General features: G+C 32.2%; 7 protein-coding genes and 1 long non-coding RNA gene across 11 annotated transcripts; 1 reads left to right on the plus strand and 7 right to left on the minus strand.

The window, feature by feature from the left end:
- Positions 1–7,969: 7,969 nt before the first annotated feature.
- On the minus strand, positions 7,970–9,800 carry LOC107956592 (LOB domain-containing protein 22). Of its 2 annotated transcripts, XR_001700165.2 has the most exons (3): positions 9,339–9,797; positions 8,936–9,249; positions 7,970–8,262 (listed from the first exon to the last, which is right to left on the minus strand). XR_001700165.2 is itself a non-coding variant. In XM_016892201.2 (2 exons), the coding sequence occupies exons 1-2, from the start codon at positions 9,640–9,642 to the stop codon at positions 8,157–8,159; spliced, it is 813 nt and encodes a 270-aa protein (XP_016747690.1). In that variant the 5' UTR covers positions 9,643–9,800; the 3' UTR covers positions 7,970–8,156. The 2 variants fall into 2 exon arrangements, 1 of the variants encoding a protein (XP_016747690.1); XM_016892201.2 differs by having other exon boundaries at positions 8,936–9,800.
- Positions 9,801–11,054: 1,254 nt separating this feature from the next.
- LOC107953891 (ATP-dependent zinc metalloprotease FTSH 4, mitochondrial) lies at positions 11,055–15,183 on the minus strand. Of its 2 annotated transcripts, XM_016889333.2 has the most exons (8): positions 14,988–15,183; positions 14,475–14,535; positions 14,112–14,375; positions 13,652–13,888; positions 13,442–13,563; positions 12,878–13,354; positions 11,584–12,527; positions 11,055–11,454 (listed from the first exon to the last, which is right to left on the minus strand). In XM_016889333.2, the coding sequence occupies exons 1-7, from the start codon at positions 15,012–15,014 to the stop codon at positions 11,598–11,600; spliced, it is 2,118 nt and encodes a 705-aa protein (XP_016744822.2). In that variant the 5' UTR covers positions 15,015–15,183; the 3' UTR covers positions 11,055–11,454; positions 11,584–11,597. The 2 variants fall into 2 exon arrangements, with proteins under 2 accessions (XP_016744822.2, XP_016744821.2); XM_016889332.2 differs by having other exon boundaries at positions 11,055–12,527.
- Positions 15,184–17,209: 2,026 nt separating this feature from the next.
- On the minus strand, positions 17,210–19,939 carry LOC107953890 (protein IQ-DOMAIN 1). The gene is made up of 5 exons (XM_016889331.2): positions 19,266–19,939; positions 18,932–19,180; positions 18,268–18,495; positions 18,072–18,185; positions 17,210–18,000 (listed from the first exon to the last, which is right to left on the minus strand). Exons 1-5 carry the CDS (start codon positions 19,329–19,331, stop codon positions 17,344–17,346), a joined length of 1,314 nt encoding a protein of 437 aa, XP_016744820.2. The 5' UTR covers positions 19,332–19,939; the 3' UTR covers positions 17,210–17,343.
- A 7,176-nt stretch (positions 19,940–27,115) lies between these two features.
- On the minus strand, positions 27,116–30,274 carry LOC107953889 (IQ domain-containing protein IQM1). Its single transcript, XM_016889330.2, has 8 exons — positions 29,622–30,274; positions 29,409–29,523; positions 29,227–29,292; positions 28,954–29,042; positions 28,758–28,845; positions 28,426–28,656; positions 27,879–27,980; positions 27,116–27,790 (listed from the first exon to the last, which is right to left on the minus strand). The coding sequence occupies exons 1-8, from the start codon at positions 29,918–29,920 to the stop codon at positions 27,392–27,394; spliced, it is 1,389 nt and encodes a 462-aa protein (XP_016744819.1). The 5' UTR covers positions 29,921–30,274; the 3' UTR covers positions 27,116–27,391.
- Positions 30,275–32,376: 2,102 nt separating this feature from the next.
- On the minus strand, positions 32,377–39,429 carry LOC107955983 (probable magnesium transporter NIPA9). The gene is made up of 10 exons (XM_041097035.1): positions 39,190–39,429; positions 38,872–38,970; positions 38,589–38,718; positions 38,235–38,323; positions 37,448–37,504; positions 37,293–37,351; positions 37,060–37,123; positions 33,362–33,418; positions 32,956–33,104; positions 32,377–32,794 (listed from the first exon to the last, which is right to left on the minus strand). The coding sequence occupies exons 1-10, from the start codon at positions 39,298–39,300 to the stop codon at positions 32,575–32,577; spliced, it is 1,035 nt and encodes a 344-aa protein (XP_040952969.1). The 5' UTR covers positions 39,301–39,429; the 3' UTR covers positions 32,377–32,574.
- A 602-nt stretch (positions 39,430–40,031) lies between these two features.
- LOC107953888 (uncharacterized) lies at positions 40,032–45,696 on the plus strand. Of its 2 annotated transcripts, none has more exons than XR_001699371.2 (3): positions 40,032–41,307; positions 41,396–41,507; positions 45,042–45,696. It is a non-coding gene; the product is annotated as an uncharacterized lncRNA (long non-coding RNA). The 2 variants fall into 2 exon arrangements; XR_001699370.2 differs by having other exon boundaries at positions 41,396–41,496.
- A 6,385-nt stretch (positions 45,697–52,081) lies between these two features.
- LOC121219474 (uncharacterized) lies at positions 52,082–52,408 on the minus strand. Its single transcript, XM_041097721.1, has one exon. The coding sequence runs from the start codon at positions 52,406–52,408 to the stop codon at positions 52,082–52,084; it is 327 nt and encodes a 108-aa protein (XP_040953655.1).
- A 9,762-nt stretch (positions 52,409–62,170) lies between these two features.
- On the minus strand, positions 62,171–63,288 carry LOC107953887 (pathogen-associated molecular patterns-induced protein A70). Its single transcript, XM_016889329.2, has one exon. It carries the CDS (start codon positions 63,144–63,146, stop codon positions 62,274–62,276), a length of 873 nt encoding a protein of 290 aa, XP_016744818.2. The 5' UTR covers positions 63,147–63,288; the 3' UTR covers positions 62,171–62,273.
- Positions 63,289–71,533: the final 8,245 nt, after the last annotated feature.

Below are 71,533 nucleotides of genomic sequence, written 5' to 3' on the forward strand. Positions count from 1 at the left end.
GCTGTCGGAAGCCATAACGGTAGCGAAGTCCGTGGTCAAGCATGGTCTAGGGAAAGACAAGCTTGGGTCTTCCAAGTCCGAAGAAAGAGGAGTATGTGAAAAAGATCACAAGAAAGATAATGATGGCAATGGCAACGACGACGATGGTGGTAATGAGAAACCACGAGTTGGAAAGAAGAAACCTAACAGAAAGAGGGACTAGTTGAAATGCTTTCTTTACGACGATCCTCATATGTTGAAGAAATGTTTGAAGAAATCTGCTCTTTCTAAGAAGGAAAAATCGGAAGGTAAGGCCTTGAGACTTGGTTCGAGCGCAAGGGGTGTCGAAACCAAAGAGGTCAAAAACGATAAGAAGCCATTGGAATGCTTCTTGTGTCATGGTCCGCATAGGTTGCGGAAGTGTCTGAAGAAATCTGTCATTGAAGGGGACGATGGAGTAGACAATGAGTCCAAGAAGCTTGGTTCGAGTAAGAGAAAAGTCGAAGCCAAGAGGGCAAAGAGGAGTAAAAAGAAGCAAGTAAAATGCTTCTTGTGTCGTGGTCTGCATGAGTTGCGAAACTTTCCAAAGCAATCCAAGTCAGTTGTGGTCAAAGAAAATGCAACATCGGAGCTTGTTGAGTCGTCGAAGGGGCTTCCACATGAGGTAGATGTAAGTTTGTCATCGAAATTAGGGGAAAAAGTTACGATGAAAACAGTGAAGCTGGGACCAATGAGACTCAATTTGAGTAAAGCGAAGGAGTTAGCCAAGTCGTCGGCCAAGTCGTCGACGAGGCTTTCGCCCATGGAAGATGTGAGTTTGACATCGGATTTATAGGAAGAAGTCGCGATGCAAACCTTGAAGCTAGGATCAATTAGGCTCATTTTTTGTTGACACATCAGAGGAGCTATCATCTATTAAAGAGGTGGAGTGCACATCAAGCTATGGGAAAGTGGTGATGCAAGTTGGATAGTTAACCTGAGTAAACGTAATGAGGAAGGTACTGTAACAGCTCAATTTTCAGTAGTGTCAGAACAGTGATTTGAGATCATTAAATTCGATGAAAAAGTTAGAAAAATTTATTAATTAATAATTATAAGTTAAGCGTGATTTTAGAAATATTTTTGAATTAGTAAATTTTGTGATTTAAAAGAAATTATTAGGTAAATTGGGTCAAAAACGAGGTATCGAGATCTCGATATTATAAATTGAGCCGTAAATATTTTTATAAATATTTACGGAGTGTCATTAGGGTAGTATTAAAGTTTCGTTAAGAAATTTTAACGTTTCGATGGTTAATTGATTAAAAAAGATTAAATTGCAATAAAGATGAAAGTTTAATTAAAGATTAAATAAAAGTTAAAAGAACCAAATAGGCAATTATGACTTTTTCTAAAGTTGAGGTGGCATAAGTAGATTTTTTTTAAAAAAATCGAAAGTTAAAATATATTATTATAATAATATTATTAAAAGTTAAATATAAATATTATATTATATTATATTATATTATATTATATTATATTATATTATGTTATGTTATATTATATTATAATATATTATATTATATTATAAAAGAAATAAAAGATAGAAAAAGAGAATTGAAACAGAATTGAAAAACGAAACAGAGAAGGAGAAAGGAGAAAGAAAAGAAAAAAAAGGAGAATTGGGGTTTTTGAGGTTCAAACTTAATTTGGTAAGTCAATTTAATCCATTTTTTTTATAATTTTTGAGTTTTTGGAATCCTAGAACAAAATACTACTTGATTTAAGTTGAAATTTTGAAAGTTAGTAAATTTTTAGATGTTGTTCATGTTGAATTAATTGATAAATTAGCGGTTAAATTGATTGAATTTCAAGTTAGAAGTTAGTAAAGGGTTGATTTGTAAAATAAATTATAAGTTTTGAATTAATAGGGACTAAATTGAGATAATTTCAAAATTAGAGATTTATGGTGAAATTAGAGAATTAAATTAGTTTAAAGTGGGAATGGAATGAAAATATGAAATTAGTTTTGAGAATAAAAATTAGTCTCGATTCAGGGACTAAATTGGGATTTAGGAAAATATTGAGTAAAAATTGAAATATTTAATGTGAGATTGAATGGTGTTGTATTGATGATTTTTAATTGTTTTAATTCTGCAGCAATCATCGTACTGGAATTCTCGACTAAAAAGGGGAAAAATATAGTCGACGAGGAATAGCTCGGAATTCCTGGTTTGTATTTCTATAATCCGAATCTAATTATTAATTGTTATATTTTTAATTAAATGTTATGGTAAGTGATTGAGGTGAGAATTATTGTTTTTTTTTACAATTGAAATGGATTGTCTTGATATGTGATGAAATTATATTGGTTGACTTAAAGTGGAATATATATTATGAATATATATGTGTAAATGTGAAATTGTGCAAATATGATAATTGAATTATTTTTTATATGTATAAAGTTCAGCCTTAATGCCTAAGTAGATGGAATTTAGAACTACTGGGATATTAGTGGCATGTCCTTAAGGAACTTTAGCGCGCTCTCTGATTATTAGCACATTGGTGCTCTCTGATTATTAGCACGTTGGTGCTATCTGATTACTAGCACGTCAATGCTCTCCGTTGAACAAATTTGTGCTCTCTGTATAGCACTTTAGTGCTCTCTGTTCATTAGTGCATAATAATGCACCTCTGTATTTGTTCCGTATATCTGGTGTGTTCTATAAAATCTACTTTGGGCTAAGAATAAGAATATGAGATAGTAAACTAAAAATATAATGTGAAATATGTTGTAAATAGATGGAATACACGAGTTATATACTCATAAATAGATTGTGGAATGGATAGTGACATTGTTTAAATGATACGTGAATAAATCATGGAAATGTATTATATATAGCAAATGATGAAAATTGAGTATTGTGTGATTTTAAATGTTCAATTGTGCTTAACATTTTATTATACATATTTTATTGTTTTATTTTTAAATATTTGGATTATAGAAATACCACTGAGTTTTTACTCAGTGTACGGTTTTATTTTCCGTGCGCATGTTAAATACTTAAGTTTGATCGCTGATTCAACATCCAACAACGATCCCGAACTCAAATATGGTGATGTTTATTTCTTTGTGTCGGCATGTACCTAGAGTGTCTAAATATTAGTTATTTTATGGTTTGATTGTAAATGAAGTTATAAGATCTATTTTGGAGAGTTTATAATTTGGATTAAAATGATGCTTTGATGACTTGTTTTGATGATATAAAATGTTTGAGATTTCTGTCTGTTTGATCTGTAATCTCCAGTAATACTCCGTAACCTGGTTCCGGCGAGGGATACAAGTTGGGGGTGTTATAGGTACATTCTGAACACTGATAGTGTTTTGTGTTCTAACTTGTTGACTTGGCAAGAACGTAGGTGCCCTTTCAAAGTTTTTAAGGAAGGGGGCCGAGGGACTGTGGGCAATTCGAAGCCAAGTATTGTGAATCAAGAGGATTCTGTTCTAGGCAAGTTAGAATGTGGGCAAGAGAGTGACATAGCTTCTTGCTATCGAGATGTACAAATGAGTGGGACGGTTTGACTTAAGAGGCGACGTAAGCTGAGGCAAAAGTTTCGAAGAAAAGGAAAAGTTAAGGCGTCGAGACGAGACCGAGGCGAATCAAGTCAATGCCATTCCGAAGGCACAATGAGGGTGTTGCGAGAATGGGTGGGAGAGAATGTCACAGGCCGCAGTCCAAAGCCCGTGACCATCGCACCAAATGCATCCATTAGAGGTCTATTGTTTAGATGGGGATCATTTGGCTCGTAAGAACTGGCTCGATTCAATAAGTTGTTGGACAAGCCTATCAGATTGAAGCCTGGGACGATGAAGATATAACAACTTAGGCTATCTTGATAAGTATGAGAACTAATCTTAAAAGATTGATAGAGAATCATATTTGGTAAAGATTAGGTTAGATTTGATATGATGTAATCTTGTAAATCCTTAAAATCAATGGATAGACTAATCTCGTTCGTTGATGTAACTTGATCTTGACCGTCAGTTTTGAGGGAGCTCAACTATTAATAGAGAGCCTCCCCCTTGTAACTCAACTTCATTCATTGTTTCATTATTTTTTGTGAATAAGAGAATAATGAGAGCATTTACTCAGACACCTCTCATGTGTTTTTTTTTGTGGCTTTGTGTTATTCTTTTGTGGCTTCTTTTGGCATAATCGCTTCCGCTATACAAATTGGTGCTTATAGGAGTTTTAAAAGAATCCTCACTTGTGGTGGTTAGGTTGACTTAGGTGAGTTTAGAACGAACGGATCACCTAAGGTCGCACGGATCGTGAGAAAAAAGATCTAGCCCCGTAACATAGGTACCTACATTGGTGTATAACTTACAGGTGTTTAGAGAACTTTACGTTGGTGTATGTCTTATCAACCCCTACAACCTAAGTTGGTGCATATCTTAACGAGTTTAGGTAACTATTCAACTAGATTTTTAAGTTAATCAAACATTCCATATGTTTAACTCTCCCCTAAATTATTATTTAACCTAACTGTCACCTAGGTTAATTAGAAAGAAGCAATTAATCTTGCTACTAACTTAAACTTATCTATAACCTATATTAATTAATAACCCATTAACTTTTGATTTGTTTAACCACTACTTGAGCTGATTATTTCATAACGATCATCGAAACAACAAACAAAAACAATAAAGCAAACATAAGAACAATAATTGAAAAGAGTTTAAGAGAAAAAAAAAATCTTATTAAACAATTGCAATTCTAAATCTCAATCCAAGCTGCTTCTATACACTTACTTTGAAAATATAATTAAAAAGAGAAAAATAAGAAAAGCCAAAACAAAACTTAAAACCTAATTAAGCACTTCTTTTTTCTTTCTAACTAAGGCTTAATTGTGGTTATTTAGTCTTGTGTTGATCTAATTAGGACTTCATTCGACTTGGGAGCGAAGAATAGAAATCAAGCGCAAAAAGACAATAAAGCAACGCAACTTGCTTGTGTTGTGGAACATGGTGCTGCAGCGCGAACGTAAATTCAGTGCTCCTATGTTTTTTCTTCAATTTTCGATTCATGTCTTGCTTTCGCTCATAGTCGAATTTGCTCCTTTTTCCAAATTGGATCTAATTAAGACTAAAACACCTATTGAAATAACTAAGCATTAACTAAAATTAACATAAAATGTAAATATGATGCAATACATGAATACTCTAATTATGCAACTAAATGCAATACTTTACTTAAAAACTCACATAAATCTAAGTAAAAACTTAGATAAATCTAAGTGAACACTGTACAAAAATATTTATAAGAAGATGACTCATCATACTCTACACTTAAACTTTTGCTTGTCCTAAAGCAAAACAATAATTCTAAAATGCAACCTAAAGAAATATTCAACTTAACTTCGACAATTGAAAACATAACTATATGCAACTATATCTCCTGAGCAAGTTACAATGAATAAAGTTGAAATCTCATAGGATAAGTAAAACATAACAACAACAACAATTTATGTAATTAGAAAAAGAATAGAAATAATAGATCTTCATGCTCGTGTGTGCAACTATCCCTCTGATAATGTGCAAAGCATAACAAGATTCAGAATAATCAAGAGAAGTAACCAAGTTCAAGCATACTTCTAAGATAACTTCTTTGGACTGAGTATAAAGATTGAATCTTTCTTCCCCTTTGTTGAGCATAATACTAGTTATATATAGTTTTCAATTATTGATTTTAGAATGATTACCTTTGAATGGGAGTGTAGATGACAACCCAAGCACTCAGTTTGAATTACTTGATTAATGACATCTAAATAATTTTTGGCTTTTCTCATGGCTATATCAATGGAGTGTCCTAAAAGAATAACAAATTTTTTGACGCGAAGATTAATAACAGCCAAATACCTGATCTCGATTATTCAATTGCACCTTTAGCTTTTGCATTAAAAAATACTAAACCTTTTGAAACGAAGATTTATATAAGATCAAGCTTAAAGCTTGAAGGATAATGTTATGTGCCTTGACGTAGGATCTAGTCACAAGTCTAGACGAGAAAGAATTCTTGCTTCGACCTATGGTTACTCAAAAGGCAGATTCGTCCTTGACTGAACCCCCTCTCAAAATAACGTTTCTTTTTTATAGAATAATTATTTATCTCTTTATTTCATATTGGCACCCTTTTATAGATTGTTAATAACAAATAAAAGAGTCCTAATAGAATTCCTAACTTAGAGTTTATGAAAGAAATAAAAACCTAATATAATAGAGAAAATAAGTAAAACTAAAGCTATTAATAAAACCTTATATAATAAATAAATAAAACTAAAAACTCCTATTGCAATAAAAGCGTCTATATCATTACTCCCCTTCTCGGAGTTAAGCTTGTCCTCAAGCTTAAATTCAGAATAAACTTCAGAACTTATCCAAAATCATCTATCGCACCATCATCTTGCTTACCTTCAACATTTGGTACTTCTATCCAAAATAACTTTTACATTTGTGTCCCATGGAATAAGACTCGTCTCAATTATAACACAGCCCCTTATCCATTCTTTCCTCCATTTATGTCTGTGTCAATCGCTTAATAAATGGTGCAAAAGAACCTATTTTGCTGTTGTTCCCTGTTGGTTCTGTTGTTTGTCCCCCTCCCTTTGCAATGCTCTTAGTTGTTGGAATGATTGAATTGCTGCCAGTGTTTTGGGAAGTTAGCCAGTTCAGGATGGCTCGAGATGACAGTTTGGAAGAGACATTTTGTTTACGTTCCAATGTTCGAGCCATATTCATTGCAACTCCAAGATTTTTCGGTTGTTGCATCTCAATATCAATTCTAAGTTCCTCTACCAACCCGGCAGTAAAAAGTTTTACTTGTTGTCGAGGTTTAAAATCAGCAATCCTAGCCAATAACGATTGAAATTGACGTTGATATTCCTCTACAATCCCAGTTTGTCTCAAGTTGGCAAGTTCCCCCAATGGGCTATTATTCATAGGTAGCCTAAACCTTACATGACAACACTCTTTGAAGCGCCCCCAATGAAGATTTGCCTCCTCTTCTTCCATTTGATCAAACCACAATTATGCCTCCCTTGAGAGATGGAATAAAGCAAAGCCTACTTTCTCTTCTTCGTTAGTTTGTTGATTGCAAAAAAAAAAAATTGCATCTTTTCAGCCACCCTAAAGGGTTTTCAACACCATCATAAGTGGGAAATTCCATCTTAGTGTATCGTGGCACCATGCACCCACCGTATTGCGAGTATGAGTTCCTTTTCGTGCCTTCGCTGCTGCCTTGTTCTGCAATATTTTTCTTTGAATCCCCTTTCGTTATCATTTGGACCGAAAGAGATAATATTGCCACCTTCTCCTCTAATGCTTGTTACCTTGTGGCCATTTGTTCCGTGAAAGCCTCCAGCTGAGCTGTCAAAGTCTTTTCGTCACCCATGGCAGCTGGCTCGGATACCAAGTTGTTATGTGCCTTGGCGTAGGATCTAGTCAGAGGTCTAGACGAGAAAGAATTCTTGCTTCGACCTATGGTTACTCAAAAGGCAGATTCGTCCTTGACTGAACCCCCTCTCAAATTAACGTTTCTTTTTTATAAAATAATTGCTTATCTCTTTATTTCATATTGGCACCCTTTTAAAGATTGTTAATAACAAAGAAAAGAGTCCCAATAGAATTCCTAACTTAGAGTTTATGAAGGAAATAAAAAACTAATATAATAGAGAAAAATAGTAAAACTAAAACTCTTAATAAAACCTGATATAATAAATAAATAAAACTAAAAACTCCTATTGCAATAAAAGCATCCATATCAGATAACTCATCCTTTGCACATGATTCCTTAGAAGTATATTACATCACACCTTGTCTACCTAAACTCTTTTAGGTTTACCTCCCTATTCTCGGCTACAATTTTACTAGCTTTAAGCATCCTGAAAGACAAACTCCGACTCTTCCCTAACTCACTCACCTTACAATAAAATCATCGAGCAAAATCTAACATATTAAACCCAAAATGGAATTAACACTTCAAAAGGCTACAATTTTCTTTTTTCTTCTTTAGCTTTTTCCTTTGTTGTCAAACATGTAAACAGAAATACTTTCTGTTTTGTGCACAACCTGCTTTGTAAAAACCATATTTACATCATAGCTAGAGAAAAAAAAGATACCAAAAATCAATTCTATCTCTCTATTCCTTGCCACTAGTGAGAGTAAACAGGGAAGCACCACCATTGAGATCATTCTTCAGCTGATGTTGAATTAAGCCACCCCTTTCCTTTGACACATGTTGATCACTGAAATAAAAACAATGCCTTTTGAGTTGTCAATTTATAAACCAAACAGATTGCTGTACGCCCCTTCTATATGTTTCACAATATCTTATATTTAACTCTTCTATATGTTGCAAACTTTCTACTCTCATGCATCTTTCAATTCTTTCAACTACGAATTTTTCTCAGAGGACAGTACAACCAGTTACATGCAAACTAGCCCTGGAAATGAATTATTTCTGACATACATATAAACTCAATACTTTGAAAATCTTATCTTTTACAATCAATTTACCTTACTAAAGCATTTGCAACTAGCCCTGGAATTGAAAAGGTTCAAAGTGCTTATTAAAGCATTTACTAGTAGTCAGGAGTCAAGCCGGATCAGACCCATTTCAAGGGCAAGCTCTGAATACTATTCTTTTCAATCTAAGAAAGGCAATGGATTCTTTACCAACTGAAAAAACATCAACTAAATCTTTATAACTATAGTAATAAAAAAAGATTAATGGATTCATTTAATGCATTTAAATCCTTATGACCACTAAAACTTCCTTTTACACCACCTCAAACTCACATTGACAATCAGAAAAAATAAATCAAAATGTCATACTAACTTATGGAATAACAAGATACTAACCAAAGAAGGGAAAAAAACCCAGTTTTGTTAATATAAAAATAAACCCAAAAAGCAAACCTGTTTTGAATTTTGGATCCACCAGAGTCAAAGCAAAATGTTTGCTGCTCCTTCTTATCATCCGAGAAAACAACATGCCCTTCTGAATCAAATGAAAACGATTGGTCTCTCTTATTATTACCAAACAATGGCTTCATATCTTCATCCACATCTGATAAAACATTCGAACCCTCCAATTCAGCTTTAACAAGATTAGATTCAAACACATCATAGGCAGACAACAATGGTGGCGACGACCCACCACCACCACCATCAAATATACTGAAACCAGCATCCAAATTCTGATCACCACCATCATTGTACTGCTTCTGCGGCTGTTGTTGTTGGTATTGAGTAAAAACTGACTGTGATTTATAAATAGCAAGCTGTTGATTAACGAGATTAAGTTGAGTCTTGTACTCACCGATTTTGTTATTCAAGTCGCAGATCAACCCATAACAACCGCCAACGGGGTTTTGAGCCCTCATATTAGCTTCAAAAATGATGGTTCTAATGGCAATAACACGTTGCTGAAAGTTAAGATTTTCAATGAGCTTGATGATATTTCGAACCCCGAAAAGTTTACGGGTATTAAGGAAATCTTTATGGCGATTAGCAGGGAAAAATGGAGCCAAAAGACAGTTATTGGTGCATTTTCTACGTTGGTATTTACAAACAGCACAAGCTTGTGGACCAGCGGCGCTGTTGGTCGCCGTGTGACTTTGCATACTATTGGGATTTGTGCTCTTAATATAATAATGTTATTTCATGGATAATTTGCAGAAATCCAGCCGCAAAATAATCCCCGAATTACATTAAATAAGAACAGGAGAAAATAAAGAGAGAAAGAAAGAACCCTAAGCCATTCTTTTTGTAAACTGATTTCCTTTTTTGTTTGGAGAAAAATTAGGGAACGTGGTACCCTACGTGCAATCGTTCTTTTAAATTAATAAAATAAAATATATATATTTTTAAAAAAATTGAAACAATTTATTTATTTATTTTGATAATTGCATTTTGAACTATAATTTATCTGCTTACTTGATTTTGATGAATGTTTTCTCTTATTAACTTTTTATTAGAAAAAGAGGTATTTTTTAGTATTTAAATTAAACTCTTTTTTGTTAAATATATAGAAAGCCCCTTTATTCCTTTGTTTTTCTGTGTTTTTTTTAGTTAATATTTTTGCTAATTTAGTAAATACTATTTTTCTTTTAAACATATTATTGTTGTAACATATATACTTTAATATTTTTATAATACACAAAAAATGTATATATTTATTCGACGGCCAGGTCGGGTTTGGGTCTCCCCCTAACAAAATTTTTCGAGGGATAAAATTATAAATATGAACTTTGATCCAATATATAATGTTAAATATAGACATCGATTTTGGACAGTTTTGTATATATAATGTTGACTTAAGTTAATTTTCACAAACCACAAATGCCATTATCTATATAATATTACACAAATAATAATAAGTATTCAATATAAAAATAAGTTGTGTACAATATACCAAATTTTTATGTATACTTTTTTTTATCCATTTTCTAAGATTAATACTTCCTTTGAATTATCACAGTTAATAATTTTTAGTTAAAATTTTAACCTTTCATCTTAATTATTTTAAATATTTTAATTAATTAAAGTTTATAAAAATATATTTAACTCATCATTGAAAATTTTCATTATATATTTATCTATAATAAATTTTAAAGAATGAGAGCTCAAAAATAAAAAATAAAAAAAATTAGACCATTAAAAGTCAAAATGCACACTAACCATGCTTTTTAAAATGGTATAATAACAAATTCAACTTTTAATTTTACATCTTTGGTTAGATTGACCACTTTTTTAAAATTAAATTTCCCACTCAAATCTTTTAAAAAGTACATTTTATTCTAAAAAAAAGTTAATGAATCCATTAATCTTTTATTAAATTAAATTTGACTCTTTTTAAAAAAATTAATGATCAAATTTAACTCAAAAAATAATAATAATTAAATTGAAAAAAGATGTAAACAAATAAGGTGGCACGTTCTTGGCTGCTAGGTACCAAAATGAATGAGGACGCAAAGTTGACACCGAAGTAGAGTATAATACAAGTGCTAAATTACCTGAACAATTTTCTTAGAAATTAACAAAAGTTACCCAGAACCTGCATTTCGTTTAAAAGCTTCCATTACATTATTACATTTTTAAGTTGGCAAAAAGGACCCTGCATTTCCCCACTTTTTTACTTTCCAAAATAACACAAAGACCAGGTAATCAAAATATACTCCAGCAGCAAAATGGTGATAATATAGCACTTTATTATTAAGGCTTTTTACTAATTTATCCCAAGGAGAGTATACTCTTCAATTCAATGGAACATTACCACTGTACCACGAGGAAATTTGTCAAAAAGGGTGTTCAGGAAAAATTGGGGTGGAGGGGGAAGCCGTGCATTTCTCCACAACTCAACTGCTACTTCCATGGCAAAGTCACTCATTCTTATATATCTTTCAATACATGGTCGGACACAAGGTTGTACATAACTAAACCCAGTGGCAGCAGAGCAGCAGCAGCAGCAATCAGGCAAAGTTAATTAAAACCTAAAGGCCGGAGAAGAATATATGTATGTACACATTCAGTTAAATAAATGACCAACAGGCAAGAAACCCTACCAGCTCATTCCATGCTAAGATCCAACGGGAGCAACCCCTTTGCCTTTAGCTGCAGCAGTTGCAGTGGCGGTGGCGGTGGCTGCTGCTGCAGCAGCGGCAGATGTGGCTGGACTTGCACTTGAAGGCACTGGGTTGAACTTAGATCCATTCTGTGGTTCAATCCTCTGTTCACACTGTTCTTGTTGCCGCTGAGAGTTGAACTGGGCAAGCATAGCCTTAATCTGGCTTCCTGTGAGTGTCTCATGCTCAAGCAATGCGTTAGCAAGTGCATAATGTTCTTTACAGTGGGTGGTGAGAATGGTTTTTGCATTGTTATAAGCCCTCTCCAGCAACTCCCTCACTTCTTTCTCGATAAGAAGTCTAGTCTCAGTGCTCATGCTCCTGCCGTTGTCATTATAAAAATGAGTAACAAGCCCCACTTCTTTACTCATGCCATACCTTGTAACCATTTTTCGAGCTAGATTAGTCGCATTCTCAAGATCAGACACTGCACCAGAAGTAACTTCATTTTCCCCAAAGATAAGCTCTTCTGCAACCCGTCCTCCCATAGCAACATCAAGCCTTGCAAGCATCTGCTTTCGAGAAAAGCTTGTTTGATCCTTGTCAGGCAACTGGGACACCATGCCAAGAGAGCTTCCTCGAGGGACTATTGTTGCTTTGTGAACAGGAAGTGCCCCATTGGTATGGATTGCAACAAGGGCATGGCCAGCTTCATGGAAAGCTGTCAATTTTAGTGACTCCTCAGAAATCACAGCTGACTTGCGTTCACTTCCCAATATGATCTTATCTTTTGCAAATTCTAGATCAGTCATTGTAACTGCTTTGGCACCATCCATTGCAGCCTTTACAGCAGCAATATTGACCAAATTTGCTAGATCAGCACCAGAGAATCCAGGAGTACCTCTAGCAATGATCATTAAATCAACATCCTCAGCCTTCAAGACCTGTAATGAACAAGAACGAATCGTTAGAAATCATGGCTGCACACAATTATTCTACCAAAAATATCACAAAAACTAATCGTTAATGTAAATATAAGACAAACCTAGTACAGAAAATTAGACAACAGAATGTTGATGCAACTAAAGCAACATGTAAAACAGCGAAGACAATAATTAGAAGCATGTTTGAAAAGCTAACATCAAGCCAAATGTTATGGAACATGCTCCAATGGGGCCTGCCAAACACAGTCCACCTGATGTACTGTCACAAATATGATGAATCTACCACTAATAGCTGTCAACTTAAACTCAAAACTCCTAGAAGAAATTAACTTCTACAGTCAACATAATACCTTTGACATGTGGGATTCCATAATCTGCCTTCGCCCTTCAACATCTGGATAAGGAACAATAATGTGACGGTCAACTCGTCCGGGTCTTACCAATGCCTTATCCAATGATTCTGGAAAATTAGTTGCTGCTATCACAATAACTCCTTCATTCTGTTTAAACCCATCCAATTCAACAAGCAATTGATTCAATGTCATCCTCATATATTGTTGGTCCTTTGGATTACGTCTTCCACCTATGGCATCTATCTCGTCAATAAATATAATACATGGTGATCGCTTCTTCGCAGCAGAAAAAAGATCTCTCACTCTTCGAGCTCCAACACCAACAAACATCTCTTCAAACTCACTGCCACTGCAGGAGAAGAAAGGTACCCCAGCCTCGCCAGCAATAGCTCTTGCTAACATAGTTTTCCCTGTGCCAGGTGGACCGACAAGCAAGACTCCTTTTGGAAGTTTGCCTCCAAGACGAGTAAAACGCTGCAAGAAAGACGAACATATTTAGAGAGTGTGTCTGTTGTGAGTGAGTGAGTGAGACAAAGTTAAGAAAACCAAAACAGAAATTACCTTAGGATCTCGAAGGTAGTGAACAATTTCTTCTAACTCTGCCTTCGCCTCATCAACGCCTTTGACATCATTAAATTTTGTGTTAGATTCCACCACTTGCACCTCTTCGTGTAGACCAAGTCCTGAAACGAGGAAATAGTCAGTCAGAATTCAGAAAAAGACATGCTCCATTTGAAACTGAGAGAAAAACTTGCTGCTTAAAGGCTCTACCTTTACTAATCCCTCTATCTTCAATAAGTGCACCAATACCAGAAATCAACAAGAAGCCAAGTGCAAGACTGCGAAAAATACGCCACAATTGATCTTTAAAATTCCCTGATTCTGAAGACACCATGTGGATAGGAGCACTAGCAGTTCCTAGGGCACCATTGTTTGTAGGTTTTCCCACATTTCGCAAAGCTGAAAGTCCACCTTTAATCTCTTCCTCTCTTGCTGAACTAGATATACCTGTAATTTAATATAATCTCTTAGCAAACAAATATTAATAAAGGCAAAGAGTGGAAACCGTCCAGAATGAAATGAACAAATTATAGTTTAACATAGAATTTCTAAGCATGTCTTAAAAGATTTCTCCAGAAAAGTGAAAAAGAAAACAAAAAAAACAGAACAAAAAAGAAGCAATGTGAAAATTTAAAGAGAGATAGAGAAGCACAAGAACAAGACCATGCACCTTTTTGTAATGTCTTAAGCAACTCACTTTCATCCAGCCTATCAACTTTGACTAATGCCTTAACATACTCAGAAAGTGCAGAACGGTTAGAATGTAATGATGCCTGACTTTCAAATAGTCTTATCACTGCTTCAGGATCATTTCTAAGGTAAAGTTCTCTTAAATTAGCAACTTCACTAGATTCATACGCATCTTGGAATCTTCGAGCTAAACTGCCTACATAGCTTGACCTAAACCTCTGTTGGTTACTCAAAAGGCTATTACCTGCAATCAAACAAGATTTCAGCTTAGGCAAAGTAGTTTTTGAGTTGAGAACAATGAAAGGGTAATCCATGTATTTTAGTGAAAAAGAAACAAACATACCAGAAAGATTAGTTCTATTAAACAAGCAACCGATCCGTCCCGACTCCGATTGTCGTGAAACCTGTTTTAAGATGAAGTTGAAGAAAAATCTCACTTGTTTATCTAAAGAATTAACATTCAAACCCCTGTCTAACATGCAATTTGCTTCTTTAGTAAGCAAGAATAACACACACAATATACTAACTAAGCCTCACACCAATCCGATTAGTGCAATACTTTACCATGTCTACCAGAATCTCATGCAAAAATTCATTGAAAATATATAGATGGATGACGTCATTGCTTTCAATCCCTTAAGAAAATGAATCCCAACTCCAATATTTTTTTAATTACCTACTCTACTAAAACCTAACTCGAATTGGAATGTTCAAGGCAAGATATTCAAGATTAGGGTTTCCACAACCCCCAAATTTTCAGAAGTTTCATATCCTACAAAATCCAATCTATTAATCGGAGCAAAGAATCTTAAAAAAATATCCTAAAAATCAGGAGAAAAGAAAAAAGGCAAGGAACCTGAGTGATTAACCGTCTCCAAGACATCGCCTTTTTACAGAGACCAAAATGAGGTCTGATCTTTCTATCTTTTTCCTTATATGGGTGCTGAAGGGCGTGTTTGGTTGGCTAGAAAATGAAGGAAAATGGGAAAAATGAAAGAGTAAAAAAGAGGAAAATCTGGAGAGCAGAACGAACCGTAAGTGAGGAAATGGCAAATTCGGTTCGGTTTTTGTTTTATTAGTTAAAGTAACAGTAGCAGAAGATATTAGACCTGTCCATGGGCCGGGTGGCCCGGCCCGACGGCTCATCCAAAATATGGGCTTGGACAAAATTTTAGGCCCATTTAAAAAATGGGTTGGGCCTCGGGCAAGATTTTTTTGGCCCAGACCCGGCCCGGCCCGAAAAATATTAAATATATATTTTTTATTTTTAAAATATAATAGTTTTTTATTTTAAGTTTATTTACTTTCATTTCCTTGACTAGTGTTACAAAATAATAATAATAAAACATCAAGTTTGTTTTACTAATCAAATGTTAGATTTTGTTACAACAATTAATACAATTAATAATTTGATAAATTTACTAATCAAATGTTAGATTTTATTACAACAATTAATACAATTAATAATTTGATAAATTTACTAATCAAATGTTAGATTTTATTACAACAATTAATACAATTAACAATTAATAATTTGATAATTTTACTAACAATTAATTTTAATAACAATTAATTTTAATTTTATTAAAAAAATAATTTTAATTTTAATTAAAAACGGGCCGGGCCGGGCTCAGGCCCCATATTTTTTCTTCGGGCCGGGCCTGGGTAAAATCTTAGGCTCATATTTCGGGCCGGGCCAGGCCCGGGCCTAGTAAACAGGCTGAAAATTTTTTATGGGCCCGGCCCATGAACAAGTCTAGAAGATATTCTACTCCAAATGACATGTTTCCCTTTTCAATTTGACATTTCTTATTCCTTTTTTGACCCTTTCAACGTTGTCATTTTCTTTTGGGAGATACTTTTGGATTAAAATGTGAATATCTGAAATTTTTGTGAAACTATTAATATTATTATATTAAAAATTTTTGTGAATTTTTTACCCTTACATTTTTTTAATGATTTTTTAAAAATTTATTTAATTAAGATCGAATTAATTGATCGAACCAAGAACTAATAACCTCATCGATTTGACCATCAATCTTGTTTTAAAAATTATGTTTATTACCTTAAAAAAAGTTTAAAATATTATTTTCAAAAAATAAAAATAGATGTTTAGCTCGATTTGACTCTATTTTTATTTTACAATATGTTATATTCTTTTGAAAGTTACTTGGTTCAAAATAGGCGAAGTCAAAATTCCTTATACTTTTTATAGATTTGAAATTTAATCTTTTTATTTTTATTTTCAAGAATTTAATCCTTCAAATTTTTAGATTTCAAATTTTAGATCCAATTTTTAACATTATTTTTTTGTTAAATCTATTGACGTGACATTTTAAAATAAAAAAAAATCTTAGTAACCATGTAACTAAAAAATAACATTATAATGAACCCTAAATTTCAATGTTAACAATTGGATTTAAATTTTGAAATCTAAAAAGTCGAAGGTTAATGACAAAATTATAAATTTATAAAGAGTACAATGACTTTAGTAAGTTTTCATTTTGATCATTAATTTACTTTTCAAATTTTTTTTTGCAAAAATAAATTTGAATATTTTTTACAGAAAATTTAGTTATTCAACTACAGAAATGAAATCCAAATTTTTCCTTTACATAAAAACCTAAGACTTTCCTTTTTAAAACCCTAATCGAATTTTTCTTACAATCAAACAGACCCTCAGAGAATGATCTCCATCGACACCGTAATTTAAGAAATGCGAATTTACTGTCAAATCTAGCTCCAATATAACCTTTTCAAGACTTCTGTTGTTGGGCATCTTTCTCACCCTACAGTTCAACTTGCAAACTGATCTCCATCTTGCGCAAGAACCCAACGATCCAATGTCCATTCTCATCCCGAATCACTTATCCTGCTAAACCACATTTACATACCCCTTGAACAACTCTCAAGAGAGAGTCCCACCTCCCCTCAATAGTACATTAATGGTGGTAAAATATGTATTCCCATATGTTGGATAAAAATATGACCAACAAGCTCCAATCCCAGTTCATATCATGAACATATCTATCGGTTGATCAAAATAATTTTTAAGACAAAATTAATGTACACTACCAATGCAGAATGAATTGCCGTCGAATTAGATACAAAAACACTCAATAAGTTGTTTGCTACATCACGCTAAAACTAAACAACAAGACGTTGGAAAACATAATAAAACTGACGATCTACTTAATCACAGACAACCACTTTTAACCTAATCTCGTAGGTGTATACAGTGGCCGAGACATATGGACCGTAGGATCCGACCCCACACTACTCTTTGAATCCCCATCATACAAACCAGCTGTTTTCTTTAACTGGAACTCATCCATGGACTGCATTTGGATTCTTCGTAAGGCATGATTTGCAGCTCTTTGTTTTGCCTTGGTAGACTCTGTCAAGTTCATATAGTTTGGCCTACTATTCCCCGTCTTCTCCATTCTCTCTGAAGTCGGAATTGTATTCCACGAGACCGGTGTTGTAGATGTGCATATCGATGATGATGCGGAGCTCTCTTCGAACCGGAATTCGGAACTTGGACTCGATGATGATCTAGTACCTTGACCAATATGGGGAGGCTTTGCTGAAATCCTAGTTGTGACATTGTTCTTTCGTACCTTCACTGAACATGGTTCGGTCGGTCTAGTAGTTTTTCTAGACTCTGAACAAGTTTTTGATGGTGGAGTTGGTTCGGAAGGGTCTGCCTGTGATTGCTCCATCAATCGAGTTTCCCACGGTCGGGCTGCCATCCAACGTTCAAGCCAACTCCATCCCCAACTATTCTTATCAAACACTTGGTTTTTGAGATATGGAACAGAAACCGAACTATTTGTTCGAGTATTTGAATCCATGTTCAATCTCCATTGCTGCAAAACCAAATAAGCTTCGATCATCTTTCGATATAAACAATGGTGCAAAGTTTAGGGAATTCCCTTACCTTTTGTGCAAGAGAATAAGCAAGTGCTCGTTCTCTCTTGAAAGCACCTTCTTGTCTCAGTTGTAGCTTTATTTTAACATCATCCAATGTTCCTTTACTATCACACCAGCCCTCCTGAAAAACATTTCGACATAGAATTATCCGAACAGCTTATAACGACATTGATGTAGGAACTAAAGTTTTCAGTTAGTGGTACCTCGGCTTGTTTCAAGAGTTCGGCCTTGCTGCGGTGTTCATCGAGTATCTTTTGAACTGCCTGGCCCTCGATGGACATTCGGACACGACGAGCTCTAACACGAGCTTGGACACGAACGAGAGCTTGCATGCACCGGAGTGTCACAGCAGCCTGTTTCCTCACCTGTCGACCGCGAACAAAGGCTTGGATCCTCACGATTCCCTTTAAAGCCCTTAAAGCCCTTCTTGCCTGCAAAAGTATTGCTGGTAAATAGCTGAACAACATCACCAAATGTATCTGAAACAAGCACGGTGAGCACAGACACACCAGGGTACATACCAGCGGCAGACATGTATCCGACATGGCAAAATAGGCGTGGTTATGGCAAAATGATAAAAACAGAAAACAGACACAATTTGATACATGTTCAAACACATTTTTTCCTCTAAATCTGGGATCAAATCATGATAAAGCCCCTCATTGAAAGCATTGGTTTACTTGGGGTAGTGTCTCAGCAAGTCTAGCTTAGTCCCTTCCATCTATATTACTCGAACTCGAGTGTGAACGTTAAATAAGAGTATGTGTTTAACACCGATAAATTCAAACAGTAAAGAACCTACACTACAGAAACTTTCCTTCGCTTTCTCAGACACCAAACAAGGAAACAAAGGGCAGCAAAAAGTACCAAGAAGCCTCGGAAAGCAGTTTGAATGCGGATAGCAGCCCATTCTTGCCTTACAACCCTGAAATCTTTAGGAGGAGCTCGAACCACAGCAGCCATGGCAGCAGAGAAAGCTTCAGACCTTGGTGAAGAATCAGATCCTTCGTAATCTGCTTTAAACTTTCCTTTAAAACCCTTCCATGAGGAACCTATTCCATCCCCTGAAGAACTCCTCCATAGCTTCCATTTCTTGCTCTTGCCACTCATCTTTTCCTACAAAAAAAAAACACTTTGGTGATTAATTCTATATAACAGTAAGGTAACTTTGAGATGAACCACAAAAAAGAGTAGAGCTTACTTTGTCATCTTTTACAGTTTTCTTGAGACCAATAAGAGATTTCACCCATTTCGCTGAAGCACCCATGGTAGTTTCAAAGTATATATTTTTCCCAGAGATACAAACAACTGTTATTTAAGAAAAGAAAATGGAAATGGGGAACGATGGAAACAATTGATAACAGAGTTTGAGTGACAAAAAGGAAATCTTTTTGCACAAAAAAGGGGGGGGGATCCTCAAGTCTTCAACTAGACTCAAAGAGAAAAAAAATCCCTTTCTTTTAAGAAAAAGGAAACATATTCGAGTTAAAATTTTGAAAACCACTAAGAACCCAAAATGGTGAGTAGAAAACTGAAAATAAAGGTCAAATTCTAGTTTTTATCCTTCTACTATGCTCAATTTGAAATCTAACCCTAGTTTTATAATATCATTAGTTTATACAAGTAGGTCAAATTTTACTATGCTCATTTTCTGGATCTCCCTTCCGAAATTTCCTTATTTCAAATTAAATTAAAGGTTAAAATATTCCATAGGTTCTTGTACTTTTATTTCTTGTTAACATCGGATTAGAGTTTTGAAATCATAGAAGTAGAAGGATTAAATTTTAAACTTATGAAGAGTATAGGGATCTAAGGTATATGTTAACCTATGTTAAATAAAACTATAAGGACTAAATCATAGTGTTAAGTAAAATGAAGTGTAAAAGTAGAAATGAAGCAAAAATAAAAGGAGGCAATAAGGGAGTTGGGATATAATTTGAAATTCAAAAGCAGGGGAGAAAGGATCCCGCTCAATGGAATTCCTTCACTTTTTGAGTCTCTGACAATTTAATTTGGAAATTTGTGTTATGGCATTCGAGATTGTTTGGTCCCACTGTCGTATGAAAAGGTACGTGGCCTTTGTTTTATACAAATATCAAAAGTTGGAAAAAAATAAAATAAGACAACAAATTACCCGACAAAGGATCTCTCTAATCTCTCCTTTCAACATTTTTGTTTGGTTTCTTCTGTTATACCCAACCCCCTAACTATGTTTATGTTGCACTCTTCATATCTAACTAAAATAGAAATTACAACAGTACACTTATGAATAAACCTATTCATGGGTATGATTATTTAGTCTGATTAGAGGATTTGAGTAAAAAAAATGTCCATTTTGAAAACAGTTCAGGTCTTGGGTAAGATTCTTTTAGCTCGAATTTTTCTATTATTTTCCTGTTATTTTCTCATTATTTTATTGTTATTGTTTGGATATTGTATAATTCTTATTTTATTGTTAATTTTGCTACTATTTTAGAAACATTTGCTTGTTATGTTGCACCTATTTAAGTATAAATATTTTTTTAATTTATTTTTAATTTGTCGAGAAATATTTATTTTAATATTTGTGATGTATTATATATATATTAAAATTATATAAAAATATAATATGGGTGAGCCGGACCCCAATTTTAACATTTTTATCCGTACTGAAATTCAGGTATTAAAGTAAACCCGAACCTATCAAATGGGTCTAAAACTTTGTCAACATCCATAAACAAATCTTAGTTATGAATCATTCAAAACCAATTAATTTTGTTTTAATTTTATAAATATTTGAAAACTTTCCTGGTATCGTATCTCATTTCTCCAAATAAGACTGAAAAAGAAGAAGAGTGGTTAAGCTGGCTTTACGCACACTTGTATGGACAGTGTTAAATCGCTGTTCAACTTCAAAAAACTCCTTTTTCGTTTCTTTTAGAAAAGTTGGTACTACGACACCACTAAAACTTTAATCTCTTTATTTTTCTATATTTTTATAATCTCTTTTAGAAACATTATTCTTTTTGGTGAAGAAAACATTTTTTCCACTCCACCCTTAATTCAAACAACAAGTATACAGTTTAATACAGAAGGACTAAAATCATAATTAATTATTTTTCTATATAAGGTTAAGCATAAGAAAACAAAGGAGAAAAAAAGGTGAGAAGTTGATTGGTTGGTGATTTGATGCCTGCAAGTATTTCATAAAACTACAAATATCATTTGAACTTTACAGTGTAAAAAGGACAAATCTTTTTTCTTAATTTTGAAATTCGTTGGCAATGAAGGGTTTGATTCAAATGTGTTCATAGATCTATTGATAGTGAATTAATATTTTTAGCTTAGGATTCTCTGTCAATCTTAGAAGTACAGTGTAATACTGTAATTGGAGTAAAAAGAAAGTCAAGTTTGGGCTCCAATTTAAATCCTAATTGAAATGTGAAGAAGACAGAGACAGCCACATTGAAGTAATAAAAATAAATAAATAAAAACATGCAAATTGGGGATTGGGAGTTTCTTTGGGTTAATTAATTACTTTCAATGTTTTTACTTAGGTTGGTGTGCTCCTTAATTTGTCCAGCCTTTGACTGCATGTGTTTTTTTTACTTATAACCCGTACTCAAAAGATATTACATTTCAATGCATTTAAATTCACATTATCTTACATTAATAACAATACTTATATCAATCGAACTAATATTTAATCGAAAGATGAATACCATAAAGATCTAATATTAACAATAAAAATTAATATAATTAATTATAACTCAAGCCTAGTTCTTAAACAACCCTAAACTCCCAAAGGGGAGAGAATATCCAAATCAACAAATGTTCCGATTAGAGCCATTGTCGACCACTATTACTTTATATTTTCTCTCCTTTCATCATTTCAATTTGGAACGATTGGGTTTTATGTATTAAGATGGAAAATGGTCACCATCCTATTTTATTTCCTCTCACACTTCTTTTTTTCTTACCAAACGCAATCAAAGTTTATTTTCTTTCCATCCATCCATTCATTCACTTTTTCGGCCAACCAAGCACACCCTAAAAGGATGGGGTGCTTCAACCATCAAACCTTTTAATTTCGTGTGTTGGTATCATAGCTCCACCACATCTCATCTGCGAGGCTTAAGGAGTGGCTAATGGTACCCGGAGAAAACAACTCACATGAAGTCAAAGGTGAAACGATAAATTTTTTATAGGGAGCGTGAGATTAAATTATAATTTTTTATATAATTTCACTATAGAATTGACATATATATATTTATAGATTTTAGAATAATTAAATTAAAAGCTTATCATTTTGGGGACTAAATTATAATGTTATATGTATTAGTTTAAAACTTTATAGATTTTGTGGGGTCTAAAGCAATTTTTTCCCATTTTAAGAGTGTCCTGCGACCTGCCTTTGCCTGTGCCGGATGCTTTGTTGGAAACTAGAGAACACGAGGGATTGGTTTTAGAAGGGTAAAATGGCGGTCAACCAAGTGGCCGACTGCATGTATGACAACTAGGGTTTAAGACACTAAAGAGGTTACATAATTTTTTTAAGAGAGGTTATTGCTTTGGTAAATTTGAAGTATACGTTGGTTTTAAAAGTTATTTAGGATTTTAGGGGTTTTTTTTTCGATATTTAGGGAAATATTTTGATTTTAGAGAGTGAAATAAAAGATACATTTTACAAAAAAATATTTTTAGTTCAAAGCGCACCTTATAAGACACACTTTCTGAAAATATTTTCTAAAAACCGCAAATTTTCTAATATATTAGCCTTTTTTGTTAGATGGTTAAATGTTTGTAATATTATTTTTAAGTCTCAAGTTCGATTCCTCTTTTGTACACATTTTTATTTTTTATTCCATGTTGTTTTAAATTTTTTAAGTTACAATTACAATTTCTTTTTACACATCTACTCTATTTTGCATTTTTTTAAGTTACAATTTCGATAGTAATTACAATTAATATATTCGTATAAGTATGACTAAAATAATTTATTATAATACACATCTAGATTTGAATAAGGCTCACACATTGTGGAACGTAAGCCACAATTAAATCTAGACTAAAACTTACATATGATATTTATCCACATTGGGACTTAAATATAAGATGTCAAAGTTTGTCGAGCCTCAATCTATTTCACAAAATTAAACGCATTCAATTGAACACAATGATGATTTAATTATCTATATTACTTATAAAATCCCTAAGTGATATGGTGTCATGAGTTAATTGAACATTAACTCAATTAATAAAGAATTAAAAGGACATAAAAACAATAAAAAACTATTATAAAAGTACTTAAATCTTTAAATAATTGACATAATAACTTTTTTGGCCTTCCAACTTTACAAAAAAAAAATTATTTTTAGCCCTCTATTTATTTTTTTTGACCTTTTTTAGCCCAAAGTAGATGAAAAAGTTAATATTTGTTGACTATAGTATACACATGAATTGCCATGTGGATAACATGTCAATATTTAATTAATTTTATAAAATTAAAAATATTTTTTATAATTTTACACTTTTTAATAGTTTTAATATTTTTAAATTTTTAAAAACAATTTTTATATTTTTTTTCTAAATTTCTTTTAAAAAATTAAGTAAATGCTAACATGCCATCCAAGCGGGTGTATGTCACATCAACAAAGTTAAAAAATATTAAATTTTCCATCCATTTTAAGGCAATTTAACAAAAAACACAAGTTTAAGAGATAAAAAATTTAGAAAAATAAATGATTTTTTAAATAATTTTTATGTTTTTTAATAATTTTAATGATTTTTAAATTTTAAAAATACATTTTAAAATTTTTTTAAAATTTAATTAAATGATAACGTGTCATCCACGTGGGTGTGTGCCACATTAGCAAAATTAAAATAGGTTAACTTTTCCATCTATTTTAGGGTGATTTAACAAAAAAACACAAAATGAAGAGTTAAAAAAAGAGTGAAAAAAATAAATAAAGGACAAAAATAACTTTTTTTTATAAAATTGGAAGACTAAAAAAATAATTATACTTAAATAATTTTATAAATTTTAAAATGACATTTCCATCAAATAAAATTTTCCTTCAAACTTATTAAAATTAAAACTCCAGAAACAGAATAATTGAATTACACAAATTTGTTATAAATAGAATTTATAAATAAACTAATGTTTTGGTGAATTTATGTACGAGCTTCATTAATGTTTATAGACAAAGGGCGATAGTCAATAGTCAAAAGTCAAAGCTCAGGGTTCCAGGAATGAACACCTTGTCTGTCTGTCCCCTCCCTCTCACGTGCCCTTCACCCCTGTTCATATTTGTATTATTTTTTGAATTTAAACAAAATTTTATACATTAATAATTATAATATATATATATTTATCATTACAATAATAAAAAAAGAGGTGAACGATAATATTTGAGTTCATGTCATGTAAGTGTCATCTAAGCATATAGTGATGGTCATTGAGTTTTTCACAAAATGGATGAAAGCGAAGGCTTTATCTACAATCACGGAAAAGCAAATGAAGGCAGTTGTTTAAAAGACAATAATATGTAGGTATGACCTCCCACAGATAATGCCACCTATTTACAAGGAAAATTTGTGGATTTTGTAAAAGCCTTTATATATATTTTTAGTCCATAACTCGGTTAAAACTCCATAAACAAATGAGCAGACATATAGACCGTTAACAAGAAAATCCTATAAGCTTTAAAAAAGAAAGTTGACGAGGAAAAGGGATCATGGTTGGAAGAGCTACCAAGAATCCTTTAGGCCCTGCAAACAATATCACATACAGGCACGCGCGGAACACCATTCAACCTCATGTTTGGCTTTAAGGCAGTAATCCTTGTGGAGATTGACTTGAGGTTGAACACTCACAGAGTAAGACTTTTACCGCATTACCACTGCCAATCAATATCCTTTTTACTTCAAACCCAACAATAGCAATTGTGACGACCATAAGGTCGTTCTTTTATTAAGAACTACACTTTCATCTTCTTCATTGAAATTTACTTGCCACCTGTTGTGTTACACCCTCATTTGGCAAGCTAGTACTGTTTTGGAGATTGTGCTGGTGAGCGACTTAGACAGGTTAGCGTTGGTAAGCTTCCTAGAAAAGTATTTCGCTGAACTTCACCGAGTTTGCAGAATCTTACTTTGCGGTTAGCGAGTTCCTTCTTGCAGCGAGATCCTTTATTTGGCGGACTCTCCCACTAATAAGTTTGTCGCCCGTGTTTTTGTGTTGCCGCAGATGAAATTGTAGTCGTTAGTGAGTCATGTTTAAGTCATCTAGCATCCTAGTGGAGGTAACGTGTCAATAACCTGAACACTTGGGGAGCCTCATAGGATGTGATTAATTAGTGGAAGCGTGTGAGCATAATTACTGATTAGAGTTTAACATTGAGTGAGATTTAGGTTGGAGATAGCTTAAATAGGATAACCTGGTAGTGAAGAGAAGATTTCTATTTCATCTTCTCCACTAGCCTTCGTTATCATCGAAGAAAAACTAAAGGTGTTCTTCATCGTTAACGAAAGAGTTGTTTGTCAAGCTTATAAAAGCTTCTTTTCCTTAAGTTGTTTGTTGGTAAAATTCTTCAATCATTCTTTAAGTTTACTAGATAGAAATGAGTTATTATAAGAGCTATTCAATAGGGCTTTCATTTGAATATTAGATAGGAAGTAAACTTCTATCTGGAAACTGTTTGCATGTTTATCGATTTATATTATTTCATAAGTTTTGGTTATTTTTATATTTAAAGAAGTCATTTGATTGTTTTAGCCAAAGATACGAGAGAAGGTCCTAGTGTTAAAAGGAAAGAACTCGTTGAGTAGGAAAGCTCTGAGTGAAGATTTATAGTGAGTTCATTTGTACCTTGAGTCTGTTATCTGCATTATTTCATTTAAACCTACCTACTATATATCCAGAGAAGTGACTTTAACCTTTGGTTCTGATACTTGCATCAAATGGGATGCGTTTAAGGAGTCAATGCATGTATGATTATAGTCAGTAAATCAGAAACATAAGTCATGCATGTGAATGGGTATAAATACTCCTTCCTTGGTGCACAAGCTCCGTATCCAAAATGGTGTAAGGAAGCATTGGAAGGTTGTTACGTATGATAATGAAAAGAAGATACAAGATATTATGTTTTGCCTACGATATGACACTCTAGTGCAAACCGTGATTGGTGAATACCCGACTATGGGGAAACACTCATTTGTTCGAAATACAATGAGGAATGATGGATATATGGAGGTTATGATTGGTTTAATGGCTCTAATGAGAGGTATAAAGATACAAGAATAATGGATCTTCAGAACTAGGATCAAAAGCTAGCATAAGGAAGGAAGTATACAGATAAAAGAGTGTATATTGTGTTAAACAAAATGTGAACGTTGTATGAAGTGTAAATAGTATGATAAATAGTCATAAAGGGGTAATCTGCAAAGGTGGCGTACATGCAGAGTAGTTGTGCCTCGTGCCCGTCATATGCGAGTCTCTAATATCGGATGGTGTCCGCCATTGGACTGTGCCCATTTGTTGATACTTCGAAAACAGGAAGAATAGAATCCGCCAGGGTGGCGTACCATTTGTTGGTCTAAGTCTTAGTCTAATAGTGTATGTTGAACCCTATTTTAACATTTTGCAAATTTTATTTTATTTTATAATTTTTACAATTTTTATTTTTTGTAATTTATATATTTTTAATTTTTATAAAATTTAAACTTTTCGATATTTTTATAATATTTTTCATAATTTTTATATTTTGTTCTTTTAATAATTTTTAAATGCTTTTTGAATTTTTAATAATTTATATAACTTTTTGTCATCTATAATAATTGTGTATAATTTTTTTTGTACTTTTATATATTTTAATAAATATATTTTAATTTTTGTATTTTTATGATCTTTAATAATTTTAAATAAAAAATATCATATTTCGACACATTACACAATTTTAACATGTTACATTACTAAAACAACCTCAAAATAGCTATGTTACTCTTTAATAGTTAACCTTTTAACTTTAAGGATTAAATGACTTAATTTATTAAAATTTTGACCTTCAAGAATTCAATTTAGAATGGATTTTTTTAGAGCTTTAGACACCTTTGGCCTAAAAATAATAAGCCAACAAATGGAACGTCCCAGGACAAATGGGGTTACTGCGCCTAAATGCATAAAACAAATCAAAGAACAAAGAATGTTCGGTTAGATCCCTTCCCTTCCACCTATTTTACATTTTTTTACTATCTGTTATATACACTTTTATTCCAAAATTGTGAGCATAAGAAGTGCTCAACTCAACTTTTGTCCCTCCTACCATTTGGTGAATGCTCAGTAAGTTTTCAATTGGCAGCCATAACAGACACCCTTGGGCTAGGGAGTCCCATGTATGCAAGCCTTGGTGAGACACGGATTTTGGGGCTCGGTCTTGGTGAAGGTATCGGACCACAGTTTCCGAAGCGACCATGTTCAATCCTTGGAGATAGGTTGACTTGTTCCAATGCCTGAGATTGCAGCTCTTTGGGGTAGTCTTTAACACAACCAATTCGAGGGCCAACACCACTTGACCACTTGCAAGACAAACGGTTCGCCATATTGAATGCTGGTTCTTCCACCTTGGCAGCACTGTTGCCTATGCTACTTTGTAGACTCACTGTTGCCGTTGGATCTTTGATCTCCCCATGCTTGGATTCATCAACAGCAACTTTGCATGCGGTGTAGTCATCATCTACTGCACATCTCTGCATAAGAAATGAGGAACCAATAAGCCTAAATGACTATTTAAGCTAAACACATGCAAACTTGGAGAAAATAATGTTAGATTATTACCTTTACATTGGTCAAATCTACATTCTGTTCCTCAAGGAAAATAATGAATTCCTTGAAATTATCTTCAGTTGGGAGGTAATGACCACTGTAAGGCCAAATAGCCTGGAAAGGAAGATAAGCATTTAGCATCATACATTAGATATTGATCCAAATATTGTATTAGATAATATCTGAAGAATAAGTTTCTTGGAGACCAAGTAATAGGCTTTGTAGGGATACGAGAAAAAGTTCCGCAGAACACCTGGTGTATTCCATGTGTTTGAACACTAGAGAGCATAAAAATTGGTTTTGTTTCGAGGCTCAGGTTTAATATTTGTTTATAAAGTTTTTGGAGATCTTTATAATCTCTACGTTTATAGTGGATTTTCATCTCTCATTCATGGATGTAAGCAACCAGGCCCAAACTTCATTAAAATAGTGTCTCTTGTGCATATGAGTTGATCTCATGTTGATTACTTTTCCTCGTATAAATTTCTAAGGAAACAAAGTCTCAAGGGAAAAAAATCTGGTGCAAGGTATTTGGAATTGCAGTGTGCACAATATTTACCTCAAGAACTCCTTGAGAAACCACCAATCTTCCGGCTGCTGTCGTAGCCCCACCGGAAAGGAAACTTGAGTGCTGAAAAACACCTTTTTTCTTCTGCCCAACATACAAGGATTTTGATGTGCTAAGTACAAAAATCCACTTGGAATCATCAATGGTGTTAACAAGTAATCCGGATTGCTTGTAAACAAGCTTTCCACTATCTACAATCACTTCGAATGCTTCCCTCTCTTTCTGCAAGCAAGAAAAAACAGATATGATTAAAAACATACACAAAAAACAACTTTAAACAGAATTGGAGCATTTCAAATGGGATAGAACTAAATAAGACTCACTGGTCCAAGATAATTAATGCATTGCTGTTGTAGACTAGTTCTTTGACACTTCTTAAGGCTTAGTTCTTTGCCATCACCGATATCCAACCTTCAGTTCCATGATAGAAAATGAATTTCAAATATCAGAACATAAGGGTGAAAAAGAGTAGCCTTCACTTATGTAACTTCGGAGTTTAGTTTTACGAAAGTACATTACCAGTAGAAGAAAGGTTGTGAGCTCTTGCTTGCAGACCAGACATCATAGTAGAAGTGTAAATTGTGTCCATAACGATGGCGCGGATCAATCTGCAGCAAGATAAAAGAAAAAAAACAGTTACTCATAAATCTAAGAAAATAACATAACATCCAGATCTGGTCCATGTGAGTTCTAATGATACCATATCTTAGCAGAGTTTGCTATAAACACAAAAAAGGGGACTCAATGGAAAAGCCAATTTTGGAGTAATCAAGAAGGATGGTATGGACTTACAGCTTCAAGCCAATGTTGAAGTGCTAGTTTTTGAGCTTTTTCATCCTTAGACAAACCCTTTCCTAACTACAAATTCAAAAAAGGATGTTCTTGTCAGCCTTCAAGCAAAATGTTAAGAACCATTGGGGGAAAAAAGTGCTAAGTAATGTATTTTAAGGACTGGAAACAGCTTAGAAAAGTACCTTGGCAGCCCTTGTTTTAGCCCTTGACCACTTTGATATCACAGTTTCTTGTTTCTCAATCTCATAGAACGAAATAGAACACCTTCTGAGTGCTGCAGAATCTAAGGTCTTCCACCTGCAAATGTTAAGTGAATGTAAGAACCAAAACAAATAACTCGAAATCGAAAACACTGAAAAAAGGAACAGCAAAATTGAGATTATATGGAGACAAACCAGAGCTCTTCAACAACAACTGCACAATCTGCAAGGTTCCTTCTTGTCCTATACCCTTTGTAGACTTTTTGAAGCTTAGTTGCAGCAGAATCAAGCTCAGTTACAGGCCTTGGAGAAGAAAATACAACTGGTTCAGGGAGCTTTATGGTGGGTTTTTTTGGTATAACTATTCTATTTGGTTTAATAGATTGTTGAAGCTTTGTTTCATGGGAATCACCACCATTATCAAAACTACCAAAAACCTTGTGTTCAAGGATTTCCTCCCGTGTTGATAAAAGCAAAGAAAGGGAAATACCCATTGATTTCAAAGAGGAAAAAAAATCAAGAACCTCACCTACAACAAAGAAAGCAGTCCAAAAACCAAAAAGAAAGCTTTTTTTTCTTCTGACTTATTGAGCTCAACTGCAAAGTAAATTCAACTTGTTGAAGTAGGTGAAGACAGACAGCTTAATATATAGGCAATTGGGTGGCAGGTTGAACAATTCAAGCTATAGCGTGGAAAATTTAATACACTATGAAAAGGACACCATGTTAAAAACAATTCAAAGTTGGCGAGTCATGCATAAAGATAGTTAACCCTTACCTGATTTCCACTGAACGAGTGGAAGTGAGGTTTAAGGTGACCTTCAAAGAAGTTGATTAGAAAGAATGAAGAAACATCAGTTAAGAGGAACAACACATGTTTTAAAAGGAAGGAAGAAACAACAACACATACAGGAAGCAGATAATAATGGTAAAATTACACAAGGGGGTCCCTGTGATTGTAATAAAGGTGGAGTTGTTTGTATGTTATTGATTTTTCAGAAGTGAAAAAGCAAAAGCAATTTTTGTTTTTCAAAATAACATCTTTTATCCCTTATTTATATAATTATTTTTCTATTCAATTTTTAAATTTATATATATTTAATTTAATAATTAATATATTTTAATAATAATTAAAATATAGATTATAAATTCAATTTCAATTTTACAAATAATTAATATTAATTACTTATGAATATTTAAAATTTATATTTCATATATTAAAATATTAATAATAAGTTATAATAAATTATTTTTTATATTTCTACTAAAGTATCTTTAACATTAACAAATTTAAACATCATTTGTTCATAATATCCTATTTAACATATATATATATTTTATTATTCAAAATTGTTTTTATAATAATATTAAATATTTAATTTTAAACTAAATTTAAAAAAACATTTTTATCCGCAATAAAAAATTAGGGAAAGTCTTCCACCGCGTTCCTTTTGATAGTCTATTTTGACTTATTGAAATCTAGTGTCAAGTCAAAGGTGTTAAAGGCTACCTGAGCACCCATTTTATAAAATATCTTTGGTTGAATGAGCTTGAAGTTGGGTTCGAAATTTAGAAACGTTTGGATAAAAATAAAGTTTAAAAAATAGATCGATTTTAAATATTTAAATTTCGAATCGAATCTTTTTTTAGTTTATAATATTTTATATTTTATGTAGTTTATAACATGAAAATTAACTCTATAATAGTATATGATAGTATAATGTAAGCATTAAAAAAATGTTAAGATAATCATATATAAAATTTTATTAAGTAAAAAATATATAAAATCATTAACATTAAATTAAAAATAATATAAATATATTTTTAAATAATAATATGAGCAGTCTTAAAATGAGATTGAGTTAACTATTTACAAATATGAAGGGAGATTGGGCAAAATTTTAGGGCTCATGTTTTGGACAAACATGAAATGTGTTAATATCATATTTAGGTCCAGCCATGAACACACCTGTGAAACTTATTTTTGTCACTAGTAATTTAAGTTTAAGGTAAACTATATTATTAGTCATTAAATTATGCGAAGTTTTCTTTTTGACCATTTAACGAAAAAAAGTTTATAATTTGGTTACTAAAAGTTTTAAAATTGTTTTTTAAGTCACCCAATTGTTAAGTGGCACTTTTTAGTTGGTATAATAACAATTTTAGTATTTTACTTTTATACTTTCTGTCAATTTGACCCTAATTCTATATAAAATTATTAAAAAAATTATTTTTTAAAAATAAAATGTTGTTGTTGAAGGACTAATATGTATAGAAATTAAAAAAAATCATCATTCACTAGAATCCTATAATAAATTAAAAACAGAACAAAACCAAAAATGTTAAATCATTACATATTTCCTTAATATTTCCTGAAATTAAATTAGTAATATCTTCTAGGCAAATTTCATGCCCTTGAAGAACATCCAAAATTCATTTTACAAAGACTTCTAAAATCGACTCTGATGCCATTTTTTTAGCAAAAAAGTACAAAATATACCACAACTTTTTCCTTTTTGACTCAATTCAGATTTTTAATTCATTTAAATTTTTTTTTCAAAACCCAAATTATAAAAACAAATTAAATTTTGATTCTCTTTTCTTATAACAAAAAAGCTAAATCAAAAAGCAAAAAAAAAAAAAGAGTAAAAAACAGAGGACCAATAAGAGAAAAATTTTGGAGTGTTAAAAAACAAATTTTCCTTCACTTTATCTATTTTTATTTTTATTTTTAGAATTTTCTAATTCTTTAAAAAGAATTTTAATTTTTGTCATTTTATATAATTAAGGTCAAATTGACAACAGAATATAAAAATTAAAAATTATTATTATTATTATTATACCAGCTAAAAAAATGTAATTTAAAAATTGGGTAAAAAAAAAACAATTTCAAAAACTTCAGTAACCAAATTACTGGTGTAGTTTATCCTTAAAAGTTTAAAAATGAGAATTGCAAGAAACTAAGTATATTGTATTATAGTAATTTTAGAATGGTTATATTTTACAATTTTCAAACGTTAAGTGGGAGAGTGATCTTAAAAAATTTCATGCCCTCCGAAATGGAAACGGTACCCAGACTGAAGACACAAAAGTTGATCGGAGATTGTCATATTCGTCTGGTTATGCAGTGATCTTTTGCATCCTTTGCTTATGCCTTCTCCTTAGCCGGTGTTGGTATCAGATGGTGCAATGTTGCTGCTGGGATAACAGCAGCGGGGCTAGGATCCTTGACTCGATGAGACCCTGTTTTCCTTAGACTGAAATTCCGGTCTGCTCCACTTGGTATTAAGTTCTGCAATGGCCATGGAAGGTGCCGCATCAGTCTCGTCGAGCTCACAAGCAAGATCACACCCATCATGATAAATAACCTGCAATCAGAAAATTTTCAGGTAAATTGCTGTTTCAGCAGTCTCATCCAAACTTCTTTTTTCTTTTTATTTCAAACAAGAAAAATGCGATACAAGTGGCAAGCCACACGAGAGAACATTCGACACAGAAATTGTGTAAAGAATAGAATAGCACTAAATACCATCCAAGCAGAAGAGAAAGACGAGCAACTGGTGCTGAAGGTAACCGTTCACCCAATGCGAGCATACCAGCCAGTACACCAGTCACAATTGATGCCACAGCAGCACAAGTGGATATCACAATTGCTCTACCATGCTTCAAGCCGCGAGTCTGCTCACAAGGTGTAAAAGATCATGTAACATATCTAGAGGCTCAAGTATATAACAATAGTTGGCAAAGTAACACATTAGCGGACCCTGTTAAACATAAATTCCTGATAATGAACCTTTCTTCCGCTAAATCAAAACATAAGTGGACCATGTTAAACATGAATTTTCTTAATCACACGCATGGACACAGCTAAATAGAAGGTAAAGGTGTCAACATGCTTGGATAACTTGATGAACCACTTTGAGTAGCGGAAATACCTGGTAGTAAAATCCAGTACCACTACAACATATACTGATTGAGACACATACAGGAATCTGTTGAATATTGGCAATATCCCACATTAGGAAAAGATAGAAAGGGAGGGGGTTTGGTTTGTTATATATAGAACCCCTCCCCCTTTGGTTGTATTAGCCCAAAATCTTCTCCTTTGTAATATTTCTAGAGGAAATATTAATTTGGTAGTGTCCGAGGACGTAAGCTAAATTGGCCGAACCTCGTTAAAACTCTGGTATTTTATTTCTTATTTGTTTGCTTTTATTTAATAGCTTTATGTTGGTTATATTTATTTAGTTATTATTGCTATAAATATCTAAGTGAGTTCTGTCTAGTTGTTGGGTTTTAAGCGGGACCATTGTGACCCCTCCAATTTAACTGGGAATTTTCTTAGTATAATTGTTGGCATAATAATTATCTAAATATTTCTGATAATATTGTTATTAATATTATCGTCGCTTCCGCAACAATTGGTATCCGAGCCAAGGTTTTGTAGTATGCTCTGTGTTTGCAGCTTAGTCTGATCTTACACATCAGAAACATTTCCTAAAGCTTGTGGGTATTCTACATTTGGTGGCTATTAAGTAGAAGCTATGGCAAAAATGACAGAAGAAAAACCATCCATATCAACAACTTCCACTTCGTACATTTTGCCGAGGATTGGAACTGCAAATACGAGATTTGTAGTGGAAATTTTTGATGGAACAGGTCATTTCGGCATGTGGCAAAGTGAGCTTCTAGATGCCCTCTTTCAACAGGGTCTAGATATTGCCATTGAGGAAGAAAAACCAGAAGGGGTTGATGATAAAGAATGGAAGACCATCAACCGATTGGCATGTGGTACAATTCGATCATGTCTTTCCAGAGAGCAGAAGTATACATTCAGTAAAGAGACTTCTGCAAGTAAATTGTGGAAAGCATTGGAGGAGAAATTTCTGAAGAAGAACAGTCAAAATAAGTTACATATGAAGAAAAGACTGTTTCGTTTCAGTTATGTTCCTGGTACCACGATGAACGAGCACATTACCAATTTTAATCAGCTGGTGGCTGATTTGTTGAATTTGGATGTGACTTTTGAAGACGAAGACTTGGCGTTAATGTTGTTGGGATCGCTTCCTGAGGAGTTTGAGTACCTTGAAACTACTCTACTTCATGGAAAATCGGAAGTAACTTTCAATGAAGTAACTGCTGCATTGTATAGCTATGAACTACGCCGAAAGGATAAGTTGAAAGGTTCAGGTGAAGCAGCAGTGGAAGCATTGGTAACAAGAGGTCGTCAGCAAAGTCAGTCTAAGGGGAAGAGAAGAAAGTCCAAAGGTCGAGCTGTTGCCAAAGATGAATGTTCTTTTTGCAAAGAAAAAGGACATTGGAAGAAAGATTGTCCAAAATTGAAGAAAAAAGGGAAGACTCCGCAAGATGCAAATGTTGCAGAATGCAATAGTGAAGCAGAGTCAGACTTTTCTCTTAGTATGACATCTTCAACATTATATGCAGATGAGTGGATCATGGATTCTGGTTGTTCCTATCATATGTGTCCCATTCGGGAATGGTTCTTTGAATTTCAAAAACTAGATGAAGGGGTTGTTTACATGGGTAATGATAACACATGTAAAATAGCCGGGATAGGTTCAATTAAACTGAAGAGTCATGATGGATCTACTAGAATTTTGCGGGATGTACGATATGTCCCAAAGTTGAAGAAGAATCTCATCTCTTTGGGGTCGTTAGAATCTAAAGGCCTAGTTGTGACAATACGAGATGGAGTTCTTAAAGCAACTTCAGGAGCATTGGTGATGTTGAAAGGCATAAGAAAGAACAATCTGTATTACTACCAAGGTAGTACAGTGGTCGGGACAACAGCAGCAGCAATTACGAGTACCAAGAAGGACGCTGAGGCAACACAGCTGTGGCATATGCGTTTGGGCCATGCTGGTGAAAAATCCTTGCAAACTCTAGCCAAGCAAGGATTATTGAAAGGTACAAAGACTTGCAAACTTGAATTTTGCGAGCATTGTGTTCTGGGAAAACAACGAAGGGTGAAATTTGGCACTGGGATTCACAATACTAAAGGTATTCTGGATTATGTGCATTCTGATGTATGGGGACCGTCCAAGACTCCATCACTTGGAGGAAGACGTTATTTTGTCACCTTTATTGATGATTTTTCCAGACGAGTTTGGGTGTTCCCTATGAAGAACAAAGATGAGGTGCTTGAAGTTTTCCTTAAGTGGAAAACTAAAGTTGAAAATCAGACAGGAAGGAAGATTAAGGTTCTCCGATCAGACAACGGTGGAGAATATAAAAGCGATCCTTTCCTGAAGATATGCCAAGATTGTGGCATAGTAAGGCACTTCACCGTAGGTGGAACACCGCAACAGAATGGGGTGGCAGAGCGTATGAATCGAACGCTTGTGGAGAAAGTTCGATGTATGTTATCTAATGCTGGATTAGATAGAAAGTTTTGGACTGAGGCTGTGACGTACGCTCAACATCTCATCAATCATTTGCCATCATCTGCTATAAATGGCAAGACTCCTTTGGAGAAATGGTATGGAAAACCTGCTACTGATTATGACACCTTGCGCATTTTTGGTTCTATTGCATATTATCATGTGAAAGAATCAAAGTTAGATCCAAGAGCAAAGAAGGCTCTATTCATGGGCTTCAATGCTGGTGTTAAGGGATATCGTTTGTGGTGTCTAGAGGCAAAGAAGACGATAATCAGTAGGGATGTTACCTTTCATGAATCTGCCATGTTGAATAAGGTAAATCCAGAAGGAGTGAGTAGTACTTCACAGCAGGTGGAGTGTACTCCGCAGCAGGTGGAGTTTGAGCAGAGTGTGGTAATTCCAGCAAAAGGTACCACTAGTGATTCTTCATTGGCAGATGCAGAGTCAGATGAGGAAGAGGTTTCTACCCAAGAACCTCAACAGCAATCAGAGCCAATTGCAGTCAGAAGGCAGAGACGAGAAATTCAGAAACCTGCTCGTTTCACTGACATGGTAGCTTATGCACTTCCAGTTGTTGATAATATTCCATCCACTTACACCGAAGCCATTCAGAGTTTAGAGAATAATAGATGGTTAGGTGCAATGGAAGAGGAAATGCAATCTCTAGAGAAAAACAAGACGTGGAAGCTGGCACAACTACCAAAAGGGAAGAAGGCGATTGGTTGCAAATTTGAAGACACTATTGAAGTTTGTGTTATGAGAAGATGTTCGAAGATGTGGAATATCGCCAAGGTGGAGATTTGTTGAATATTGGCAATATCCCACATTAGGAAAAGATAGAAAGGGAGGGGGTTTGGTTTGTTATATATAGAACCCCTCCCCCTTTGGTTGTATTAGCCCAAAATCTTCTCCTTTGTAATATTTCTAGAGGAAATATTAATTTGGTAGTGTCCGAGGACGTAAGCTAAATTGGCCGAACCTCGTTAAAACTCTGGTATTTTATTTCTTATTTGTTTGCTTTTATTTAATAGCTTTATGTTGGTTATATTTATTTAGTTATTATTGCTATAAATATCTAAGTGAGTTCTGTCTAGTTGTTGGGTTTTAAGCGGGACCATTGTGACCCCTCCAATTTAACTGGGAATTTTCTTAGTATAATTGTTGGCATAATAATTATCTAAATATTTCTGATAATATTGTTATTAATATTATCGTCGCTTCCGCAACAGAATCAACATTTTGGAAAAGCCCTGCTGCACGAAGACAAATCCTATCTTTGATATCACCGATGCCATTCTGAAAAGAAAAATGGAGCTACATTTAAAATGAACATCCAGAACCACAATAACCCCATCAGTCTTGATGCAGCCATGCAGGCACATACCAGTGCTACAGGGATCAATTATAAACCATGAAGAGCAACAATAACATGTCCAATAAAAGTAGTTAAGGTAAAAAAGATTACCCAAACAAAATTCCTGATTCCAAGCCATATATGATCTCTTCAACAACCTCATACTCCATCTACATGAAAACAATTGTTAATAAGTGCACAAAAGCGAGAAAGGGGAGGGGGGGGGGATAATCAAAGGAACAATGAAATATAGCATAAGCGTTTACCAGCTCTTGCTCTCTCCTCTGACGCTTGCAGATGCGAAGCCACCCATTCAGGAGTACCTGTATAACCATATACAGAGCATGAAAGCATGCAGGATGGATTAGCCCACAATAAATAATCAAAGGAACAAAGACAGGAAAACAGGGATGATTGGAGATATCATGAGTAGGGCACTCCAATGACAAACAGCAACAACAGTTCTTTTAGTTTCTTTAAAATAATTCAGCTTGACTGAAGCTCAAAATTTTCTAAATTTTATATTCAATAAATATAAAATCCAACAGGAATTGATAATTTACAAGTATTTTAAGGAGCACAAGAAAACAGCTTCAATACTAAATTTACAAAACAATTCATTCATCAATAAAAGCCATCATCATGCCACTCAATAAATCTTGCACCTAGGAGGGATGCACCAGCAGTAAGTTAATAGCACTTGGTGTAATATGATTAAACTAAAGATCCAATTATGTTCTACACAGACTGAGATTTAGTACTTGCGTTGTTTTATTAGATCAACGGTGTAGATATTATTGAGTGGAAATTGTCCTTCAGATAACTTCTAAAAGTTCCCTGTAAAGGAATAACATTTTTGGTATGATGCATCAAAGCTTTTAGAATTTCTTCGAATTTGCGAATTTCTTAATAGTTTCAAGTTCGCAAGAAAAGAATTTAATCATGAAATAGATCAGTGAATCCTACAACATATTTCAGAAATTTAAAAATATATATGTGATATTAATATAAAAGCAACACTATTAGATAAGAGTACGGGAAAAAGGTACCTACAAACAAGATTACGACAAAGAATGCCAACCATGGTAACTGTAAAATAGATACTGAAGAAGCCACTTGCTCCTCTCCACCAGCACCAACTCCTAAATGAACAAAAAAAGAGATTATTACTATTTACTATGTATAGGTCAATAGTTTTCTACTGCGCTATCATAAGGCTAAACTGGATGATTCTGGTTATCGAAGAAACTGTAAGCATAATCATCAGGAGAAGGTGCATTTAACAGAGTTCAAACCCAAAATGTAATATGGAGATATGAATGGGGAAGATTATAAATACATTATTGAGAACTATCATGCCCATGGTTGATTCTATAGGGAGTAATCGAATATGATAACTGGGATTACCTATGGTGCCAATGCCAGCTAATGTAATCCCCAACCAGTCAATAACATTCATGACTTCTTGTAGATAGAAGTGTGAAAAGATTGAAAGAATGGCAAGTCCACAGCCAGAAACTGGTTGAATGACAGATACCTGAACAACACTTTTGTCATTCACAAAGATAAAAGAATATACCAAACATTTAACACTATCAATCATCATATATAGAATTGAATCCCTCTGCAGCCAAGCATTGGTCATTAAGTAGTAAAGTAGTAATCTTATATATCATTAGCATCAATTTACCGGAGCCAACGATAAAGCTCTCAGCATCAACAAGGCACCGGATATATCGATCAGAAACCCAACCAGCCATGATTTATTAACAGCATATGCTCTTATCACCTACATAAAAGAAAGTACAAACAAGTCAAAACTTCAAGCGAAGGCCTGATCTGAAGCTGAAATTGATAATTTCTTTTATGATCAATATCCCAACAATCACACATACTGAAAAGTTTCAAACCAAACCCAATATTACAGTAGCTTAAAAAAGTTTAATGGTCGTATGAATCATTGCAGAATATACAAAAAAAAAATACCCAGAAAAAGGGTGAATGATACCTTGAACTTGAAGGAGAGAGGAGGGAGAATACCGGTGCCCTTCTTTTGTAGAACTTTGCCTATGTTATTACCAGCGGTAGCGGCCAATGTTAAACAGATCGATTCCCACATTTTTCTTCTTCTTTGCTACTATCTCTATTATTGAAAACTTAAAAAAATCTCTCTTTTTTGTACCTAAAAACAGGGATTTATGGGTGAGGGCAGTGGGCTAAAGGCTTGTTGCTGCCTTACGTTAACCCCTTCTATTTAATAATTAAGGGTTGGTTAATTGGCAAAGGCGGTCGTTTGCTCGTTACATCGCATGTTCTCAAATCCCATGTGGCTGTAGAAACGTGTCTTGCAATAACATTGGATCTTGGTTCAAATTTGAACCAAGTCCTTGTGCTTAAATTTAATCCCTTTAATTATTTGATTTATAAATTTAAGTCTTATTGATAATACTCTTAATCAATTTTCGCTAAATTTAAATAGGATATAACAAAATTTAGCCCTTGAATTTGTCAGCTTTTCTCAATTTAGTTCTTAAATTTTTTTTGTTTACATTATTCTTCGAACTTGGTTATTTTTTTCAATTTGGCCCCTAAACTTAGGTTTTATTAAAGTACGATGACATAACACATTGATATTAAAAATATAAAGAAATTATAATCTTTTTTCGAAAACGTTTCAATTAATGACATGGAACAATCTTAGAGTATTATATCACCATATCTTAACGAAAATCTAAATTTAAAGGCCAAATTGAGAAAAATTGTCAATTTTTCAGACTAATGTGAACTAAAAAGAAGTTTGAAGACTAGAGTGAAAAAAATTACCAAGTTTAAGAAACTAAATATTACTTTACCTCAATTTGAATATGTGACCATTTTTTTTTTGATGAAAAACTGGCTAATATATTAATAATCACACGGCTCAGGCAAAGTTGAAAAGACATAGTCAAAAAGACAGATAAATTAAAAGGCCCCAACTAAAAAGCCAACACACACCTAAAAAACAATCAAAACCAAAACAACATAAGAAAAACCACCCTGAATCAAAAACTGCAGCTAATTTCAAAACCCAATATCAGCCAACGGACGTATCGCTTCTCCTTCTGAAAAAGATCTTGAGATTAGGAAGAGAAGAGAACGAAGCTTTGAATCCATAACTGGAGGAGCGGTGAGTCTTCACCATTTTCAAAGCTGAGTCAAGAAAAACCTTGGTATTTATGATTCCAAGCCAATCAATCCATCATCGCCATCGTCTTCACGGAATCAGGAACTCCATCTGACCAGACACCACAAGTCTGTTGCCTCCGGCCTTCCAGCGCGGAACGTTCCTATTAATTCTCCTGCCCAGTCTCTTGCTAAAACTGCTATTGTAGCGATTCGAAATTCATTTTGAAAAGATGCATCAAAATTTAGTTTGATGACTCCACAGTCAGGGGGTTGCCAAAACTCTTTTACCATAGATCTAAGAGAAGGGCGAAGACTCTCTTGATTTAGGTTAAGATCTTGAACATAACCACGAATAAATCGCAACAGTTCCTGAAAAGAAAGTTTGACCCCTTCATGAATAAGTTTATTTCTTCTAAACCATAGGCTCCATAAAGAGATTGCCATAACTTGTCTTTGTTGATCATCTGCAGTGGAAAAAGTATGAAGAAAACGATGCTTACAACACGACAGTTCATCAAATGACGGAATCTTGATCTGAAGCGAAGCCCACACAGACTGAAGAGTGCCACAAGACCACATCAAATGACTAGAATCCTCCGGATCTACTTTGCACAAAGGACAGACAACTTCTACATTTAACAATCGTCTCGCCAAATTATAAGAATGAGGCAATAGATTATTAAAAAGCCGTCATATGTGTATTTTAATCTTTGCTGGGGTGAGCATATTCCATAGAGCTTTGTAAAAATCCTTATAGTTAGCATCATTAGGAAATATGAAAGTATTTTTCTATAACAGTTCTGTAGATAGAACCCGATACCCACTTTTCACTGTATATTCCCCAGAACCTTCATGTTTCCATACCAACATGTCCTCCGAATTAGCTCCAGAAATAGGAATGGAGAGCATAAGCTCTGCTGTGCTTTCGTCAAATATTTTGTGGATCAACTCATTGTCCTAGGTATTAGTGGCGGCCTTAATTAATTGATTTGCATGCATCTAAGTAGGCATAACCTTTTGGATTAATACTCTATTGTTCTCCCTTCCAGGTAACCAAGGCTCACTTCATATATTAATTCGGGCACCACTACTAACACGCCGCACTAACCCATCCGCAATCAGCTCCCGAGCACTGCATATACTTCTCCAGGTAAACGAAGGGTAAGATCTAATATTTTCTTATAGTATATCTGAAGATGGATAATAACGGGCTTTTAACACTTTAGCTAAAAGACAATTAGGCTGGGAAAACATGCGCCAAACTTGTTTTGCTAATAGAGCCTTGCTAACAAAAACAGATTTTTAAAACTCATTCCATACGCATTTCGGTCGACATAAGAAATCCCAAGTGCTCCAATGTATGCCCTTCATAGTTTTATTATTTGTCCACCAAAACTTATTCATTATGCCTTCAAGTTTATGACATAAAGACTTCGGCATAAAGAAACACTGCATAACATAAAGAGGTATGGCTTGTAGAACCGACTTAAAGAAAACCTCATTCCCCCTATAGATAGATAGCGCAAACTCTACCCTTCGACGCGTTTTCTGAACCTATCAACAAAATTAGCAAAAGCCCAAGTTTTCCTCCGGCCAACCATCATAGGCAAGCCTAAGTATTTTTTTGGGCTTAAAGCCATCCGAACCCCTAGCAAATTAACTATGTTTTCCTTGATAGTGGAGTCCACATTAGCTACAAAATAAATAAGGGATTTATCAAAATTCACACGCTGCCCAGAAATCATTTCATACTCCCGAATCACATCCCGAATCACTCTATCTCTTTCACATAAAGCGTCGCCAAAAAGAATACAACCATATGCAAAAAACAGATGAGTAAGTGAAAATCTTTCCCTACCAATCGACGCCTCCCTCATTCTTCCTTTCAGCTTGGCTTTATTAATAAAAGTGGAGAAACCTTCAGCACAAATTACTGAGAGGGTTTCCCTGCCTTAGTCCTCTTGAAGGCGAAAACCACTCATTATTAGCCCCGTTAAGGCTCACAGAATAAGAGATGGAACAAACACATCTCATAACCAAAACTATCCGATCAGCATGAAAACCCAAATGAGTCATCATTCCCGCCAAGAAATCCCATTCGACGCGGTCATACGCTTTAGTCATATCGAGTTTTAGCGCAAAGTTCCCCTTCTTGCCACTTTTCTTCATTTTAAGAGAGTGAATAACCTCATAAGCAATAAGCACATTATCCGAAATAAGCCTTCCTAGGATAAAAGTCCTTTGGGCTTCATCAATACATTATCCCAAAACAGTACTCATTCTATTCACCAAGGCTTTCGCGATTATTTTGTAAACAACATTACAAAGGCTTATAGGTCTAAATTGTAACAAATTTTTTGGTTTTTCAACCTTAGGGATCAAAACAATACGTGTCTTATTAATATATCCCACTTCAGATTTGCCATTCAAAATAGACAAACAATAAGCAGTAATATCAGACCCAATTATATGCCATTACCTTTGAAAAAATATTGCGGGAAATCCATCAACTCTAAGTACATTCAAAGGCGCCATCATCTTTACCGCCGATTCAATATCTTCTTCAGTGAATTGTTTAATAAGAAAATCATTCATGCTCTCAGTAACTATTTTCTCTACTAATTCAAAAACATGCTCATCAGAACCCATCTCAAAAGCCGAAAATAGGTTACTAAAATAATCAGCAGCAAGCTTCAAAATCTCCTCAGTCGAAGAAATCCTCCTACCGTTCCCATTATCAAGCTCAGAAATTCTACCCCGTAACTGATGTTGCACAGCTATTTTATGAAAGTAGCTAGTATTACGATCTCCATTCTTTAGCCAATTAACCCGAGCTCGTTGCTCCCAGAATAATTCCTCCTTATCTGCCTCCAAATTAAGCCCCACTTGGACATTTGTAATTTTCGCTAAAGTCTCGTCAGAGGGATCTTGATTATAATGAACATTTAATTTATCTTCTAAATCTACACGGTGTTTCATTTCCTCTTTAATTTTGGATTTGTTTTATCGTTGAATCTGATAACTCAAATTCTCGAGCTTAATCGGAACGCTTCCTGAAACATCAGCCCACCATTTTTTCACCATCTCTTCAAATGAGCTATCTAAACACCATTTGGCTTCGAATTGAAATATTTTGTCATTATTATCCTGCTCATTCCAACTTTTCCTTATAGTATCCAAAAGAATAGGGCAATGATCAGAAAAACAATGACTCAGATGATCAACCTGATAATTAGGAAAAAGATTTACCCAATTCAACGTAACAACTCCACGGTCCAGACGTTCCCTTATGTTTGCATCTGAAAATTTCTCTCGCTCCCATGTGAACCATCACCCAACATAGCCTAAATCATTAACCCTGCAATCCTCCAGTGACATTTGGAAAGCATTTATCTGGCGTTCTAATCTAAGTTGACCACATTTCTTCTCGAAAGAATTGGCAATCTCATTGAAATCCCCTAAAACAACCCAGGGGATGGATTAGTCATGGCTTAAGTCTCTTAGTAATTCCCATGATCTATATCTATTCCTTCCGTCCGGATTACCATAAAAGCCCGTTAACCACCAAACATCATCACATTCATTATCATGAATTTCAAAGCCAATATGAAAGGAAGAAAAACTTCTAAAGCTAACCAAAGAATTACCTTTCCAACCCAATGATAGCCCCCCTCTTGACCCTACTGCTCCAATGTCAATCCTGTTCTCAAAACCGCACTTTAATCTGACCATTTCCATCTTTTTTGAACTTAATTTTGTTTCCATAAGAAACAAAATTCGGGGAGTAATGGCTCGCAGCTTATTTTTGAGCCTTTTGACAGTTCATGGCCTTCCCAAACCACGAACGTTCCATCTTAGTATTTTCATTGGGCTCGGCTGCTCTGCTCACCAGAACTAGCCGTTAAATCATGATAACCACATTTCGCATTAATACCCAAAGAAATTAACAGGCCCGCCACAATTCTCTACCACTTTTTTCCTTCCATAGCTGTTATTGGGTCATTTTCCTCTTCCACAACAATTTCCATGGGCCCATTTACTAGCCCGTCAATATTCAAAGCACTATTTCCCAAATTGCGTCCATTATTATTCCCATTAATGAAATACTGTTAATTGGGTCCTAATGGGATTAAATTTGGATTTGATATATGTTTTCCAAAATCTCTCCCAATAATCCGTCCAGAATCAATCTCACAATTAAAGCTATTGCATTGATTAGTACTTCCCATATTATCAGCACAACATTATGACCCACCAGCCTTACGCAACCACCTAATTACCACCGTATTCGACCTTCGTGGCACCGCACGCAACGATAAATCCCATCCAAAACTAATTTTGATGGCTCAATTCTTAATCGGAATGGACAGTAGCTCTTACCATGCCCCAATTTGCCACAAATGAAGCAAAACAAACTTAACTTCTCATAAACGAACATAGCTTCCTCCATTTTGATCTTTTTTTTACGCTTCAACGGAGTCGTAACATCCAGACAAACACGAATGCGCATATGTGTTGCTTGCTCAAAAACGGAATGAAGGCATCATAGTCTAAAAACTTCCCCAAGAAATCACCAAATTGCTTAGCCATCGATTCAGACATCAACCTTGCAAGTAGTTCATGAATTTGAACCTAGAACTCAGTAGAGTTTAACACCAAAACTGACGAGTTTTCTCCTGGCTGAATTCTTTGCAGTAATAACAAATGGCTATTGAAGAACCACGATGTACCAGATATCACCCTTTGGATGTCAACCTTATTGAAAAATTAGAAGAGATATCGTTTGTTACCAAGGTCTGTTATGCAAATCCCTCCAAAAGGATGCTAGAGATCGGCCATGGTATTACGTAGAGAAGGAAAGTGAACGACACTATCTGTTAAACATTGCCCCACCAGACAAAACTGAATTCTTCGATCATTCACCACTATTTATCCTTGGATCATCTCCTCCTCTTCATCCAATAAACTCAAATTAGCTAGCTCCTCATCCATAGTTTGTTCAAAGAAACCCCGAACCAAGAAAAAGCACTGAAGCGAGAAGAAGAGAAAAAAACAACACCAAAAACTAAAGAGATAAAAAAGAAACCGTGTCAAAAGACAAACAGAGAAAACATGTCAAAAGACAGACAACAAGTTTTTTTTTTAATATTCAAAGTTCTAATTTAATAATTAAAGTTCAATTCATAAATTTGTTATTAAATTTTCGTTAAATTTGAACACGAGACATTTTAATATTTAGAATTATTATTTCAAAATTAAAACTCAATTAATAATACATATTGAAATTTAATGAAAATCAATTAATAGTATTATCAATCTTGGACTTGTATTAAATTTTATATTTCACAAATATTAATATATTTGTTTTTTTATCGTCAATAATAAGAATAGAGAAATTTTTAATTTGACGTAAATTAATTTTTTTAATAATTTCATTATAGGTTCTGATCATATTTACTATTTTTGATACAATACTTAAAACTATCTATAACCCCTCCCTAACTCATAAATAGGAGAATAATCGTTTCAGCGCATTCAAATCTATATCCTTCTATATTGTTCATGCCAATCAAATTATGATTGAAATCGACAACTTAAATTTAAGGTTGACATCTTATATTTTGGTATGTAGTCAACATCAAATAGTACGAATCCAATCGTTTTTTTTTTTTTGTCTTGGGCCCAATAGTTGTAATAGCATCATAAAGTAAAGGAGTTAATTGCATTAGACTTTCTCTTACTTTAAATTAATTTTTAAATTTTAAATTATCGATTATGTCAATTAATTCATTTTATTATTAAAATTATTAATTTAGTTGTTAAATAATATATGATATAATTTAAAATGATCTTTTGTGAAAAATGAATATTGTAAAATTGATTATTTTAAAATATTAATTTTGAGCCAAGAAATATATAAATTCTATAACCGCAAAAAAAGGTTTGAATCCACAAAGTGTTGGTCAAGAAGATGGGAGAATTTATAGGAAAATTTTGTTTATTTAATGTTTTACTTCTAGATTGATTTTTATGATTTCATGATTAATTTTATTTTTATCTACTTATGACCAAGAAAGAAGTTTATCAGACGCTAATTCATAAGATTAGTAATAAAGATATTAAACAACAGAAGCAATTCTTTAGGAGACTCCTATACTATAGTCCAATTTTTCATAATTACTATTCTTTTGGCTTTTATGCACTCACTATCTTAAAGTTTGAGTTTTGAGCATAAAGCATTAAATTATGCTTAAGGTTGGTAATAATCATTTCTTTTAGTTGTGAATTTCTTACTTCATCAAAACTTGTTAGAAATTAATCTTTTAATATGATTTGGTTGTCTTTATAATGATCGAAATTAAGGAAATATTAAATTTTTATTTGTCCATTTTTACAGCAGACAACCCCTCATGGAAAAGTGAAGGAAACTTGCGAGTATTGAAAAATATAGTTATATATGCATATAATTGCTTATCTGATTAGTTACGTATGATCTCTAGAGTTTTTAATTATTCTATATTATTCTAATGTTATTTTATTTGATATCCTTCAAAGTTAGGGCTCTTAATGATATTGATATTATGTTAATTCTTATACAAATATTTGTGGTATAGAGTTTCTTTAAATAAAAAAGATTTATTTACGCATATAAAATGGGCATCATATTAAACCCTATTCCCTAAAATGAGTGCAAGCATAATAAATTTAAAGGGCATAATTATGAATATGATAAGTGGTTCACAACTAGAAATGGAGAAGAAGTAACTTATGTTCTCAATATATGAATGTGCCTATCGTACAACTAAATATCTACTCACCATATTAATATTTCTCAAAGGAAACGAAACATATGTCCATAGACAATACAGTAATGCATACTATGTTTAGGGATAATAAGCATTTTTCCTGTTAGGTAATGAACAAACCAATCTTTGGTGGTACAAAATTAATTTAACGCTCTAGAAGAGCTAATATATTGTTACCATGTGTTAATTCAAGGCTCCAGAAGAATTAAAATACATTGTTATCCAAAGAAACAAAGTGATAATTAATGTATGTTATAGTCAATCTCAGAGAAATTATTTTGTTTTAAAATATATTCTCTATAATTGATCTCATTTTGAGATCATGAATGTAACACCCCTAATCCTTATTCGTCGTCGAAACAGGGTTACGGAGCATTACCAGATTTTTTAGGTCAAATGCGAACCTTTCATAACATTTAATATACATATCAAAACTCAATCATAAATCACTTATATTGTCCCTTGTATGAGCCTTTAAGGCCCAATATACACATTAGAAGTAAATCGAGACTAAACCAGAAGCTCAGAAAATTTTTCCCAAAATTTCAAATTTTTCCTTAGGTGTAGGGGACACACGCTCATGTGGCCAGGCCATGTGGCTCACACGGCCAAGAGACATGCACGTGTCTTAGGTCCTGTGGGCATTCGATGTGAGGCACACGGCTGTGTCCCAGCCCGTGTCCAATTTTGGGTGCTTACTGACTTGGGTCACACGGCCAAGCCACACGCCCATGTGCTAGGCCGTGTGCAAAAACATGGGCATTGTGTTTCTCAATTTTAAAGATGCAGGGGACACACAGTCGAAAAACACGCCCATGTGTTAGGCCGTGTGTGACACATGGCTGAGACACACGCCTGTGTAGATAAAAATAGGCCATTTTAAGGCCACTTTTCTCACTCATTTTGATATCATCCTATACACAACATTTTAATACATCAATATATCCCAAACAAGCAATCAACACAAGCCAAAATCATGTTTTAAGCATGACATAATATCACAAATTCTCGAATACTTAAATTTACATATTTAATCCATCTCATTGATTTATCAAATTCTACTACTAATTACATACATACAAGCATATATAATTCACAACCACATTTTAATTTATTTCATTTCCAAACCAACCCAATACATGTCATATAAACCATAATATACATTGTAAAAACTACCGGAGTGAGTTGGATAGTGTGGCTTGATGTGTTGATCCAATCTCCCAACTTCACGTTAATCTACAAGAATATTAAACAACACAAGTAAACTTAATGAAGCTTAGTAAGTTCGATAGATTAAACATAAATCTTACCAAACTTAATATGAGAATTTAAATAGTAAATTATTCATGCACTCTCCCTGTCAAATCACAACATAAATCAATGAACACGCTTCTTTCAAATCAATATCAATAATAAACAATAAATATTTCAATTTTAATCACATAAGTCATTTACCAAATCTTACCGAATCGGAGAACAACTTACGGATACGAGTACATCGTTTTCAGAAGCCCGAAGGCTAAACAAAAGCACATAAGTGCTAAACAGAAACCCATAAGGGTTGAATGGAAGCTTATAAGAGCTGAACGGAAACCCATAAGGGTCAAACAGAAGCTCAAAAGAGCTGAACAAAAACCCATATGGGTTGAATGGAAACTCATATGAGTTAAACAAAAGATTGTAAGAGTTAAACGGAAAGTAAACACAAAAGTTCGCAACAAATGCTGAACTCCGATTTACTTGGGTAATTTGCTGTCAATTCTTCCTTTGTTGTCTTTCACCACACAATGATTGTACACAATCCCGCATTCTATTTAAACCGAATTTTCACTTCAAATTTATAATTTAACAATATTTGATTTTTCAAAAATATACTAAATACATAATATCATTCATCAATTCAATATAATTATTAAATTTTAACCATAAGAACTTATCTGGGTTAAATTGTAAAATTTATAGAATTTTAGGAACTATTCTGCTAATTTCCCTTTTTCACAATTGTCTATGGGCTCTTATCTAAAATATAAAATTATTCATTCATTAGCATGTATTTAAGTTTCAATTCACCTCACAATTAATACCCCTCAATTTTTGAAATTGCACATTTACCCCAAGTTTTACAATTTTTACAATTTAGTCTCTTACTGATTAATCTATCAAATGAGCTAATTTTTATCAATTGACAATTTATCTAAGTGTTCTAGGCTATCTTGTAGCCCTTGATACATAAAAATTTAATAGCAAACCCTAATTCTTAATGCTTCACAATTTAATCCTAAAATCAATAACTATCAAATTCTCTTTATAAAATTATCATATAACAAAATTAAAGTTCTAAATCCATTTTATTTCATCAAAAAATTCTAGCATTCATCAATGGTAATTTTTGAAATTTTCAATAAAATAAAAAACTAATGAAATAGATAGTTGGACCTAATTGTAAAAATATTAAAAACACAATAATTACAAGAAAAAGGCAAGAATTAAACTTACATGAAGCTAATATATGAAAAACCAGCTTAAGAAACTCTTCTATGGCTGTTTTTGGCTGAAGATTGAGGAAGAAATGTCTAGAAAATCTTTTAATTACTATTTTATTTGTTTAATTTTACAAAATTTACCATTATGCCCTTAGTTAACACTAATTTTGTTATTTCTTCTACACTTATGCCGCCCAGCCAATTTACTTAGGCTAAATTACTCCTTAAGTCCTCCCTATTTACCATAAAAGTCATTTAATCACTATTTCTTTTAATTATCAAGTTTTACACCTTTTTCAATTTAGTTCTTTTTAATTAATTAACTATCAAAACGTTAAAATTTTCTAACGAAACTTTAATACTAATTTAATGACACTCCGTAAATATTTATAATCTCGATACCTTGTTTTCTGAACCACTTAACCTAATAAATTCTTATAACACACAAATTACTAATTCAAAAATTCTTGTAAAATCATATTTGGCTCGTAAGTACTAAATAATAAAATTTATGAGTTCATTTGTTGAATTTGGTGGTCTCGAACCACTATCTCTAACATCACTGAAAATCAAACTATTATAATAAATGAATAAAATTATATTTAGTATGAATCACTCCTGTTATAAATATGATACTTATCTTTATTTTGGAAAGGATAGGGAAAGACTGAGTTTTGATTGTGAAACGATTCCCGGAAACAAATGTAACAATATATAAATACATCATTTTTGACATGGACGTAATAAGTGGCTTTATAATAATCGTAAAAGAGATTATCATGATAATTTTTCTCACCACCAGAAGTGGAAAAATGAAGATACGAAGATTGATAATAAAACTAGTGTTGAAATTTAGATTAATAATTCCATATTATATTTCACTAACTCCATGTCTATATTTTGTAAATTGATTAATAGCTACATACTATATTTCATCTTTTAATTGTTGTGCAATTATGATATACTTTATGCTTTGCTTAATTTTCTGTATACACCTATGCAAAGGAAATATTTGTTTGTGCGCATTTTGTAAATTGATAAATTATTTGCAACAAATGCATGTAGTTTGAGATTTTATTTTATTGTATTGGAAAACTATTTTCTTTGCCTCTAGTTTATACTAAGCATATATTAATATAGTTAAATCACATGCTATAGTAAATCGGAAGTTTATGTTGGTATTGTTGAATCACATGATATAGTAAACCTGAAGTTTATTAGTTTAATGTATTAATTTAGCTGGCATGACTGGTTAAACCATTTTGATCAATAATGATGCGACAAGATGAGAATTTACTTGAATATTTATTAAAGAACCTAAAGATTCTTCGTTTATCAAGTGTTACTTGTTCTCAAAGAAGATTGATTAAACCTCACTAGTAAAAGTTGAGATTGAATCTTTTACATTTTTGAAAGAAATATAAGTCCATTTACCCAACAAGTGGATATTTTGATATCATTTTGGTAGATGTATTTATCAACTCGTAACCTGTAATTTGTAAGATTACTTGTTTAAGAAAAAAAACTTTCAGATTATGCAATTGAGAGAATTATTGCTAATGTTGATGACTTTATTTTTCGAGTTTAAATGATTATTGTATGTTAAATTGTAGTTCCAAATAACATCTCATTTTCACAATTCTAATTTAATTCTTTAATTTTATTAATCTTAAAAATTAATAAAAATAAACTTTAAAGAAAGTATTTTCACCATTCAAAATCTTAACTAAGTTAGTTAAATATATCGAAATTTTTTGTTAATTGATCATATAGGTCGATTGTTTAAAAATTTATGGAAATAGACCGTTTTTGGAGAGAGTGTGAAAGCGCATCCACCTGGACATACTTTTTGCACAGTTGGCAAGAAAGCTCGTCTAGTTGGGCGAGTTTTCTAAGCGCGCCTAGCTGTACATGTTTTCTTTGAAATTTTCAGAAAATGCTTCCAGCTGAATGCGCTTTCCCGACATGTTAGAGCTGGACGAGCTTTCACACTAAAAAAACGACCTATTTCCCTTAATTTTTAAAAAATTGACCTATTTAGTCAATTAACAAATTTTTTTTTGGCTTATACGGGTAATTTAGCCCAAAATCTTGCCCCGGTTTTCTATTATGTTTCTCTTTTTTAGTTTTTCTTACACTTTACAATTTACATGATATTGTATCTCAAGTGCTTAACCAGAAGAAACCAAATATATATGAACCCTTGTGGGAATTCTCTGAAACAAGAGAGCATTGAAATAGCAATAACAAAGTAAGATCAACAAGAATTTGAAAGGATTTAACATTTAAATAAACACCCAGAATTTATTTTCCAGGTAATGAATCAAAAATCAAGCTAATCCCCTAGTAATTTGATTAAAAATAATCCTTTTTAACACACAACTCCAACATAAACAAGAAAAAAATTGAACTTAAGAGAACATAGGAACAAGAAGCTGAAAAAGAATCACCACCAACCATAGACAACTTGTATGTATTTATGTTTAAGCCATCTAAAGCTCCTTTTCAAAGACCCTTTCACCTTACTTTCTGCACTGTACATCTTGTAGGTAGCAACCCTTTTTTTCCTTTGGAATTCAAGCTCACCAAAGTTCCATGGCTTTGAACAATTCCCATTGTTGGGGTAATAGTTGTCAGCCATGTGGGACTGTGAATATGGAGCAGTATAGCACCACAAATCATGATTAGAAGCTGGTGGTGGTGGTTCATGGTAGGTTTCAAGCTGCATCATCATCCCATTACCATAGGATCTTGAGCTCTTGTAATCTGCCATTGGATTTGTTTTAGGCTATTCAAGACTGATTTGGTAGATGAGTGTTCCTTTGTAAAGGAAGAACAAAGAATAAAGAGTAGAAAAAGGCTATGGAGGAGGTTGATGTAAAATAGCTCTTCTTTTTATGTCTAATTTTTGTGGGTTCTTTTGGTTAAATTTTGGTTTTGGTCCGTCCACTATACTCAAATTTAGGATTTAATCTATATACTTTAAAAATGTCATTAGTTCTTTCAAATCGATAACACTCGTCAAGTTAACATGGGCTTTTTTGTTGTAAGGGGTGTTCTTAAGAAAAATCACGTCATCATGTTAACCTAAAGAGTTAGTGGTGTTAACTAGACCATTAACTATTTGGACTACCTAATAAAAATGATGAATCAAATTATGTGAAATTAAAGTATAAGAACTAAATTCAAAATCGAAGGCATTTTAGAGGGACCAAAACCAGAATTTAACTGGTTCTTTTTCCTTTTTCCTCTCTTGTGACAACTTTGGAGGACATGGCAATTGATTCTAGATGGCATGTTTAATGGGAATCATGGTGTCTACCGCAATTATTTATGTTCTCCATTATACCCTACATTTTGCATTGACCAGTCATAAACTATTTTAAATAAAGTTCCTCGATTTTGCTTAATTTTGAAAAATTTTAAATACGAAATAAAAGAAATATGATGGGAAACAATTTCTTTTTGGTCATAAGACACTGGAAAATGAGGACATAACTGTAGTAGTCGTATGGTCTTGCATCCAAAGAGGCTAGCAATGCCCTGGAGGCTTTGTGAAGCAGCATAAACCTGGTTCTTGCCCTCTTGTGTGCATTGCATTAGACCATTGTAACTACTGTGGTTTGAAAGGATCAAGATTAGGAACCCATGAATCCAACCAGAAACTTACTTTTAATCCCATCCCAATAGACCAAATCCTCGAAATCGAACGCCAAATGTAAGATTTAACAACTATTATCCACAAAGCTGTGTCCTCAGGGACCTTGGTTGTTTGCATACAAGCTAAAGATAGGAGGCAAGCTTCCCACCCTTTGAGCTTTTGACGGACTGTATCTAACATAAAGGAAAAAGAGTTGTTCGTAACTCTTTGATGGAAAAGTATAGCCAAATACTTTGCAAGATCTGTCACCAGTAGAAAACCCAGTCTAGCACTCAAGGAGTTGGCAGTTGCAGTTGAGATATTATTGGAGAAGAAAACACTCACTTTATGGCCTAACTCAATGCAGAAATGGTCTAAAATTTGTTTGACAAGTGAAGCCTGAACTAAATCCGCTCTACTTAAGAGCATCAAATCATCGGAAAAAATTAGTGGGACAGAGGATGCCCTTCTCTCGCAAATCTAATGGATTTCCAAGACCCATTGGCCACAGCTAAGGTGATACAGAGACCTAATTTCTCCATGCCAACTACAAATAAGTAAGGCGAAAAGGGATCGTCCTGTCACAAACCTCGAGCCAGAGAGAACATTGTCGTACACGCACCATTGTAGAGAACCTGCATAGACGAAGACGAAACATAATGCATAATAAGGCGATGCAATTTTCCAGGAATACCAATCTCAGACAAACAGTCGTCCAAAAAATCCCACCGTATACGCTCATATACCTTCTCCAGATCAATTTTAATAGCCATCCAAGCACCATTACTTTTCTTAACTTTCATTGAGTGAATAACTTTTTGAACTATCACAATATTATCAGTAACATGCCACCTTGAATATAAGATAAAATAGGGCAAAATCAATAAAGTCAGCAACATGAGTAAAAAAATAGTAAAGCCCGTTTCAATTAACGGTCAACTATCAATTAAATTCTTTTACACTCTCAACCTTTATAATTGTATAAAATCGTTTGACCACTGACTTCCCATTTGCCATTAATTGATAGGTACTCCCTTTTTTTTCCCCTATGGCTGACTTTTTCTATGTTTTACTATTTTATCTCTGCAAATAATTTATAAATAAAAATTTTAAATATTTAAAAAATATTTTAAAAAATAATATTTTTAAAAAAATAAAAATACTATAATTTTTTAAAAGAAATTTGAAGAAAAATAACAATATTTCCAAACACTCAAAGCAGTCCGCACGATACAATAAACAATATAAAGACCTCTATACTTTAAAATTTTTATTAAATGTTCGTGAATCAACAAGCTTCGATTTCGACATTCTCCTAACTGTTTCGCTTCAATATAAAAATTCATACAAACTTGTATTAAAATCATAACTCTAAAAACAAAAACTTCAACCGTTTAATAAGCATTAATATATACAGTATTTCAAATCAATATAATAGAGATACCAAATCGATTTAAAAATTTACATACATTAGAAGTATATATAATTAGATTGATAAATTTAACGACTGAATCTTTAAAATATTAGTCGAACAACAATATATAAAAAATATAAAATCACTTTAATTTTACCAAGTAAATTTTTCGTATTACGAGTTAAATACTATTCATTTACTGAAACATGTCATGACGTCCCTTAGATGGGCCTCCGAAGCCCAAAACATACATCAGGACCAAACCAAGATTAAATCGAAACCATAAGAAATTTTTCGCAAAATCCCAAAGTTTTTTTTTTTTGAACTCAATATAACCCCTTTATAAATATCTAATCTTCCCTGCAGTTTTAAACCGAGACCAATCCAACACAACCAATCCATTTCAACATATTTTCAAGATAGATTTAACGTATTCATAAGATAACCTCATCACATACCAAAACCAAAATTTGTTAGCCATACCAATGGCTAACCATACATTCATTTCACATTAACATTTACTTTATTAGCTGATACATGCCATTGATTTCCAAAATAAAGTTTCTTTATATACCAAGATCTTGAGGTTGATAGTGTGATGCGTCTCCGATCAAATCCAACCTCCAAGCTCTTAACACTACAACATAGGGGAAAAGGAAACAGGGTAAGCACTTTGTGCTTAGTAAGCTCATGTAACAAGAATTATACTTACCTAATATTTTCAATACAATGCAATAAACATTCATATACCCATTCAATACATTATTCCCCTATCATGCACAAACTCAACAATCAAATTAGTCCAATAATTTCCATGTATCAATAATATATATCATGATTGATGAGCTCATCAACACCATGATTTCCATTCCCTTGTTATTTTTTCATATTTATCCTGTTGAACTACTTGGAACTTCAATGGATTTTCAAGGGTACACTTTAGTGTACAGATCTAGGTCCGTCAATTCATATTCATGTGCGCACATTTCCATTTCAGAGAGCACACTCCCGCAAACCTCATCCTTACAGCGAGATTACCAATCCAGGCTAAATTCCCTGCAATGACAATTACTCTAATGAGCTTGGATCTGAATTACCAGTCCAGGCTAAATTCAGACCCTAATTCAGATTACCTGTTCGGGCTAAATCCATTTTCCACATATTATTCGGGAGGGCTAGATCAGAATAGGATCACCCATCTGGGCTAGATCCTTTTTACCGTCAATTCTTTTTCAAAGATCCATTGAATTTTCCTTCCATTCAACCGGGATTTCTTCCCCTTTTATCAAATATATCAATGTTTCATCAATTTTCATACAATTAACATTCAAATCATATTCACGTCAATAACAATCATTTCAAGCATTTAAGAATATAATTCAAGTTACACGAACTTACCTCGATACTTGTTCATAAACAAAAATCTACTAATCCCGAACTTTTTCTTTTCCTCGATCTAGCTTCGTATTTGAATTTTCTGGATCTAAATAAATAAATTTAATCATTAATCTACTACATTTCATGTTCATATGTAACATTCTCTATAATTCCCCATTATTATTTATAGTGCATTCAAAGCTGTCTCACTGAGTTATAGTCACTAAATTATTTATATCTTGAGCTACGGAACTCCAAATTAAGATCCGCTAATTTTTCCAGAAACTAGACTCACATATCTTCTTACCATAAAATTTTCAGAATTTTTTGTTTAGCCAATAAGTACAGTTTATTCTTTAAAGTTTTCACTGTTTCACTGTTCGAAAGTTCCGACCCCTCTTCACTAAAAATTAATTATCTCATTGTACAGAATTCGGATGATGTTCTCGTTTGTTTCTTTTGAAAATGATGATGTTCTCGTTTGTTTCTTTTGAAAATAGACTCATTAAGGATTTTAAAAATATAAATTTAAGCCCCTAATTATTTTTCTTCAATTTTTGATGATTTTCCAAAGTTAGACTACTGCTGCTGCCCAAAACTGTTTTAGTGCATGATATTAATTGTAACAGCCCGATTTTGGGGCTAGATGGAACAGTGTTTCGGGACCACAAATTCGATAAGGAAAAAAATTATTTTAAAATTATGACATGGGTTGTATTATGATAGGAATGTTGCATGAAAATACTGATATGGTAAAATAAGAGAATATAGTGATAAAAAGGGTAATTGAGTTATGTCAACATTGGAAAGTATATTTATGACATGTTAATCCAAGAAAGAATTAAATTGCAAAAGTGAGAAAAGTTTTGTTGCCCAAGAGTAAATACTCAAAACTTGAGGGGTTAAAGTGTAAATATGAAAAAGTTGAAGGACCAATAGTGTAAATATTTTAAGGGAGGAATAATCTAGAAACTAAGAAAAATGGATGGATTAGGACCAAATTGAAAAAGGTGAAGAAGTTTGAGGGACTAAATCACAATTTTACCAAATTAAGTGATTGACTCAATGATGGAATTTTAAAAGATCATAAAGGGAAAAATGGTCAATTAGAAGAGAGAGAAATCTAGAAGATAATGATGATGTTGGAGATATTTTAGATTAATAAATAAATATTAGTTTATTAATATTTTAATTTGATTTTTTTTAATGATATTATTTTATTATTATTAATTTATTTAGTATATATATATGTGGAAAGAAGGATGAAAAGTATCCATCCATTCCCACCATTTTTGCATGCATTAACGTGAGAAGAAGAGGGGAAGAAAGAAAGCTTTGCTTTCTTTACAATTTGGTCCTTTCACCAAAAATCCACCATTTTCACTTAGAAATCAAAAGAATTTCCATATCCATCAAGAGAGAAAGATGGCAAGGAGACTATGGGGAGCTAGAATATCAAGTTAGATTCAAGAAATAGAAGCTGGAGGAGGGAGAAAATCAAGTTAAAGATTGAAATTAATGGCATAAGGTAAGAACATCAAGATTTTTATATACTTTTGAGTTTGATATTATTGAAAAAGTAGGAAATTAATGTTAAGGTAAAGTTTCATTATATAAGGTTCTATATTCTTGTTATGTTAGTAAAGGGAAATAAGAGAAAGTGATGGAATATATTGAAGAGAAAGGAAAGGAAAGTGTTATAAATTTAGTTATCAACATTTTACACTAAAATAGTTTTGAAACAGCAGCAGTAGTCTGACTTTGAAAATCTACCAAAAATCATATAAATTGAATTAGAGGATGAAAAAAATATGAAATTAAATCTTATTGAGTCTAGTTTCTCATAAAAGAAACGGTGTAAGCAATGGAATTTTAAATTATGAGATATAATAGGTTTTGTGAGATAAGGTCAGAATGATTTCGGGTTCCCCTGTACTGACTTTGGAAAATCATCAAAAATTGGAGAAAAATAATTAGTGGCTTAAATTTATATGTTTAAATCCTTACTGAGTCTATTTTTAATATAAATAAACGGTAACATCATCCGAATCCCGTACGATGAGATAATTAATTTTTAGTGAAGAAGGGTCGAAACTGTCAGACAGCAGAATAGGGATGACTTTAAAGGATAAACTGTACTTATTGGCTAAACTAAAAATTCTTAAAATTTTATGGTAAGAAGATATGTGAGTCTAGTTTCAGAGAAAATTAAAGGATCTCAATTTGGAGTTCTGTAGCTCAAGATATAAATAATTTAGTGACTATGACTCAAGTGGACAGCTTTGAATGAATACAAATAAATGTGAAATTATAGATAATGTTACATATAAACATGTTATATATATTAAGGATGTGGAATGGAGAGGAGGAGGAGGAAAATAAATGTATGGATATTTTGCTAGCATGGGTTTGCATTATAAATGGTTAATTTGCATGATTTGGGCTCTGGGACTAAATTGAATAAAAGTAAAAATTTAGGGGTAATTTTGGAAAAATGTCAAAAATGACCAAATTGCATGAAATGAGTTGTTTTATTAAATGAAAAATTAATTTAGATCAAGATCGAGTAGAAAATCGAGAAAAATGAAAAATTACTAAAATGCCCTTGTATCTTGGTATTTCTGCATATCAGCCTGGTAATTTCGTATGAACTATATTCTGTATAATTTTAATTAAAGTGAATGTTATTTTATGATGAATATTATATGGATATGTGTTTTAATATTGAAATTGAATTATTATTGGTAATATGTACAATTTTTAGATACAGTGAGATGATTATCGGAAGCTTGATTGTGGTTGGTAGGAAATGTTACATTATTTATATTGTGAAGAATTATAAAAGCATGTTAATAATTTGAAAGTTTAACAATTTTATGGAATTTTTATGGTTATTAGATGTTTTGAAATGATTATTGGAAGCTTGTGGGAGATATATCACATTATCCATTGGTTCTATCGGTAATTTTGGATGACTTAATTCTAGTTATTATGGAGTGTATAAGTTAATTTGGTTAACGTTAGCTCATTAATGTTTTGATTTTGATTGGTTATAAATATGAACGTTAGATAAAAATGAAATGTCTAAAAATTAATTAGTAAACTCCGGTAATGCCTCGTACCCTATTCCAGTGTCGAATATGGGTAAGGGGTGTTACATTAATTACCATTTTCCTCTAAGCTTTCAATAAATGATAATTTCATCCCTGCTCAATTAACCTCTCAATTGAGCTTATTTTTCTCAATTAACACTTTATTCTATCACTTTAAACTAATTTATAACCTTTGGAAATCAGAATTTTAGTATTAGACTTTAATTCCAAACTTTTTCACAATTAGGTCGTATAAATCAATTTCTATTGAAATTACCTAATAAAATCATCTCATAAACAAATTAAAGCTTCAATTTCATGCTATTTCATCATAAACGTCCAGCACATATTCATAGAAACTTTCAATTTCATTCATAAAATCAAAAACTAATGAATTTAGTAATAGGACCTAGTTGTAAAAGTCTTAGAAACATAAAAATTACAAGAAAAAGGTAAGGATTAACTCACTTGGTGCAAAAATTTTGAAAAATCAGCTTGAATAAACCCTTAGGATATTTTTGGCTGATGAGAATGCAGAAAAATAAAGAGAATTCTAGATATTCCAATTTGGTCCCATTTTTATGTTAGTAAAATTTGTTATTTTCCCATTTTACCCTTATTTCACCAATTCTCCTGATTTTTCTCAGCTTATGCCGCCAAAATATCTCCTTTTGGGCTTATTTACAATTTATGTCCCTCCTCATTTAACAATTGAGCTATTTAATCCTTCTAGTAACTTTTATACCTTTTTCAATTTAGTTCTTTTCACTTAATTGACTACCCAAACATTAAAATTTTCTAACGAAATTTTAATACCATATTACTAACATTTCATAAATATTTATAAAAATATTTTTGACTCGGTTTTACGAGATCGAGGTCTCGATACCTTGTTTTTACGCAATTTCTTCAATAATTTCTTTTTCTAACTAACCACTAAATTGGTAAAATTTTTCTATCTATGTTTTCATACGATTTTCCTATCATATCAATATTCATGCAAAAATATTAAAATAAATTTATTTTTAAATCAAAATTTTGGCTACGAAACAACTGTTTCGATAACCTTGAATTTAGGCCATTACACTCTTAAACTTTTAGCTACGCAATTTACTACTCAATTTTACTATCCTATCAACTTAGTCCCTAACCATCTACAAAGCTAATTTAAAATTCTAACAAATTTAATGACATTACCGATTTTCTGCATTGAGGAGTATTTTTTTTTCTGGAAATTTTTTAAGACAATAGGTGTGGAGCAATTGCGGTAATTGCTTATCCGATCTTACCCCAACCTATTCCACTATATGAGATTATTTTGTTCCTGTATATTTATAACTATTAAAAAGGTAAAAATGTAAAATAGTGTTATAAAAAAACTCATATGTTTTAAGTTTAAATATTTTTCTTGAAAAAATATGTTTAAATAGTTATTTACTTTTAAAAATATTGAAAACATTAGAAAGAATTAGTAAAAATTAAATTGAAACGAGGTGTGTGAAGTGGAGATGAATACATACAACATCTATCAAGGTGATTGTAGTTTTCAAAATTATATATCCATAACAAAGTGAGATAGATGATAAGACAAAAGATGCTAACTCTGAGATGATAATAAATTTAACTATTTAAGAACACCCGCTCTTGTCTCATTCCATTACGGTCCTCAATCTAAGGGTGTGTTGCGTGATGTAAAAGACAAATCGCTCTTATAAAATATTTGTGCACTTTATAATGTAAACATACATCTGTATAATAAAACATAAATTTAAACATTCAAAAGACCGAAAATATTAACATTTGCCAATAATATCAAATATTGGTTAACATATTGCATAACATTTTTAATGATAAATAAAAACGTTCTGTACTTGTATATATACAATATAATATTCAATAATTTAATTGTATGTATATTAAAAAAAGGTTAAGTAATAAAGTACGTAAATTCACATGTGGACTTACAACTCAATCATTCAAAAATAAATTCTAAATAAGTAAAAATATAAAAGAAATTTCAAGGATATATATGTCAAAAAGAATTTATATTTTATGCAATAACAATATACATTATCAATAAATTAGATGATGGCACGTATCTAAAATAAGGTTAATAAAAAATAATAATCTTTTAAATAAAAAATATACAAAAATAATTTTTAATTCTCGATTTTTTATTTTTAACAATTTAATATATTTTTTATATTATGGTTAAAGTGTTCAACAAATTAAATTAATAATCATAAATTTCGAAATAATTAATATCTATGATTGTAAATAGGATTTGAAAAATATTTTATTTTTTAAATAATGCCAACATTAGTAAAAGTATTATAAAGGCTTTTATATTAAGAATTAAATTGTATTTTACTTTTTTTACTAAAAAATTGGATAAATTAATCCAGATACATCAGATCCAATAGCTAATTGGTCTTTTCATTTCTAATATTAAAAATTAATTTTTGTACGTCAAACTAAGGCATACATGGCACGACATGCGTGATTGTTTGGTTATTCTATCAACAACATCAGTATTTAACAGTAGAAATAGATGAAATTTTTAATAAAATAATTAATTTATTCTTTAATTTAACCGATATAAATTAATTTATTTATTTTTTGAATAAAAGAAAATATTGGCAGAGAAGCTATATGGTTGTTTTACCTGCTAATATCTTTTTCATATGCTTAATTTGCATTAGTTCTCCGTCTGCAGAATCCTTGCATTTGCTTAATTTGCACTAGTCATGAAGCTGCAGGATGAAGGACCAGCAGGCTGTGCCACTGCCACTGGCAGTGCCACCACCAAAGTCATCACTTTATCTTAATTGTAGGGCTTAGAGTCTTTTGCAGCTTTGTTACTGTTTCAATTGCAGCTGCTTCTTTTTTTTCTAATTAAATTCCATTGAATCCAATCTCTAACTTCTAAAAAAGCTCCAGATGGCTAAGAATGGCAATGGCAAAAAACAAAAACACCCAAAATGCCATGGACTTTAATGGATTAAAACGCCATTGAAATTGAAACTAAACTCCCATATATATTTTTTTGAACACAAAGTTCAAAACACATGTAAATTAAACAATATTAGTAGTAGATCTACGCTTTTTTACTTCATCACCATCTCCTTGTACCAAGTATAGAATCCATCCTTTGCAACTTCAACTGCTCCTTAAACTTGTTGATGAAATCATCGGCTTTGGCATCTACTTCATCGTCCTCCTCCGTAGCTTTACCTTTCCCTTCCCTCATAGTCGCCGGCCGTCGAGCTTCCAATATATCATCTTCCTCGAAATGCGAAAACGGTGACTTCGCACTCGCTGATTTCTTCATCTTCTTCGGAAGCTTCGTTGGTACCTCCCCAGATGCCGGTTCGGCGTCGGATTTGGTCCTCGTAACTTGATTGTTACGGTTCAACTCACTGTATATTTCACCTTGGGTTTGTTCTACTTGTTCGGGTTCTTTTATTTCTTCTTCCTCGGGAGTGTAATGGGAGCTAATCTCACGGGGTTTTTGCTCCGGGGAGAAGTAGCCATTGAGGTTTATAGACTTAAGCCTATGCAAAACAGAAGGAGATCTATCGAGGTGGGTTGGGACTGGTTCAGGTGTGGTTTCAGTTTCACTGGTTTGTTGTTGAAAAGAGATATGGAAATCGGCGCCGGAATCTGGGATTTCGGCGGCGGCGGTGGTGGTAGTAAAAGGTTGTTGGGATCCGTAAGAGTACCAGTAGATGGATTTGAGCCTTTGTAAAACAGATGGAGATGGAAGGAGTCTAGGCTCGTTTGTTTCATCTCCTTCGTGGAGTGATGGGCCGTCGCCGACACCGCCAGAAGCGGCGGCGCCAGAATTGTTGGAAGAGAAGGTGGAAGTGAAAAAGATAGTACCAATAGTAATATTAAGAAAGACAAAGAAAACAGTAGGTGTAAACCAGCTGAAAATGGAGGCCCAAAGGGAAGAAGAAGGTACAGTCGACATTGATTCTTCCAACATCACTGGCTCTCTTGTTTCTTGCTAAGATTTTCTTAAAGCAAATTAAAAGAGAAAATTGTACCTAAAAAGCCGCACAAGGAAAGGCTAAGAAAATTAAAACAAAAAAAAAAGAAAAATAGAAAATAGGGTGCAGCCTGAATTCGAAGTGGCGGCCGACGGCCTATTAATTGAAATTATAACAAAAAAATTATTAAAAAATTGTAATTTTTAATGTTTAGGGTCGTTTATTTCGCCTATAGTGCTTAGATTTCAACATTTTAATTTTATCCTCTAATTTTATATTAGAACGTAATCTTAAATTTTGAATCAATTTATTTTTTATTTTTATTTTAATCAATTAAGTTTTCTCTTAAAGACTAATTAATATGTATTTATTAATAGTAAACTATTATAATCATTATATTTTATTTATTAATATATTAATTATGGTTATGGATAGTGCTGTAATCACGAATTATTATAATTATGATTTATAAATTTATTTCAACACAATATATTTACTTATTAATATATAAATTGTAATAAAAAGGTAAGAATTGTAATAATTTATCATAATTTTATGGAATTTGAGCTTAAAAAATATTAAAAGAATTAAACTTGTTTAAAAAAATATTATATAACAAGGACAATTGAGCAAAATGTGCTTTTAAATAATCTAACATTCCGTCAACTAAACAACTAAATCTTGCATTCTGGCTAAGTGAGCCAAATAACTTAATCTCACATTCCATCAGTAATATTATATTCTCGTAATTTTATTAGGAAACTTAATCTAAGATTCGACGAACCAAATACTCCTTTAATGTTTACATCTTTTGTCAAGTTGGTCATTTTTTAGCTAAATTTAGAGCCCAACCTTTTAAAAAGAGTAGAATTTGACGATCAATTTTTTAAAATGAGTCGAATTATTGTTTTTAATGAAGATACTGATTAAAGTGTTAAATTTTTAAACATGGCAACTCTCATAGCAATATGTTTGTACTTCATGTTAATCTTATTGAATTTTTAAAAACTTTATATTTTTCTGAACATTTTTAATAATTTAAATTATTTGTTGATGATATATATAAGTCAAATAATGTTATGTTAACATGAAGTATACATAGATTTTCGAATAAGTTGCCATATCAACATCGCTAAAAAATTAATGTTTTGGCATTTTTGTTAAAAAAAACAAGCAATTTCACTCATTTTTAAAGGTTATAAATGTCCAAATTTAGCTAAAAATAAAATAATGGCTAATTTGAGAAAAGATGTAAACATTAATGATTAAATTTGTTATTATGCTTAAAATATATAATAGTGATGAATCAAAATAAAGATTAAGGAAAACTATTAAATTTTTTAGTTAAAATTTTTTTAGTTACGCAACTATTAAATTTTTTAATTTGGTCATCCAACTAATTGAGATTGTTTCTTTTAGTTCATTTTCGTTAAGTGCAGTTGAATCTCTAATGGGAGGGTGACATGGCAGTTAAAAAGTTGGTATAATAATAAATTTAGGCTTCAATCTTTACATATTATGTTGATTTAGTCATAATTTAAAAAAATTAACCTACAAAATTTACAAATAATTTCAATTTAATCCTCAAAATTAGCAGCAGCGAAACTGTAACAATCATGAGAGAAATAATGGGACATACAGTGGAACTTGTTTAGTACTGTGTTTCAGTTCATGTTCAATTTCCTGTCAAGGGTGTTGTCTTTCATAATATGCTAATGAAGCAATTCTTAGAATTTGGTGGGTCTGAAACACATGCACACAAACGAATCATCCCGACGATCATCATCAGCTTCCGGCAACACCTTGAACTGGTCTTCATTAGCAGCCGGCGAGGGTGAGGGCAAAGGCGATCCGAGCATTTGGGCAGTCACGTCTTTCCATCACATACGACCTTGAACTGCCGAGCGTTTGGTGCACTCTCAAATATTCGATGACCTATCAACGCCTTTCCATGACTTCAGTTTCCTAAAACACCCATCAAAACAAGACAACGATGAAGACACAGAGAAACAGAACACAAAATAGTTCTAATATATATAATTACCTTGAAGTTGTGAAATTGGAGTTGGAGGTTTCAGCCAATTTGATTACTGGTTTCGTTGCTGCCACAGTTTCCATTGCTCTCTAATTTTGAGGATTAAATTGAGATTATTTATATAATTTAAGAGCTAAATTTATAATTGTATCGATATATTATTATACGGATAGAAATAAGTTTTGTATAAAAAATATAAATTAAAATTGAAATGAATTATTTGTAATTTTAAAATTTTTATTAAAAAATAAAAACCTTAAAAAATATATATATATTTTTAAAAATAGTAATTTCAGGATTTCTTTCCAGTGGTTTTAGAAAAACACCTGGAGTGTTGACAGTTACTCATATAATCTTTATATAATAAATTTATTATGTTTTAATTTTATTATAAATATATATTTCCTATATTATAGTATAATCGAATAATAAAAAGTTGGATGCATTTTAAGTAAATTTTAATAAATAGAGAAAATAGTCAAATGACAAAGTTAACCCTCTAAAATGAAAAAACTTCTATTTGAGTTCTTTTATAATATATAAAATTTTAAATTAACAATGATAAAATTATACTTTGACATACTAAAAATAATAAAAATTTAATTTAAATTTTTTAAAATTATAAATATATATACGATTAAAATGATGATATTATATTTTTATTATTGTAAAAATATATAATTTAATTCCATTATTCCTAATAAAAAGAAAATATAAAATCTAGGCACGTGTTGGTGTTGTGGGAAGTGATCTGAGACAATAGAAAGGGACAAAAGCAAATGTGAGGTTCGTTATTGTAGCTGCTGCCTCTTCCATCATGCTGACACATATCGCATTTATAGCCACTCATTTCTAGGTTAAATTGCGAGAGATGATGTTAATTAAATCATCTTCAATTTTTCATCTTTCAAATTTTCCAATGCTTAAAAGTTGGAATAAGCTCAACGAAAAGGTTTAAACCTGAGAATTTTGAGATCTTATGTTCGAGTATTATTTTATTTAAATGTGTAGATTCTTTAATAGATTTATCTTGGTTATAGTTAATTAGTTGTTGAGCTGTTGATATAATTAAGAGGAATTTTGAAAATGAATTTTGAATAAGAGTTTTGTATAACATATAGATAAGAAGGGAATGGGCATGAGCACATCCGTCTCGACAGCCTTGAGTGTTAATGTCAAGTTATCTTAAGTCAAATCCGTTTGAAAATTTTGTGAAAGAAGAAAGCTTGACTCGATAGTTTTAAATGTCAAGATCATATTATCTTAAGTTAAATATATTTTAGAATACTGTGCTTGACTCAATACTTAAATGTGTCAAGATCATGTTATTTTAAATCAAATATGTAATAGTTAAATATAAAATTATTAAAGAGAATCCTAAAATACAAATTCTCCTACAACTTTGAGAAAATGATAAACGTGGGCATAGAAATATTAGTTTAAAAAATAATTTGAGAAAATACAATGTTGTGACAAAAAACCATATTGATCAGTGAACTTCCTCCTATTGACACATGGGTACTCACTAGACTTATCTAAGGGTCGAGTACTTTACCTACTTAATAAGTCTGACCTGATTTGGGTTGGATTTGGATAAAAAAAAATTCGGGTCAATTTGATTCAACTTAAAGAATAAAAAATATTTTTAAATTAAAATTTAATTATAAAATATATAAAATAACAACTAAAAAATATTTTTTAATATTTATTAAATTTTGAATAGTAAAATGGGTTATTTTGACGGCATGACCTAAAAATGGGCCTGGGCTTGAAAATATTCTATAACTAGGCCTTAGCTCGACCCAAGGGCACCTTTATTACTCACCGTCCTTCTATTATACTTAAATTTAAATTATAATCATTATACTTTAATTTCTAACATAATTCGGTCTTATATTTTCATAATGTTATTAGTTAGTTCAAATAGTTAATATAGTTAAATTTCTGATTAAAATGTTACGTGGTTATATATAATTTGAATGCCTTAAAGGTTTTAGGGATAGACACATCTTCTGGGTTTGCCTTACTTTTTTTGACACTATAGGGCAATGGTCAAATTTTAATTTTGAACCTTGTACCATGCTAAAACTTGGACTAAATCCATATACTTTAATTTTTAACATAATTTAGTCCTACTTTTATAATGTCATTAATTACTCTAAATAGTTAATATTGTTAAATATTTCAATTATAAATGCTGTAGCCATTTTTTTAAGAGTAATATTCCAACAAAAAAATATTATTCTAACATGATGAGTCTGAATGCGTATTTTTTAAGAAAAGGAAAACCATTTAAGCATTTTTAGCATAATTTTTTTATTACGTCACTACTAAGTTTTTTTTTATTTTTAAAATATCACACCATTGAATTTAACTGAAGAATTTAACAGTGGTACCAACTTAACCTAAGTTTTTAATTTTGAAAAGTAGAGGAACTAAATTCCTGAAAAATAAAATAAGGAGACTAAATTTCAAATCCATAAAGTATATAAGGACTTAAATCATATTTTAACCTTCAAATTTTTACTCCATAATTTGATACAATTAAATAATCAACCCATTTCAAAATGTCACACAAGTGAATTTAATAGAAGAATTTTAATAGTGGCAACAATTGGACCTAAATTTTTAAATCTAAAAAACAGGGAATTTAAATATTTAAAAATAAAAATAGAATTACAATATATTTTAACATTTAAATTTTTACTCTATAATTCGACACAAACAAATAATTAATCCAGCGCAAAACTGAGAATCATACTAGTATATATCAAAGCAGGGACCTTCCTTGGTTGACACATGGACTAACCTTTCCTTTTCTTTTCCTTTTGTTCGCATTATATAGAAAATGATAAATTTTTAATTTTAGTCCCTATGCTATACTCAATTTTAAGGCTATATAATAATGGTCAATTTTTAATTTTGGCATAACACTCGAATTTAAGATTAATTTTTATATTTCAACTTTTTGACTTGATTTGGTACCTCAAATTTACAATGCTATAGATTATCTAAAATATTTTATTTTGATTAAAATGCTTATATAACTTTTAAGAGTTATTAATAATATTAAAATTGTTTGTTAAATTCAAGTCCATTCCAACATCTTTTTTGTTACATGACTACTAAGTTATTAGTTTTTTAATTTCAAAATGTCAGACCAGCAAATCTAACAGAAGAATAATAGAGAAATAGAATTTCTAAAAATAAAAATACGAAAACTAAATTTTAAATATAAAAAATAATTAATATTTAAATATTTACTCTATAATTTCACCTAAAATATAATTAATAAATCACCTAACGCGAAACGTAATAAAATTCGTACTAATTTAAGTATAAAACAAAAATAATATATTTTATCTACACCGAGGCCTTCATTTTGTGACACACTTATTTTTTTTCTTTACATTGTTAACAAATAATTAAATTTTGATTCCATCCTTTTATATTTTTAGATTATATAAATAATCAAGTTTAAATTCAGTCTATATATTATGCTTAATTTTTAAATTTTTAATCTTTTTACTTTGATATTATTATACACACATAATTACTTTTTCTTATTTTTTTACATTATTAAATAATGGTTAAATTCCGATTTTGGTTTTTTTTCTAAAATTATATAAAAATGATTAATGTCATTAGTTAGCCTAAATAATTTATTCGGATTAAAATACTAAAATGAATTTTAAGAATTGTTAATACTGTTAAAATTATCTGCTAAATTTATGTCCATTACAATGCCATTTTATAGCCACAAGGTTACATTAGCGAATTTAATAGAAAAAATTTAACAATGTTAATAATTAGACATGGATTTATAAATTCAAAAAGTAAAAAGATAAATATATTATAACTTTTAAATTTTAACTCTATAATTTAATCCAAATAATTAACTAAAAGCGTCATACTAATTTATTTTTTAAAAATAATATTATTTAATTTTTCATGTATAATTAAATAAATTTTTATTTTTTCATCACTATAGACTATCACAAAATTAGTGTCTCGTAATTTAATTTAGTATATGGATGCTCGAAAGCGAAACATTTAAAACTATTATCATCACAACCGACAGGTATCAATGTCGTGAAAAGACAACAAAAAACAGTTAATCAAACAATATTTTTAGCTATATGGTTCTTTTTTAGGTGTCTTTATGTGGTGGGTGCAATTCGCCAATAATTCTACAATTTCTTTAAAGAATCTAGGGCTAAAAAATGGTAATTGATATGGATAATAATATAGCTATTCATTTGATTCAAGTAATTTCAGTAGAATAATATCACTCAATTGTGTTATGAGTTATTAAAGATCAATTTTAATTATCTTAGATGATTCAGATTACATATGTATTTAGAGAGGGTAATCGGGCAGCCGATGGTTTGCCATCAATGGTGTCCTTAAAGCTTCTGGGTAGGTACATCTGCATGTAACCGTCAGATGATGTTCTTCAACTACTATAGGATGATAGCCCTGGAATAGCTTGGCCTTGCCTAACCTAGTTATGATTTTTATCCTCCTTGTACCCAAAAAAAAAAGAGTTGATGGATGCACAAAATTCCAAAATGTTCAAATTAATTTATTATTACTATTACAATTGATGAACCAAATCGCTATCAACATAGACTATCCTTTCTCTGATTGCCCTTTTATATTCTTTTTTTTTCCTTTCGATTTTATTATAATTATCTTTTCGTTACCAAAGATGAGATCTAAGCACACCACAACCATCGTTTTCTTCAACTTTCGGCCGTCGAGAAACGATGGGTTCGACTCCTCCACTCAAGGGAGGTTTGTCACATTTTTGCTAATGGTGGATTGCTTTCTCCATGTGCATGAACCTATGATGTAGGCCTTGGGAAAACTCCCCTTCAACAACTTGAAGGAACAACTCTAGCAACTATAATAAGACACAAAATCATACTGATTTTCATTCAAATAAAGTTCATACTACTAAGGGTCTTGTTCACCAATTACTGCTCCCATTTTCATCTACCCACCTACGTACGTGCACGATTTTACCAACCTAAGAGTTTCCTTGTATAAGAATTTAGTTGGATCTAAAAAAATAAATAAAGATAAATATTAATATTTTCTAAATACAATATCTTTACTCGAATGAAATAATTTGTAATGCACCACGATTTGTTTTAAATCAGAATTATATCAAAAGATCACTCGAGAAAGAAAGTTTGTACAAAATAGTATTTCACCATAATTGGATGCACCAACTCAAAATGGTTAAAGTACTTGGGAGGTCTTTGTATTATAGAGACTGTGTCAGATTAGTCTCCCTCTATTATTAAATCAATTAATCTAGTCTTTATACTATTAAAAAGAATCGAATAAGTCCAAGTTGTAACAAAGTTAACATTTACTATATAAAAAATATTTTGAAAAATATTTTTTTTCAATTAGAGTTTAATTCCAAACAAAAGATTTCATTTATGAAACCATAAAAACTTTGAAAATCTTAACTTTTTTCTAAATAGTAAATATTGATCTCTATTCTAATTTGGCATTATTTGGTTCATTTTAATAGTACAATGACTAAATTGACCCATTTAATAGTAGATAGATTAATTTAATCAAATCCCTATGATAGAGGGACCTTCCCTATACATTCACTAACTCAAAATTGAAGCCTCCATGGTGCAATAAAAGAGTGCCTATATACCTCTTCAAAGTTCATGTTTTCTGAAGTTAGCAAGAGTTCTATAATTTAAGCATTGAGGACTGGATTATTCTTAACCTCACCAAACCTTGGTATTTTTCGAGCTCTATAGAAAACTAGAATATTTTCTTTGTTATTGCTTGGTTTTTATGGAAGAGAAGAAATACTTATATTTTTACTCCTGACTGTGTGGACAATGATGGTTTTATAATTGTTGCATGAGACATAAAGAAGCGATTTTATTTTCCAGTCAATTGAATCAGATTCATCACAAATGTCCGGAGAAGGTGGACGTAGAATAACCTCCTCCATCGGTGGGGAAATGGAAAGTAAATGTAGACGGCTTGGGAGCATGGCTTGGGAGCGCTGCATCATGTTAAAGGTATTCTGATGATACATCAACCGGATTCATTTATCATATATGTCATCCCAAATCTGTTGCATCGAGATTGGGATATTGATATTAGGCATGTGCATCGAGAATGCAATAGAATGGTTAATTGCTTAGCAAAGGCTGCCAAAGGAATGGCTATTGGCTTTTACTCTTGGTCCCAACCTCCTGATTTTACTTTGAATGTGTTGCTTGAAGGTGTTACTGGTTTATCTTTTCTTAGATTGATTACTATGTAATAACTTATACCCTCATTCATAATAATAATAAAGTTTAA

The sequence above is a fragment of the Gossypium hirsutum genome, chromosome D07 (assembly GCF_007990345.1).
Source record: "Gossypium hirsutum isolate 1008001.06 chromosome D07, Gossypium_hirsutum_v2.1, whole genome shotgun sequence".
Classification (NCBI taxonomy): domain Eukaryota; kingdom Viridiplantae; phylum Streptophyta; class Magnoliopsida; order Malvales; family Malvaceae; genus Gossypium; species Gossypium hirsutum.

Excerpts from the sequence above, each read along its gene's own strand:
- LOC107956592 (XM_016892201.2), bottom strand. The coding sequence starts at position 9,642 with ATGCAAAGTCACACGGCGACCAACAGCGCCGCTGGTCCACAAGCTTGT. Across the intron at positions 8,263-8,935 it reads GGATCCAAAATTCAAAACAG|TGATCAACATGTGTCAAAGG; the intron begins GTTTGCTTTTTG and ends TTTTTATTTCAG.
- LOC107953891 (XM_016889333.2), bottom strand. The coding sequence starts at position 15,014 with ATGTCTTGGAGACGGTTAATCACTCAG. Across the intron at positions 14,536-14,987 it reads GGAGACGGTTAATCACTCAG|GTTTCACGACAATCGGAGTC; the intron begins GTTCCTTGCCTT and ends ATCTTAAAACAG. Across the intron at positions 14,376-14,474 it reads TAATAGAACTAATCTTTCTG|GTAATAGCCTTTTGAGTAAC; the intron begins GTATGTTTGTTT and ends GTTTGATTGCAG.
- LOC107953890 (XM_016889331.2), bottom strand. The coding sequence starts at position 19,331 with ATGGGTGCTTCAGCGAAATGGGTGAAATCTCTTATTGGTCTCAAGAAA. Across the intron at positions 19,181-19,265 it reads AAACTGTAAAAGATGACAAA|GAAAAGATGAGTGGCAAGAG; the intron begins GTAAGCTCTACT and ends TTTTTTTTGTAG. Across the intron at positions 18,001-18,071 it reads CTTATTCTCTTGCACAAAAG|CAATGGAGATTGAACATGGA; the intron begins GTAAGGGAATTC and ends TTGGTTTTGCAG.
- LOC107953889 (XM_016889330.2), bottom strand. The coding sequence starts at position 29,920 with ATGGGTATTTCCCTTTCTTTGCTTTTATCAACACGGGAGGAAATCCTT. Across the intron at positions 29,524-29,621 it reads GTTGTTGTTGAAGAGCTCTG|GTGGAAGACCTTAGATTCTG; the intron begins GTTTGTCTCCAT and ends TAACATTTGCAG. Across the intron at positions 27,981-28,425 it reads TTTCTCAAGGAGTTCTTGAG|GCTATTTGGCCTTACAGTGG; the intron begins GTAAATATTGTG and ends CTTCCTTTCCAG.
- LOC107955983 (XM_041097035.1), bottom strand. The coding sequence starts at position 39,300 with ATGTGGGAATCGATCTGTTTAACATTGGCCGCTACCGCTGGTAATAAC. Across the intron at positions 38,324-38,588 it reads AGCTGGCATTGGCACCATAG|GAGTTGGTGCTGGTGGAGAG; the intron begins GTAATCCCAGTT and ends TTGTTCATTTAG. Across the intron at positions 37,124-37,292 it reads GAATCAGGAATTTTGTTTGG|AATGGCATCGGTGATATCAA; the intron begins GTAATCTTTTTT and ends TTTTCTTTTCAG.
- LOC121219474 (XM_041097721.1), bottom strand. The coding sequence starts at position 52,408 with ATGGCAGATTACAAGAGCTCAAGATCCTATGGTAATGGGATGATGATG.
- LOC107953887 (XM_016889329.2), bottom strand. The coding sequence starts at position 63,146 with ATGTTGGAAGAATCAATGTCGACTGTACCTTCTTCTTCCCTTTGGGCC.